Source organism: Notechis scutatus, chromosome Z (assembly GCF_049901735.1).
Source record: "Notechis scutatus isolate UNSWTSFEM ecotype Mainland chromosome Z, rNotScu1.2, whole genome shotgun sequence".
Taxonomy (NCBI): domain Eukaryota; kingdom Metazoa; phylum Chordata; class Lepidosauria; order Squamata; family Elapidae; genus Notechis; species Notechis scutatus.
This window is the reverse complement of record NC_142025.1, coordinates 117,268,532-117,320,341: the sequence shown is the minus strand read 5'-3', so window position 1 is coordinate 117,320,341 and position 51,810 is coordinate 117,268,532. Positions and strand designations below refer to the sequence as shown.

Below are 51,810 nucleotides of genomic sequence, written 5' to 3'. Positions count from 1 at the left end.
TGTTTTTTTTTTCCATCTCAAGTAACTTTAAACCTGCAGACTTCAACTCCCAGAATTAAGTCCGCAGGTCTTAAAGTTGTAGTGGTTGTTAAACACTGTAAAATCCAAAAGCCCAATACCAGGAGTTCAGTACTTGTGATTTTTTTACAAGTCGAATGTGAGTATAAAAGCTCTTCTTGAAAACTTTTTTTGGCTGGGCCCAGGTTTTGAGGTCCTGCAGGTTGTGGGGCCCTGGACTGGAAAGCACTTTAAGGCTTTTCAGTATTTTATACTGTAGTGTGAATCCAATGCTGGCTTCAATCAGCAGGGAAATCTGAAAGCCAAGACAGAGGCTGCAATTTAGCTTCCATTCTGGGAAAAGTGGGGCATTGAGAAGAGGGACAGAGGGAGGGAGGAAGGAAGGAAGGAAGGAAAGAAAGAAAGAAAGAAAGAAAGAAAGAAAGAAAGAAAGAAAGAAAGAAAGAAAGAAAGAAAGAAAGAAAGAAAGAAAGAAAGGAACAGAAGAGGAAGGAAGAAGGGAAGGAAGGAGAGAGGGAGGAAAGAAGGAAATAAAGGAACAGAAGAGGGAGGAAGAAGGGCAAGAAAGTAAGAAAGAAAAAGAAAGACAGGCAGACGGCAGGAAAGAAAGGAAGAAAGAAAGGGGAGGCAGGAGGAAGTGAGGTAGGAAGGAAAGGAAGAGGAGAGGAAGGAAGGGGAATAAGTGAGGTAGGAAGGAAGGAAGGAAAAAAGAAGGAAAGGAAGAAAGAAAGGGAAACGGAGGAAGTGAAATAAGAAAGAAAGGAAAAGGAAGGAAGGGAGTAAGTGAAGTAGGAAGGAAGAGAAAGAAAGAAAGAAAGAAAGAAAGAAAGAAAGAAAGAAAGAAAGAAAGAAAGAAAGAAAGAAAAAGAAAGAAAGAAAGAAAGAAAGAAAGAAAGAAAGAAAGAAAGAAAGAAAGAAAGAAAGAAAGAAAGAAGGGAAGGAAGGAAGGGAAAGAAAGAAGAAAAAGAAAGGAGGGAGGGAGGGAGGTAAGAAGGAAAGGAAGAGCAGAGGAGAGGAAGGAAGGAAGGAAAGAAGCAAGCAAGCTTGAAGGGTAAAACAGAAAATCAATCTTCCAGTTAGTCTATCAATCATCTTTCACCCCCTTCTCCGGGGAGAATTTGGGGGTTCGGGGCGTCGCGGAGACCCCGCCTGGAGACTCCCAGCCAAGCGGTCTCGTCCCAGCCATTCTCGCGCTTCCTTCTCCTGGCGGGTCGTGGGAACGAGTCCCCCCACCCCTGTTCCCAGCCATCTCCCGTGCAGAAAACCTCCATCTTATCCTTTGGGGGCGGGGAGTTGGGGGTTCCCGGGACTTTGGAGAGAGGGGGTGAGACTCTCACCACATCCTCCTCCCTCCTCCCCTTCCCCCTCCTCCCCTCCCGCCCCGTGCACTGCGGAGTCTGGCGAGGGGGAGGAGCCTCGGGTTGGGGGCGGGGGCTAGAGGGGAGTAAGCGAGGGGAGGAGGGGACCCGACCGCGGCTCAGAGCATCCGTGGGACCGGCAGGAGAGGCGCGCGGGACGGCTGAGCTGCCTACCCAGAGGGGTCGCGGGCCGAGGGGCTCAGTTGAGTTGCGTTGGGGGTCTCCCCACCGGGCGGCGGACCTAGAGGACCAAGCCGTGCAGGACCCGAGCCCACAGAGTCTCCTGAGCCCATCATCCCCGACCCTCCGCCTGCCACCCAGGTGAGACCTAGTAGCGATGCGGGGCCGCACCTTGCGGGCCGCTGCGCCCTACTGGGTGTGTCACGGGCCGCCCGCTGCATCCTTATGGGGTGGGAGGGGGGTCGATCCACGGGCGGGGGGGCAGGGCTGTGGCAGATGGGCTTTGAGGTCCCCGAGTTCGGGAGGTTTCTCTGATGGGGCTCCCTCCCTTCTCCTCCTCTTCCTCCTCCTTAGGATACTCAACCCCCGACTGGGTGGGGGGTGTCCCCGCTTTTCCGAGTTTGGCCCCTTTCCCGCCACCGCCCTGCCGCGAAAGATGGGCTTTGTGGTTCCCGAGTTGAGATTTCTGATTTCCCTGATTGGGGGTGTCCCTCCTTCTCCTCCTCTTCCTCCTCCTCGCGGGGAGGGGGCCAGGGAGGGTCCGGTGGGCTATTTCAGGGCCCTCAATCCCCCCATCCCCGAAGACCCCCTCCCCCATCCCGGCTTGGGAGAGTCCCCCGCTTTTCAGAGTTTGGCCGCTTTCCCACGCTCGCCACTTGCGCGCATCGGATCCGGTGCGCGGAGTACTGCCACTCAGGGGCGCGCGCGGCTCCTTCCTCCCGAACCGTGGTAGATGGGCTTTGGAGTCCCCCGATTTGGGGGGGGGTGTTCTCTGATGGGCCTCCCTTCTCCTCCTCCTCTTCCTCCTCTTCCTCCTCCTCTCATCCCCATCCCACGGTCCCGCGCCTCGTCCCAACCTCCTTTCCACCAGACTTCCCTGCCGTTTGGGATGGATCACAAGCCCCATGCTCCCCAGCCGGTGCCCGCACTGTGAATTCCTGCCTTCCTTCCTTTCCCCCGGGCGTGTCCTTTCAGCATCTTCGAGTGTTTTTTCTTTTTTTGAGGGTCCGTCCCGTGAAGCTGGTTTGGAAGCTTTTGCAACCCCCGGCTTGGCCTCTCTCTCTCTCTCTCTCTCTCCCATCATCCTGCTCCGAGCGGGATGGACTCCTTACCCATGTGCCTTGTCTCTCCCTAGGGATTGCAACCTCTTGCGGGGGAGTTGTGGGAGAAACCTCGAGCAGCCCAGCGGCTGTCTTTCCTTGAGGGGGGAATCCTTCGCCCCACCCAGCCAGGTGTATTGGACCCAGCAAATGGAGCCTCCTGATTCAGGAGCAGTGTATCTGAGGAGGCGCTCGGAGACTGAAAGCACCGACTCTCACTCCTTTGGCTGGTGGGGGTTACACTGAAGGATTGTTGCATAACTAGTGTTATGCAATGGGAGGACCTGGTTGTGCGATTTTTTTAAGGGGCTGCACACTGAATGTACAACTTTTGTTACTCTCCACTCCTGTTTCCCCATTTCAGAGTCGGGAGGGGGTGTCCTTTCTTGCAATTTTTCTTCATTTGGGGGTGTCCTTCATTTATACCCTCCTTTTTTTTTCCTTCTAGGAATAAAGAAATACCCCCTTTTTCCTTTGGCTTTGCTCTGGTGATCAGATAGATTGCCTTGGCCCATGGAAGTCCCATTCTTCTCTCCTTATAGATTTGATGCATTTGTTGGTGTGTGTGGGTGGGGGGAGAAAATGGGATTTTTTTGCACCCGGGGTGTGTCGTTGGTGTGGGGATAGCCTGATTTACTGCAGCAAAGAACACAAGAAGGAAGTGTGCAATTTTCAGATTGCACTTTGTACATGTTTGTGTGAGTTGCTGCCGGGAGGAGGGGGGGTTTGGACCCTTCAAACAGATGTTTCCTCCTTATGGACATATCATTGCTTCATGGCTCGAGGTATGGCCATTGTGCTGTAGACAACGCCCTCACAGTTTGTGTTCCTTCGCACTGTTGTGTTACACGCACATTTTTTACCTGTTTTTTTTTTTTTTTGCAGCGAGGGCCACGTCTTGCTTATTTTTTTGCTTATAAAAGCAAAAAATCAGGGGGTTGGGCTAGATGACCTACAAGGTCCCTTCCAACTCTGTTAATCTGTTATTTTGGGAGGTCCCGTGGTGTGGGTTTTTTTTAAGTGGCAACGCACACCATTTGCTACACTTTTTTGCACACATATTCTCTTTCTCTCTGGGGGGGTGTTGTGTTGTGCCGGCATGTGACCGACACATTGTGTGCGGTGTGATCGTGAGAGATTTGATTGTTGATTCATTACACGCCTGCAATGTTCCAAATTTGTCCTCAAGTCCCTTAATTTAATATACAGTACAGCAATTAAAGATTTGCTTGGATCAAGTAAAGAAGAAGAAAAAGAAAAAAGGGAGACTTTGTTAAAATAATATTTGTGGGTCTGTGTGTGCACAAAAGCTTTGCGGCTCTTTTCGCTGTGGTGAATTTATGGAAGAAAGTTGTGGGTTTTTTCCCACACAACAGAGAAAAGTAGGTATTTAATGGCTGCCAGATATTGACAATGCCAACAATTATTTTTATTTAGGTATTTATTTTCTTCTCAAAATGCCCAATACTGGAGGGTGTGTGTGTCTAACTATACAAATAGTCCTTGACTTACAACAGTTCATTTAGTGACCGTTTGAAGTTACAACGGCACTGAAAAATGCAACTTGTTAGGGCCGTTTTTCACATTTGCGACCATTGCATCATCTCCCTGGTCACGTGATCAAAATTCAGATGCTTGGCCAGTGACTCGTATTTGTGGCGGTTGCAGTGTCCAGCGGTCACATGTGATTTCCTTTTGTGACCTTCCGACGACCAAAGTCAATGGGGAAGCCGGATTCACTTAACGACAATGTGACTCAATTAACAACTGCAGCGAATCACTTAACAGCCTTGTTGCTAACTTAATAACAGCGGTGGTTCACTTAACGACTATGGCCAGGAAGGTGGTAAAATAGGACAAATCTCATTTAACAACTCTCTCACTTTAGGAACTGAAATTTGGAGCTCAGTAGCGGTCGTAAAATGAGGACTACCTGGTCTTTAAAACAGGAGCAAAACGCTATAACAAAAGCATGAATAACAAAAGAAATAGCAGCTGGGGAGAAACAACCTATTTCAACAATTACTATAATTTTACTACAAGCTCCCGCCACCTCCGCAGAATTTGCGGTTGAGTTCCCGAACAGCAATAAAAGATCTAACAGGGATAATTCACAAACCTAAGAACCTATTTTTCCTCCTTTTGAGAGCCGTTCAGCTGGCGGCTTATTTGTTCTTTTGAAAAATAGATTTTTCAATTAATTAACTAAAATCATGCGCGTTTGGCCAGCATAAGACGACACATTAATCTGGATTCCGTTTTTTTGGCTGCTTTTTTTCTTCTCTGGGTTTTTGCACTCAGCAAGGGGTTAGTCTGGATGTTCTTTTGCACTGGATAAGTAGTGAGTCTAGATGGCTTTTTGCATTAGATAAGGGGTGAGTCTAGATGATCTTTTGCACTAAGCAGAGGGTTAGTCAAGATGATCTCTAAAGTACCTTCCAACCTATGTTTTCTATGCAGCGGTAATTTTTTTTAAATTGGGATAGTTTCCATTGGGTATTTCTTTTAAAGACCATAGGTTCCATGGTATAAATTTGATTTTATTAATAATATTATTCCCGTTGAGAATCCCTGAACTGGGTTTGGCCCTAAGAGTTCCAATCAGCCATTTCCTTCCCCGCCGTCTGATGGATTTTGTAATTCTCCAAAGCTTGCACAGCCGGCCTTTTAACTTGAATAAGTTCCAGTGGAAAACTACCAATTAATCTGCACTTTATGGATGGTTTTTTTTTTTTAAATTATGCTTTTTAAATGAGGTCTTTTTAGGTGTGATTCTTAACTTGAAAAAAAATCTTTCCTCAAATTAAATGGCATTTTTGCCCTCCAGCTTACCCAGACACCCAAGAACATCGTTCCTGGTTGGTGAAAATCTAGAGCGGGTATGAAAAGCAATAGAATAAATACATTTTTTGCACATTCGAAAGGCAAAAATTACAGTTCGTTCTGGGCCTTGCTTAGTTTTTCTGGTTTTTAAAAATGAGTCAATTTATTTTATTTTTTGCAATTCACTGGTTGCCACAAACCACCATCCGTTCATTTGTGGGGAATGGGGATATTTTGGGGTGTCTATCGAATACAGTTAAATTATTATTATTATTATTATTATTATTATTATTATTATTATTATTATTATTATTAAAGATTGCAGCCACAATGACGCCAATCATTGCAAGGAGAGTTCCAGTGCAATTTTAGGGCGGCCATTTTGACTTTTTTGACATCCTGGACCGGTTTCCTAAGGCTGGCCTACAGCTGTCATAAAGTATGTAATACTTGGCCATTAATTAAGACAATTAATAACTTAATCATCTTAATATACTTCTATATAATTAGCTTGGAAAGCACAGGAGGACCTCGATTTACGACTGCAACGGAGCCCGGAACTGACAGTGCAAAGCAAAGTGTTTGTGAAGTGAGTTTTGCCTCATGTTACGGCCTTTCTGGCTGCCGTTGTTAAGTGAATCACTGCAGTTCAGTTAGTAACACAGTTGTTAAGTGAATCGGGCCTCCCCGTGGTCTTGTCTGGGCAGAAGATCTCAAAAAAGGGATTACATGACCCTGAGAAGCTGCGACCATCATAAATGTGACTCAGTTGCCAAGGGTTTTAATTTTGATCACGTGACCATGGCTGTAAGTGTGAGAAATGGTCATAAGTCACTTTCTTTATGACTTTGAACGGTCGCTAAATGAAGTGTTGAAAGTCCAGGACTAATTAGTAACTCAGCTCAGAGGCCCCTTTTCTGCACAGGTAGTCCTGAATTTACAACGGCGCTAAAAAGAGTGACGACTGTTTTTCACGCTTACGACCATTAATGGTCACGCGATCAAAATTTGGACGGCTTGGCCACCGATTGGTATTTATGATGGTCGCAGAGTCCCTGGGCGGGGTAGGGGTCACGTGATTCCCCCTTTTGCGACTTTCCGATGAGCAAAGTCGACGAGGAAACCCGATGCGATGAACAACGGGGTTCCTAACTGAACCAACAGCAGCAATTCGCTTAACAGCCGTGAGAAGAAGCGGCAAAATTTGCTTAACAATTGTCTCACTTAGTAACGGGATTTTTGGTTTCAATTATAGTCGTAAGTTAAGGATTACCTGTATTTATTTGTGGGGGGCGGAGGCCGGCTCAGGATTTGCCCCCAAATCCTGTTCTGTCAGTATCGCGCAAACCCAGACCAGAATAATATCAGGGAGGCTTCCTGTTGAGTCTCTGTTTGAATTCTCGATCTGATTTTAGTTTCTGTTCGGTCAGCCCTGTGTGGCACATTTGAAAGCTGTTCTCTCTGTGTGTGTTATCACACACACCATGGAGAACAACAGGGTGTTTTTTCCCCCCTCTTTGGAGAACAGAAGCTCACACAGGGTGCCAACCCGGCACTCCTCCGTGAAATGACACTGAAAGGAAAACCAGGCAGAGCGAGGACTACGCTTCTTAATTCCCCTGCAGAATTTACTTTTAGTTCTGGGCAGGTCAGCAAAGCCTTCTTGGCCTCCCAGCCCGACTAACAAACACACACACACAAATTGTGAGCGCTCTCCTCTTCCCCCCCAAAAATCCCCTTCTTTTGGCAAAGGCTGAGTTTGAAACATTAAGGGGGAAAAAGACAGGTTTGCAAACTCTCCTGGCTTCCTTCCTCTTGAGTGGCATCTTCAGAGTAGGTCGAAAAAGTCAAAATGGCTGCCAAACCTTGAGCTTTGATTTGCTATTTATTTGCCGGCATTCCCAGAGAAAATGGTAGCTTCTACAAATCCATTTGATCTCCATCCAGTTACGCTGAGTCGGCGCTTCGAGAGAGACTTGCTGGACCAGACCCAGAGTAAATTTACTCCAGCGTCCTATTTCGAGCGCCGATGTGGCCACGAGGCTCATAAATCAGAGATGAGGGAGGCTAGGATGCTTCCTTTGCTGTTTTACATTCTACCACCCCCTCACCATTCCCCCCCAAACCAACCCCCAGCATTCTGGTGTCCCAAGGTACACTGCCATGAAACATGGAAGCTCCATTTTGTTCCTGAGTTGATTGAAGAACCCTTAATAGATCATTCCTTGAAGAGAAATCTTGGATTTATATAGAGTCTCTTTTCTCATCCATGGCCCTGGAAATCTTAACCAGGTTCAAACTGACCATGTTACATCCCTTAAAATCTTAATCAGGTTCAACTAACCATGTTACATCCCTGGAAATCTTAACCAGGTTCAGACTGACCATGTTACATCCCTTAAAATCCTAACCAGGTTCAAACTGACCATGTTACGTCCCTTGAAATCTTAGTTAGGTTCAACTAACCATGTTACATCCCTGGAAATCTTAATCAGGTTCAGATTGGCCATGTTACATCCCTTAAAATCTTAACCAGGTTCAAACTGACCATGTTACATCCCTGGAAATCTTAACTGGGTTCCAAATGACCATGAAAACCTTAACGAGGTTCAGAAGGATTATTTTAGGTCCCTGGAAATCTTTTCCAGGTTGGAAAAGGCATCTTTAAGCAATGTTTAATTTTTTGCTGCTGCAAGAACATCCTGGGGTTGACTTGACTCACATCCCTCATGACAGACGACCCCACCTCCAACCCCTCCCCAGGAAATAAATCAAAAGCCGGGCAGCTGGCTCAGCACCTTGTGGGCTCATAAAGTGCAGGTGCCAATTTTGGAAATGCCAGCTGGCCTCCCACATGTTCCCAGTACCGTTACCGGAGGGGAGAGGCAGGTAGCATGGGGCAGAAGTTTCAGAAAGCTCATGGCCTGCCAGGAAACCAGTTTCCCTGCCCATCGCTCGGTCCCTGGATGAGAGAGGCTGCCCCCTCGTCCTCCTGACCTCTGGCTGGAGTTGGCATCGGTGGGATGCCACCCTGGGTTTATCCTTCCAAGTGGTTGAATCACCAGTTCCTCTTTCCTTTCCTTTCCTCTTTTCTATTTTCCTTTCTTTTCCTTTTCTTCCTTCCTCTATTCTATTTTCCTTTCCTCTTTTCCTTTCCCTTTCTTTCCTTTCTTTTCCTTTTCTACCTTTCTCTTTTCTCTTTTCCTTTCCTCTTTTCTCTTTTCCTTTCCTTTCCTCTTTTCTATTTTCCTTTCTCCTTTTCTACTTTCCTCTTTTCATTTTCTTTTCCTCTTTTCTATTTTGCTTTCCCCTTTTCTACTTTCCTCTTTTCTTTTCCTTCCCCTTTTCTATTTTCCTTTCCTTTCCTCTTTTCTATTTTCCTTTCCTTTCGCCTTTTCTACTTTCCTCTTTTCCTCTTTTCTATTTTCCTTTCCACTTTTTTAACCCTCTTCTAAACCTGAAGTATCACACTTCCCATCACCCACAGCCAGTAGGCCTCTTCGCTTCTCTTTGGTTTCCTTCCTTTCCACTTTTTTTTAACCCTCTTCTAAACCTGAAGTATCACACACTTCCCATCACCCACAGCCAGTACGCCTCTTCATTTCTCTTTGGTTTCCTGCCTCCCCGCAGGGAAAGCTTCCACCTGCCTGTCCCTCCATCTATTTTTCTCCTATTTTTTCTCCTTCTCACTTTCTTTCCTTTTAGGTTCCGTCATGTCTGAAGGGGCCGATTCCCAGCCGGTGGCTTTGGGGGCATCCCGGGTCGAACTTCGGGTCTCCTGCTGGAGCCTGCCGGAAAGAGAAGCCAACATTAAACCTGATCCATGCCTGATTATCCAGCTGCTCAGCGATGGACAGTGGAACGAGGTACGGCGTTAAAAAACAAAAAAATTCTTGGCATTGACAACATTCTAGTTGGTCAATTGCAAAAAAAAATGTCTCACGTTCTTTGATTTCATGCATAGAAGATAGTCCTTGACTTACAACTTTTAATTTGTGACCGTTTGAAGTTACGATGGCAGTGAATAAAGGGACTTACAGCCGTTTGTCACACTTAACGACCGTTGCAGCCTCCCCCAAGGTCACGTAGTCTAAGATTCAGAGGCTCGGATGCTGACTCGTAGTTATGACAGTGACAGCGTCCCAGGCGAGGAACGCGTGATCCCCTTTTGCGACCAGCAGACGAGCAAAAGTCAATGGAGAAGCCCGATTCACTTAACAATGGTGTGACTAACTTAACAACTTTAGCAATTTGCTTAACAACCGTGGAAAGAAAGGTCATAAAATGGAGCAGAACTCACTTAAAATCTTACTTAGCAGCAGAAATTTTGGGCTCAGTCATGGTGGTCGTAAGTCGAGGACTACCTGCATCCCACCAATGTTTAATGGACAACGAAAGAAAATAGGTTTTGTTTTAATTTACTGCTCCTCCAAAAACAGGCTGGCTGGGGAATTCTGGGAGTTGTAGTCCGCCGGTCTTAAAGTTTCTTAAAGTTGGGAGAAACACTGTTTTGCAAGATTATAAGCATCAAATTTTTAAAAAAAACACACACCAGTAAATGTGATATTCAGCTTTAACAGCACAGCCGAATCAAACCTCTCACCTTTACCAAAAACATCTTCCAGCTTTTCTCCCAAGCAGGAACCCCTCTTTCCAGTTTTCTGGCACCCACCTCTCCTTTCCTCCCCCCAGGTGGGGCGCTCGGAGGTCCTGCACGGCGCCCAGAACCCCGTTTTCGCCCATGTCTTTGCCCTGGATTACTTCTTCGAGGAGATGCAAAATTTGAAATTCGAGATCTTTGATGCTGATGGAGAAAGTGATTCTGACCTAGCCTGTGAGTCTGAGATGCTGATGGGCACCACCGAATGCTCCCTGGGGCAGGTAGGAGGGGAATCTGCCTGGGGTGGTCTGTGCGTCTGTCCCGTCATCCATCCATCCATCTCTCTCTCTCTCTCTCTCTCTTCCCCCCCCCTCTCGTTCTCTCTAGCTCTCTGTCTGTCTCTGTCTACCTACTAACCTACCTGTCTGTCTATCTATCTGACTGTCTGTCTGCATCTATCTATCTATCTATCTATCATCTATCATCTATTTATCTATCTAAATCTATCTTTATTATCTGTCTAGCTATCTAGCTATATATGTATTGTCTATCATCTATCTATCTATCTGTATCTATATTTATTATCTATCTATCTAGCTATATCTATATTATCTATCATCTATCTATCTATCTATTTCTATCTATCTATACCTATGTATCTATCTTTATTATCTGTCTATCTATCTATATTATCTCTCTCTCTCTCTCTCTATTATCTATTTATCTATCTAAATCTATCTTTATTATCTGTCTAGCTATATCTGTATTATCTATCATCTATCTATATCTATATTTATTATCTATCTATCTATCTATCTATCTATCTATCTATCTATCTATCTATCTATCTATCATCTATCTATCTTTATTATCTGCCTGTCTATCTATCTTTCTATCTATCTCTATCTCTTTATTATCTCTCTATCTCACTATTTATCTATCTATCTATTTATCTATTATCTATTTATCTATATCTATCTATACACACACACACAAACACACACACTCTATCATCTATCTATCATCTATCATTTTCCTATCTTTCTATCCATCCATCCATTCATCCATCCATCCATCCAAACATAAATTCTATCTTTTCATCTCCAGATTGTCTCCCAAACCAAGGTCACCAAGGAGCTGGTGTTGCCAAGTGGAGAGATTTTGGAGAATTCAACCATCACGGTAGATAAATCCAGGGGAAGGGGCAGGAGGGAAAGGGGAAATAACCTTAATTTTAGGGAAGACCAAGGGGAAACCAAGGATAATTCAGAGGGGTGGGGGAAAAGACAGGAGACACGGCCTAATGCAGGGAATTGTAGGAGTGATGGAAGCAGCATGATCTGATGGGTGAAAATTTATTTTAATAAATAAATAATAGGATAAAAAATAATAACATAAATAATAATAATAATAATGCGATGTGTTGGGACCATAAGTCCCATAACAGCTAGGTGAAGCTGCCCTTTTATGCCCCCAGTGTCATCCTCTGGGAATCAACATTTAGCTTTCTCTCCCCGTGTGCAGCTTGGCTTACTTACAAGAGTTGTCTATTCTGACTTTTGGAAACTGGAGAGCAGATTCTTCTCATAATTTTGCAAATATTTACAATCTGCCTTTCTGGACATGGTTTGTACTCCCTTCTGCTCTATTTTATCTGCACCACAACCTTGTAAGGTAGCATCGGCTGTGTGCTTCAAAGGAAAAATAGGGATTTGAGTCAGACTGTTCCTGATCTCAACTTATGACCGTTGTCAACCCCTGGTGTGCAGAAATTGAAGCCCCACGGATTCCAATACAGGGTGGGAGCTACGTAGGAGGCTTAGTTCAACTGAATAATATCTCAGAATATATTAAGTTGTTTAGTAAAATCAAATATCACTGAGAAAAGTTAACAAGGATGCAACTAAACTACAACCTTCATTTCGCCACCATTAAAAGTGACCACGGAACTGAAAAAAAAAGATGCTTACAAATCGGTCCTCATACTTATGACCATTGCAGCATCCCTGTGATCACATGATCAAAATCCAGACACTTGGCAACTGGCATGTACTTATGACGGTTGCAGTGTTCCGGGGTCATGTGATTGCCATTTGTGGCTTCTGACAAAGTCAGTGAGGGGAAAAGCTGGCGGGGCAATTCACTTAATGACTGCAATGATTTGCTTGGCCACTGTGGCAAAATGGTCGTGATTTCCAGCGTGACTCGCTTAACAACTCCCTAACAGAAATTCTGCTCCCAGTTGTGGTCGTAAGTCGAGGACTACCTGTATTGATTTGAAGAAAATGGTAGGCAAGTTATCTTGGTGTTTTTCCCTCTCTTGACATGAACTTTTTGGGGTCCTTTTTATTGGCAGATCGAAGCTGAAGAGGTCTCCCGTACCAACAAGTTTGTACAACTGGAATTTAGTGGTCAAGAACTGGATGACAAGGTAAGAGAAAGGATAAAAAACTAGAAAGCAGTTCCTAGAAAATGAACATAAAATACGAGATTATATGCAATGTAATTGTAATGGAAGACTACGAAATGGAAGCACAAAACAATTTGTAAACCAACCGGCACACTGTATGTACACATATGGAAGATGGCTTGATGTTTTTATGTTTTGTTTGTTTATGTTTGTTTTTAAAAACCAATAAAAACTTAAAAAAACAACACTGAGAATAAACCTTCAAAACTCAGTTTGACCTGCATGTATGATCTGCAGCCCCATGTAGATCCCAGGACTCTTTGGCTGGGAAGAGAGCTGTGTAACTTAGAAATTGGTGGCATTTTAAATCAGACATTGCTTCATGAATTATTGCTTCTTCAACAAGGAAGGATAAATGAGGAGGTTAACAGAATAAAAGAGTCGGAAGGTACCTCAGAGGTCTTCTAGTCCAGCCCCCTGTTCAAGCAGGAGGCCCTGTACCATTTCAAACCAGTCTCTTCTTAAAAACTTCATCCGGGGATTGAAGCACCCACAACTTCTGGTGGCAAGCCGTTCCACTGATTAATTGTTCTAACTGTCAGGAAGTTTCCCCTCCATTGCAGGTTGCGTCTCTCCTCAATCAGTTTCCATCAGTTGCTTCTTCTCCTGCCTTCAGGTGTCTTGGAAAATAAATTGACCCGCTCTTCGTTGTGGCAGCCCCTCAAATACCAGGAGATTGCTATCATGTCCCCCCGCCGCACACCCCAGTCCTTTTTTTCTCCAGACTGGCCATACCTAACTCCTGCAACTGTTCTTCATATGTTATTTTGTTTCCCCGGCCTTTAAATCTGGTCTTCTTTTTAAATTTAGTCTCCAGGCCTGAGAAGTTTTAAATCAGACATTATCTCAGGGGTTATTGAGGTGAATAGGTCTTCTAGTCCAACCCCTGGTTCATGAGATCCTATATCATTTCAGATGTACAGTCTCTTCTTAAAAAAATCTCCAGTATTGGAGTATTTACAACTTCTGAAGGCAAGCTGTTCCACTGATTAATTTTTCTCACTGTCGGGAAATTTCTCCTTAGTTCTAGGTTGAATGTCTCCTTAATCTATTTCCATCCATTATTTCTTGTCTGGCCTTTGGATGCTTTGGAGAATAGCTTGACCCCCTCCTCCTCTCTGTGGCAGCCCCTCAAATATTGGGATACTGCTATCATGTCACCTTCTTTTCATTAAAGTACTAGGCATACCCAAATCCAGCAACCGTTTGTTTTAGCCTGCAGCCTCCTAATTATCTTGGAAGCATTCAATTTGTTTAGATTACATTAAATTATCCTCACTGCCCCCAATTTCTTGTAGCTGGATCTGCTTGGTTATCTAAAGCGATTGTGTGAATCTTGCCAGCATGCAAATTCTTCCTCTGCTGCTATGAATGAATCTCTTATGGATTTCCTCCAAACTTTAGATGGCTCCCAGTTGTGCAAAGAATATATTTATTTTTACAACGAACTTGAGGTTACGTAACAAAGCACAGCATCTTTCACAAACAGCTTTCTTAGACATGTTTCCCCAAGTGGCCTCAGAGCAATCTTTCTCAACCGTGGCTATTTTAAAATGGGTGGATTTCGATTCCCAGAATTCATCAGTCAAGGCTGGGGGATTCTGGGAGTTGAAGTCCACCCATCTTAAAATAGTTCAGCCATCTTGCTAAAACACTGTCCATACTTAGAAGCATTCCAGATCAGTGTTTTTCAACCTGGGCCACTTTATGAGGAGACAGATTTCAACTCCCAGAATTTCTCGGTTAAGGCTGAAGGATTCTGGGAGTTGAAGTCTACCCATCTTAAAATGGTTGGTCTCCCCTGCTAAACACTATTCATGCTTAGAAGCATTCCAGGTCAGTGTTTTTCAACCTGGACCACTTTATGAGGGGGCGGACTTCAACTCCCAGAATTCATCAGTCAAGGCTGGAGGATTCTGGGAGTTGAAGTCCACCCATCTTAAAGTGATCCCGGGGGGAAAACATTGCACCGTTATGATCCCCTTAAACAGGATTATCTGTCAAGAGCCGGCAAGCACAGCCCGCTGCTTCTCACCATCGGAGAAGCTGTCAATCGTACCCGCGTTCATTTCTGTGCCGCCGTTGTCCATCCTTTCTTCGTTTCGCAAGGTTGTGAGCTGCTGGTGTGATGCAGCTGCGTCAGTTTCTGGATGCCCTATTTAATTCAGCCAGCCTGTTTTCCTGCGGATTTCCCAGGGGGGCTGAGCTCATTTGGAGGAAACCTGCTCTCCGCAGGACTTTAAAAAATGCTATTTTTTTTTTGCACTGCTGGGTGAAAATTGTTTTCCAGCCCTTCTGAAATCAGCAAAACGTGACGCCTGCGTACGTTTAACTATTCCCTCCCTTTCCGTTCTCTCTCGCTCCTCTCCCACACAAAATCAGGAGAAGAATAGCTAAATGTTTTGCCTATCTCGAGGCTGAGCTCAGAGAACGACTGAATAAGGAATAAATAAAATACAGGCAGTCCTCGACGTATGACCACAATTGAACCCAAAATTCCTGTAGCTAAGCGAGGTGCTTTGTTCTGTGAATGTGGCTTTTCTTGTCACTTCTTTAATGAATCACTGCTAGTGTTACGTGATTCACACGGTCGTTAAGCGAATTGGGATTCCCTCTCGAGTTGGCTCGTCGGAAGGTCGTAAAAGGGGATTGTGTGACGCCGGGACACTGCAAACCATTGTAAAGAGGAGCCAGTGGCCAGGCAGCTGAATTTTGATCGCGTGACTGCGGGGATGCCGCAAGGGTCGTAAGCCTGAAAAAAACGGCCATAAGTCACTTTTTTCCCATGCCGTTGTAAATTCGAACAGTCACTAAATGAACTGTTGTAAGTCGAGGACTAGTGGTATTCTTTAACAGCAGACTAGCTGTGGAAGACTTTAAGGTTTATTCCTAGGCTGGGAACCCAGCAGAAAAACAGGCAGTCCTTGACCTATTCACTTAGTGACCATTCAAAATTACGATGGACTGAAAAAATGACTTACTCTATGACCGTTTGGCACACTTTAACCGTTGCAACATCCCAACAGTCGTGTGATCAAAATTCAGTCTTGCTGGGCTACTGACTCGTATTTATGACGGTCGCCATGTCCCGGGGTCACATGATCCCCTTTTGCGACCTTCCGACGAGCGAAGTCCACGGGGAAGCCGGATTCGCGTAACAATGGTGTGACTCGCTTAACGACTGCAGTAGTTCACTTCACAACGGTGGCAAGCAATGTCTCACTTAGCGACAGAAACGTCGGGCTCAGTTGTGGTCGTAAGATGAGGATTGCCTTTAAGAAAGGTTGCAAGGATGTGTTAGAGGACCTTAAAGGACCTCTGGTGTGGCGTGTGTGAGAACAGCTGGTGTGGTATCAAATCCAGATTGCTATGATTTGGCTCCCCTGGGTGTCACAAAATGGCTGCTTAGCCATAACTCTCTGAAAAATTGCTTTCCTTTTTTCTCTTTTCCAGGATTTCTTCAGCAAATCCGATCCTTTCCTGGAAATATATAAAGTTACCGCTGGCGAGTCAGAGAATCTGGTTTGGAGGACAGAGGTGAGGCTATTACAAGGCCCCTCCAGAGAATTTGATGGGAGGGATTTAAAGAAAAGATGGGGAGGGAGGAATGAAAATATAAAAAATTAACAGAGGCTGGAACGGAGTAAAGAGACGCTTTGCAAACCTCTCAGCAGGCTGATCAGTTTAACCAGCTGTTGAAATAGCTCCGTTCGATCTAATTAACGTTTTAGAAATATATTCGCCTTTTGTGATTTGAATGATTTCAACGCTGCAAAACGCCCAGTGTCATTTCAAAATGAGATGGCCAGCAAATAAATTTTTAAAAGAAAGTAAAGTATATAAAATAATCTGAATTTTATATTATTTTTATCTTTTGTGATTGTAAGCTGTTCAGAATTATTCTGAAGTAAGATGGGCAGCCAATAAATTAGCTAGCTAGCTGGATGGATGGATGGATGGATCGATCGAAAGGAAGCAGGGGTGGGATTCTACCGGTTCGCACCTATTCTCTAGAACCGGTAGTTAACCTTCTAAGCAGTTCGGAGAACCAGTTGTTAGAAGAAATTACTGGCCTAATCCTGTAAGGAAGGCAGGAAGGAAACATTCTGGTGTTGCTTACAGAAACTGCCTCTCTGTTAACCCTTATTACATTCTTGGCAGGACTAGTTTTCCTGTCTCAGGAACGTCTCTGGAGTTTCCCCCCCTCCTTTTCTGCTACTTTGCTTGTGTGGAGTGACCATTGAAAAAAGTGACTTATGACCGTTTTTGTGACCAACAACTGTTGCAGCATCCCCACAGTCACAAGAGGCCAGGCGAGAAGATGCATGCCTCGATGTGAGTGATGTTGAGTTGGCCACGCCCAGCCAGTAAAATGACCATCAAGCCATGTCCACCCAGTCACATGACCACCAAGCCACGCCAACCAACTAAGCCACGCCCACAGAACCAGTTTTAAAAATTGTTAAAAAATTTGAATCCCACCCCTGAAAGGAAGGAAGGAAGGAAAGGAAGGAAGGAATAGGTGGGTAGATAGAATAGAAAGAAAGAAAGATATAGATAGGTGGGTAGATGATAGAAAAAGAAAGAAAGAAAGAAAGATATAGATAGTTGGATAGATGATAGAAAGAAAGAAAAAAGAGAAAGAAAGGATAGATATATACAGTAGATACAGATAGGTAGACAGAAAGATTGATACATAGATATAGGTAGGTAGGTAGGTACGTATATAGGTAGGCGGGTGGGTGGATAGATAATAAATTTAAAAAACTGCAAGTAGTCCTTGATTTTATAACCGTTCATTTAGTGATTCTTTTCAAAGTTACGTGAAAAAAGTGACTTACGACTGGTCCTTGAACTTACGACCATTTCATCATCCCTACAGTCATGTGATCAAATTTGGCCACTTGGCAACTGCCCTGTTTTTATGACAGTTCCAGTATCCCAGGGTCATGGGATCCAACAGCTGGAAAGCCAGATTCATTTAACGACTGCTGGATTCACTTAACAACTTAACTTGCAGAACAACTGTCGCCTGAGTAGTAAAATGGGATGGGACTCATCTAATGACCTAGCCCAGAAATGAAAATTCAATCAATTGTGACTGCCTGTAGCTATATTTTAAAGTTATTTTTTAAAAGAAATTATTTTTTACACTTATGGGGCTGCATGGAATTGGTAAATGAATAAAAGGAAATAAATTGACTCCAATTTTATTCAAGGAATTTGCACTCATGCCGTTCAAAAAAATGAGGAAAACCAATTTATCAATGAGACCAATAGATCTTTAAAGAATTCTACATTATGGAAAAGCAAAAAGTTGTGATTTGATGTTCATGCTTTATTTTACTGTGACAGAGAGAGTTGGAGCTCAATACTCCTTTTTCTTTTTCTTTCCCCTATTTTTCCTCACTTCTCTTCCCCCTTTCCTCTCCCTGCTGCTTTTTTCTATTTACTCTGTATTTTGTATTTTATAATACTTTATAACTCAATAATTTTTTTTTAAATGAGGAAAACCTCAAGCGAAGCGAGCCAGAAGGGAAAAGAGATAATAAAATGCAAAATCTGGGTGGACCTCAACTCCCAGAATTCCCCAGCCAGCACAGCTTCACCCTCCTTCTTTCTTTCCTCCTTCCCTCCTTTATATTTCTTTCCTTTTTCTTCTTCTTTTCTTCCTCCCTCCCTTCCTTCCCTATTTCCTTCCTTCTTGTTAAGTGAAGTTAAGTGAAGTGAGCCAGAATGGAAAAGAGATAATAAAATGCAAAAACCCAGCCTCCTTCTAATAAGAAGAAGAACATATAGATTTTACGGCTTGCTTAGGTAATGGCCCCTTTTCAGATTTTGTAGTAGGAAACTTGGTGATTTTTAACAGCCACCACAAAAAAATCTGTGAAGCTAAGCTGAAAAGAAAAGAGGACAGCCAAAGGGATAGGTGCTTCAGTTTAAAAGGGGGGGGGGGAATGACAATTTCTTTGGGTTCACATTTTTGTAAATCTCTCTCCTGACGTTTGGGTGGGTGGGGGTTGGACTAGATGACCTACAAGGTCCCTTCCAACTCTGTTGATATCCGTTTTGTGTACCAGGTGGTGAAGAACAACCTCAGTCCTCAGTGGCAACCGTTCCGAATTTCTTTGCAATCGTTGTGCAGTTGTGATCCTGAACGGCCTATACGGGTAAATTTCTTCCGAGATTTATTTTTTTAAAAAAATGAACATTAAGGAACTGGGGATGAACTGAGTGCAAAATATCGATTTCAAATGTTTTGGCTGTGTGAAAGTCCATCATGAAAAAAGTTTGTTTTGTTCTAGATATCAATATAAAAGGATTTAAATCTGTGTTTTCCCAAGGTGGCAAGTTTAAGTCGGATGGACTTCAACTCCCAGAATTCTGGGAGTTGAAGTCCACAAGGCTTAAACTTGATAAGTTAGAGAAAACCTCCGTTAGACTTGAAAATAAACTCAAATTACCAGAATTCATCTTGGCAAGTTGAGGAAAAACTGTATTAGATCTGAAAATAATCTCAAATTACAACAAACGATTAGGAAAAAACCAAGGAAGCGATTCAGTAAACAGAACCAATTTCCCATCTGTTTTATTTCTCTGATCCCAGAGGGGGGGTTAAAAAAACCGCATGAAACCTGGCTTTTAATTGGATTTGAAGGCAGTTTCTTTTGGAAGGTACCTGGAGGAGCAAATTCTGCCCTGTATTTCAGACTCTGTCATTTTCCCTCTTTTCCAGTGCGTGGTTTACGATCATGACTCCAGTGGAAAGCATGATTACATTGGAGAATTCAGCACAAATTTTCAAGAGATGTTGCAGGCTTCCTCTGGAGAAGAGGTAATGGGAATTGGTGGGAGTGAGGGAAGGAAGGAAGAAAAGAAGGAAGGGAAGGGAAGGGAAGGGAAGGGAAGGGAAGGGAAGGGAAGGAAAGAAAGAAGGAAGGAAGGAAGGAAGGAAGGAAGGAAGGAAGGAAGGAAGGAAGGAAGGAAGGAAGGAGAGAGAAGAAAGGGAGGGAAGAAGGAAATAAAGGAACAGAAGAGGAAGAGAGGTAGGGAGGAAAAGAAGGGAGATGGGCAAGAAAGAAAAAGAAAGGCGGGAGGGGAGGGGGGAAGGAAGGAATGAGAGGGAGGGAAGAAGGAAATAAAGGAACAGAAGAGGAAGGGAGGGAGGAAAAAGAAGAAAGTGAGAGAGGAAAAGAAGAAGGAAGATGGACAAGAAAGAAAAAGAAGGGAAGGAGGGGGGAAGGAAAGAGAAGGAAATAAAGGAACAGAAGAGGAAGGGCGAAATGGAGGGAGGGAGGAAAGAAGGAAGAAGGGCAAAAAAGAAAAAGAAAGAAAGGAGGGAAGGAGGGAAGAAAGAGAGGAAGGAGGGAAGAAGGGAGAAAAGGATGGAGAGAGGGAGGGAGGGAAAGAACAAAAAGAGAAAATTGAAGGACGGAGGGAAGGAAGAAATAGAGAAAAAGGAAGGAAGGGAGAAAGGGAGGGAGGGAAGGGGTGAAGAAAGAAAAAGAGGAAGAAGAAAGGAAGGAAGAAAGGGAGAAAAAGAGGGAGAGAGAGAGAGGGAAAAAAGAAAAAGAGAAATAGAGAGAAAGGGAGGAGGTAAAGGAGGAAGGAAGGACCATTTGTTTAATAACAGTCATAAGTGGAGGACCTGTATGCCGACAGTAATTCATATTGTGGGGGAAATCGATCTTTAGGAAAATGTATATATTTTTCCAAAAACTAAATTAAAAATGTTTTCTAAGTGCTGGGGTTAGTTGAAAAAGATCTTAGTCCACCCCTTTGAATAGCAGAAGCCAGCAATTTGCATTATAATCCAATTTTCTATTATTTATTTATTTTTCTTGGCAGGTGAAATGGGATTGTATTAACCAGAAGTATCAAGAAAAGAAGAAAAATTACAAAAATTCAGGATATATCGTCCTCACTCAGTGTAAGGTGAGCCTTTTACCGGTCATCATTCCTGTGTCTCGGCCCGGTTTAGGTAAGACCGAACCTTAAGCAAAATTATTTTTAAAACTGCAGGTCTTCCGCTTTGAAATTCTCAAATGGGAAATGCCACTTACTGCTTAGAAAAAATATTTCTAAGCTTGAAAAAAAATGGTTCCAAGGTTATGGATCATGTCAGGCTTCAATTGCTGGAAAGTTATAACTGATCAAATTTTCAGGTAGTCCTTGACTTACGATGAGAATCGAGCCCATCATTTCTGTTGCTAAGAGAGATAGTCGTTAAGTGAGTTTTGCCCCATCTTACGACCTTTGCCACAGTGGTTAAGCGAATCACTTATGTCCTTAAATTAGTCACATGGTTGTTAAATGAATCCAGCTTTCCTGTGGATGTTGCTGGTCAGAAGGCCGCAAAAGGGAATCACATTTCCTGGGACATTGCAACCGTCATAAACATGAGTTGGTCGCCAAGCGTCATGTGACTGTAGGGGGTGCTGCAACAATCAGAAGTGGCCATTAGCCACTTTTTTTTCAGGGCCGTTGTAACTTTGAACAGTCACTAAATGAACTGTTATAAGTCGAGGACTATCTGTATTCCTTACCTACATGGCTGGCTCAGGAATTCTGGGAGTTGAAGTCCACAGGTCCTAACATTGCCATAGTTGACCAACCCTACTTCCGGGCTGTTGGTACAGTTGGTCCTTGACTTACGACCACAGTTGAGCCCCTAATTTATGATGCTAAGTGAGAAATTTGTTCAAAGTGAATTTGATGACTTTTCTTGCCATATTGGTTAACTGAATCCCTGCTGTTGTTCAATTAGTCAAACGGCCATTAAGTGAATCTGGTTTCTCCGTTGACTTTGCTTGTCAGAAGGTCGCAAAAGGGGATTTGGATGTGACCCTGGAGCTCTGCGACAGCCATCATAAATGCGAGTCGGTTGTCAAACATCCAAATATAAAAATCACGTGATCACAGGGATGCTTGAAATGTTAGGTATTTTGCCAGAAAAATATAATAAAGGGAATGTATATTTAATACAGGAAATGGGCTACTATGCCCGAATCGGGGCGAACCGGTAGCTAATTTTATCATTTTTAATAGCCGGCTCAGTGAACCGCTAAATCCCAACCCTGGCTGCCCCACTCACCCCGCCCCGCCCCTCCCAGGAGTCCCCACGCAGCCCGTTTTGGATCCCAGTTAAGTACGGGGCCTACGTGGAGGCTTGAAAAACGGGCCTCCTGGAGGCTCCGGAAGTTCGGGAAACGAGCCCATTTTCAGCCTCCAGAGGGCCTCCAGAGCCTGAGGCGGCCATTTTCCCCCTCCCAGAGCCTTGAGGAAAGCCTCCAGAGCCCGGGGAAGGCGAAAACACCCCCCTCCCCCACTGCGGTGCAGGAGGCTAACTAGGCCACGCCCACTCAGCAACCGGGCAGAGAACCGGTGGCTGAAGTTTTTGACGCCCATCCCTGATTTAATATGACATTATTTTGACAGCACAATGCTGGGAAAAAATAAGGAAAATCCTTCAGATGAAAATATAATCATAAAAACATCAGATTGCGCATAAATGGACAGGTTAATGTTGAAGATAAAGGATGAAGAAAACGCAGAGTATTTTTTAACTTGGGATTTGTTTTACCAATGGTTAGATAATAAAGGTAGAAATTAGAAGTTGGAAGAATACCATTATCTACAAGTAAGGAATACTATGACTACTATTATTATGTATATGTAAAATGATCCAGACAAACACATTATCTATTAACTACGTTAAAGAAAAATGTATAATTAAAAAAAAAATGTTCACAAGTGTGAAAAAACAGTCCCAAGTCCCTTTTTTCAGTTGTAACTTCAACAGTCGCGAAATGAACTGTTGTAAGTTGAGGGCTACCTGTATTAATATTTTGGGCCTCCGAAGAAGAAAAGCAAAGATTCTGAAGATGGCTAGCCGTCGCACCCGTCATCCTTACCATCATTGTTTCTCTGCAGATGGAGAAAGTTCACACCTTCCTAGATTACATCATGGGTGGCTTACAAATCTCCTTCACGGTAAGTTTTATAATTAAGAATTAAGAGAAAGGAGGAATCCTTATGCTGACTGTTTATTATCTATTTTTTTTTTGATTGATTGACTACCTGTATGTAGAATAGAATAGAATAGAAATAACAGAAACAGAAATAGAATAGAATAGAAATAGAAAAATAGAAAAGAATAGAATAGAATAGAATAGAATAGAATAGAATAGAATAGAATAGAATAGAATAGAATAGAATAGAATAGAAGATTGGAATAAGAATAGAATGGAATAGAATAGAATAGAATAGAATAGAATAGAATAGAAGAATTGGAAGGGACCTTGGAGGTCTTCTAGTCTAACCTCCTGCTCAAGCAGGCAACCCTATGCTATTTCAGACAAATGGCTGTCTAATCTCTTCTTAAAGGCCTCCAGTGTTGGAGTACCTACAACTTCTGGTGGCAAGGAGTTCCACTGGTTCATTGTCCTCCATGTTAGGAAGTTTCTCCTTCATTCCAGGTTGTTTCTCTCCTTGATTTGTTTCCATCCATTGCTTCTCATCCTGCCTTCAGGGGCTTTGGAAAATAGGTTGACCCCCTCTTCTTTGGGGCAGCCCCTCAAATACTGAAATACTGCTATCACGTCACCCCCTAATTCTTCTTTTCTCTAGACTATCCAACCCAGATCCTGCAACTGTTCTTCATATGGTTTCCCTTTTTGTCTCCGGGCCTTTGATCACCTTAGTTGCTTTCCTTTGCACTTTTCTAAACATCTTTTTTGTAAAATGTGGTGACCAAAACTGGATGCAGGATTCCAGGTGTGGCCTTACTAAGGCTTCACAAAGCAGTGCTAATACCTCACATGGTTTTGATTCTGTGCCGCTGTTGATACAACCCAGGAGTGTGTTCACCTTTTTGGCTGCCACCGCACGCAGCCGGCTCAAGTTTAACCTTCATAACAATAAGCAAATGTTCCTTTAGCCTCTCCTGTGAAATTCCCAGAATTTTTTTTTTTGAAACTTGCTCGGTGCCTTAAATGAGACTGGGAAAATTCCAAAATTCCAGACTCCTGGTTACAATCAGGGGTGGGATTCTACCGGTTCGGCCCAGTTTCGGGTGAACCAGTAGTTACGGTGATGATTTGGCCCCGCCCACCCGCGCGCTGCCCTATTTTGTCCTTTGTTTCCGGGGTTTTCAGCTTCGCTGTTTAGCGTGGCGCAGTGGAGTTCCGCAGCTCCGCTGATTTACTCCCCGGGACTCCAGCAGAAGGTAAGTTTTAGAGCTGAAAAAACGGCGTTTCTTAAATGCTGCGCACATGCTCACCAAACCAGTTGTTACAGCAGTTGAATCGCACCCCTGGTTACGATGCTCTAACTACTAGGCTACACCACTATCTCTCTCTCTCTCTCTCTCTCCCTTGCCCAGGTAGCCATTGATTTCACAGCCTCCAATGGTGACCCCCGAAGTGAACATTCACTCCATTTCATCAACCCCCGGGAGCCCAACGAATACCTGAAAACTTTGTCATCCGTGGGCGAGATCTGCCAGGATTACGACAGGTACAGGATAGGCTTGCGCCTGGAATGTTGGAACTATAACTCCCAGAATTCTCCCTGCCCCCTATCCGGATGGGAAATTAAACTGCATTTTCTCTTCCAGTGATAAACGGTTCCCGGCCTTTGGTTTCGGAGCGCGAACCCCTCCTGATTTCAAGGTAAGACTCCCGAGATCCGATGAAGACAAATTGTTCCCTTTTGGGCTCCGGGTTTGAATCCTCGCTCCTGTTTTATTTTGTTTTGTTTTGTTTCCTTTTCTTGGATAGGTGTCTCACGATTTCGCCATCAACTTCGATCCGGAGAATCCCGAATGTGAAAGTAGGAAGGATTGTGTTATTTTGGTGGAATTGTGTGCTCTTGTGCTATCTGCTGATTTTTATTTTTTTTAAAGAAAGATTTGTGGGTTTAAAAACCCAGAGTCACTTGGTGGAGCTGGCGGAAGGAAGGAAGGAAGGAAGGAAGGAAGGAAGGAAGGAAGGAAGGAAGGAAGGAAGGAAGGAAGGAAGGAAGGAAGCAGGCAGAAGGGTGGAAAAAAGGAAGGAGGAAGAAGGGTGGCAGAGGAAGGAAAGGAAGGAAGGAAGGAAAGGAAGGAAGGAAGGAAGGAAGGAAGGAAGGAAGGAAGGAAGGAAGGGAAGGAAAGAGATAATTTTTTGAAAGAGGAAATATTAAGGAGGGAAGGAGGAAGGGTGCAAGTGCCCGGCGGGAAGTTGACCTGTGCCAGATCTGGTGGGAATCTAAGTTTCTTTCCTTCCCTGGCAGAGATTCTTGGGGTGATCGAGGCTTACAAGCGCTGTCTGCCCCAGATCGAGCTGTACGGCCCCACCAATGTGGCACCCATCATCAACAAGGTGGCAGGACCTGCAGCCGAAGAGGAGAAAAGTGGCAAGCCCACGGTACGGGTGGGGTGGGACCTCTAGGGCCCTATCTAATGAAATTCAACGGAGAGAAAAATCAAGTTTTGCACTTAGGCAAGAAAAACCAAAAGTACACATATACTGTGTTTCCCCGAAAATAAGACCCTGTCTTATATTTTTTTTGTGACACAAAAAAAGAAGGTACCAGGTCTTATTTTCAGGGCATGTCATCCAATAACCTCACTTGTGCACATCGTCCCTGGGCTCCTTTTCGCTGTCAGAGGCCTTCAGGAGCTTCTTCTGTGGCCGGCAAGGCTTTCCTGAAGGCCTCTGCAGCCGATAACAGAGCTTTGGATCGATCCAGACCTTTTTTATCAGCTCCAGAGGCCTTCACGAAAGCCTTGCCAGCCTTGCCGGCTGCAGAAGAACTGTGTGCATTAGTGTGTGAGGCCTGGCTACAACTGTCCAAAGGCAAGTAGTAGGGCAGCCTCATCCTCCTATCCCCACCCTAGCTTAATGTTTACCCGTCTACTCTGGAGTAGGTGGGATCTTAATTAGGGCTTATTTTGGGGGTAGGGCTTATATTGGGTGCACATGTAAAAACCAAGCTAGGGTTTACTTTCTGGGTAGCTCCTATTTTCGGGGAAACAGGGTAGACTGGGAGAAACCAGGCTTCATAGCAGTCAGCGTGAGAGGGATCTTGGAGTCTTAGTGGACAACCAGTTAAATAGGAGCCAGCCGAATGCGGTGGCAGCTTAAAAAAGCCAATGCAATCCTAAATTGCATTAAAAGAGGGATACAATCAAGATCAAGGGAGGTTTTTGCCCAAAAGCAAAAAAAAATTGGACAAAAATACACACACGGTTAGAGAAAATGATAAAGCAACACATAGATTTAAAGCCAGAAATATTTTTGCTAGGTATAATACCAGAAAAATATGGCAAAGGAACATATATTTAAAACTACGTATCTTGACAGCAGCGGAAATTGTATTTGCACAGCACTGGAAGAATGAGGAAATTTCTACAGATGAAAATATCATTAGAAAAATACTAGATCATGCAGAAATGGATAGGTTAACGTTGAAGATAAAGGACAAAGAAGACACAGAGTATTTTTTTTTAACATGTTTTTTTTTTATCAATGGTTAGACAATAGAGGTAAAAATTAGAAGTTGGAATATTATTATTAGGTACAAGTGAAAAATATTATTACTTTATGTACAAGTAAACTGACACAGACAATACAATGTTTATTAAGCACTTACGTAGGTTAAAGAAAAATGTATAAATAAAATATTTAAAGAAAGATCAAGGGAGGTACTAATAGCCTTAGTAAGACCACACCTAGAGTACTGCATCCAGTTTTGGTCACCACACTTATAAAAAAGACATTGAGACTCTAGAAAAAGTGCAGAGAAGAGCAACCAGGACGATGAGGAGACTGGAGGCTAAAACATATGAAGAACAATAGCAGGAACTGGGCCTGGCTAATCTAGGGAAGAGAAGGACCAGGGGAGACAGGATAGCAGTCTTCCAATATTTGAGGGGCAGCCACAGAGAGGAGGAAGGGGGCCAAGCTATTCTCCAAAGCAGACAAGGAATCATGGATAATTAATAATGATCCAGGAGAGATTTAACCTAGAAATAAGGAGAAATTTTCTGACAGTGAGAACAACCAACCAACAGAATAGAAGTTGCCTTCGGAAGTTATGGGAGCTTCATCCCTGGAGGCTTTCAAAAAGAGACTGGACTTCTGACATCTGTCAGAAATGGTGTAGGGTCTCCTGCTTGGGCAGGGGGTTGGACTAGATGACCTACAAAGTCCCTTCCGACTCTGTTAATCTGGGGCACCAGAGGGGGGGTCTCGTCCCATTTGCCCCGTGTGGCTTTGAGGTATCGTCCTCTCTCCTCTTCCCGCAGAAGTACCGCGTGCTGCTTATCCTGACCGATGGTGTGGTGAGCGACATGCCCGAGGCCTGCGATGCCGTTGTGCGGGCGTCCCGTCTGCCTCTCTCCATCATCATTGTGGGCATTGGGAACGCTGACTTCTCTGACATGCGGGAGCTGAATGGGGACCGCGGGATGCTGGAGACGGAGGAGGGCCGGGCCGTCCGCGACATAGTGCAGTTTGTGCCCGTGAGGGAGTTTAAGAAGGTGAGGGGGGGCGGGCTCTGCCAGGCTCTTCTGGCCAGGGGTGGGAGTAGCTACCCAGGCCGCCAAGAGGGGTTAAAGGCCTGCTTGGAGCATCGGTTCTGTGGGCTTGAATTTCGGTCTATATACAGTCCTTCTTTCTCAATTTGTCTTTCCTTCCTTTCTTCCTCCCTTCTGTCTCCTTCCTTCCCTCTTTCCTTCCTTCCCTCTATCACCTTTGTTCCTTCCTCCATTCTCTCTGTCTCCTTCCCACCTCCCTTCCTCCCTTCTTCCACCCACCTTCTTTCCTTCCTCCTACCCTCCTTTATATTTCTTTCCTTTTTTCTTCCTCCCTCCCTCCGTCCCTCCCTTCCTTCTCCTTGTCCTTCCTTCCATCCTTCCTTCTTTCCTTCCTCTATTCTCTGTCTCCTTCCTTCCTCCACCCTCCTCCTTCTCTCCTCCCTCCCTCCTTTATACTTCTTTCCTTCCTTTTTTCTTTTCTTTCTCCATCCGTCCCTCCCTTCCCCTTGTCTCCTTCTTTTTCCTTCTTTCCTTCTTTCTTTTCCTTCCTTCTCTCACTCCCTCTCATTTCATTCTACCTATTTTCCTTCCTTCTTTCCTCCCTTCTCTGTCTCCTTTCTCCCCTCTTTCCTTCCTTCTCTCTACCTTCGTTCCTTCCTCCATTCTCTCTGTCTCCTTCCTTCCTTTCCTCCTTTCTTTTCCTTCCTCTCTTTCTGCCCCCTCTTCTTTTTATTCTACCTATCTTTTCCTTCCTTCCACCCTCCCTCCCTTCTTTCCTTTCCTTTCTCTCATTCTACCTTTCTTCTCCTTCCTTCCTTCCTTCCCTTCCCTTCCCTTCTTCCTTCCTTCCCTCCTTCCTTCCTCCCCTCCCCTCCCCTTTCCTTCCTTGCTTCTTTCTTTTCCTCCCTCTCTCTTCCTCTCTTTCTCTTCCTTTCATTCTATCTTTCTTTTCCTCCCTCCCTTCCTCCCCACTCTCCTGTCTTTTATTCCCAGGCTCGCCCCAATGCTCTGGCCAAGACCGTTTTGGCTGAAGTCCCCAAGCAGGTGGTGGAATATTACGGGAGCAAAGGGATCCCCCCGGGGACACAGAAACCGTCCTCGCCACTGCCCCAGTGAGACCCCTCCCCACAAGCACCACCCCCCTGTGGGCATGATCTGCCCAGCACCTGAATGTGAGTTTTAAAAGCAACTTGGAGTTGCCAACGTTGAGAAATTCTGGCCCAGAGGCTGGCTTGGGGAGAGGTGCGAGGTAGAGACATAAATTTTTTCACAGCGGTGAAAAAAATAGGCGAGAATTAGCAAAATAGAAACCGAAGGCTGCACCAACTCGAGAAGGCCTAATCCTCTTAGAAGGGTGGGGACTTCAACTCCCAGCATTCTGAGCGGCGTAGCTGAGCATGCTGGGAATTGCAGTTCCCGCTCCCTTGGAAGGGAGAGTCTCGAACCTGGCCTGTTCCCCTCTTTCTAGCCAGCTTTGTTAGTTGTTTTGCTGAGAAAAATCACCCCACAATCTTCAAGAGAGGGCGGGAGGGCAACATCCACGGGGCAAAGGCCAAACAGAGGGCTCTTGGGGACTCCAGAGGTCATCTGTAGAGCTTTCCCACAACTGCAAGAATCCAGATGTAGGTTTACAAGGGGTTTGTTTGAATGGGCAGATTTGTGGGTTGTGTGAACCATCAGGAGGGCAACAGGGATGAAGCGATTCCCAAAACAAAAGGCTCTTGGGGACTCCAGAGGTCATCTGTATAACTTTCCCAAAACTGGAGAACCTCGAGTGTAGGTTTAGTAGTGGGGTTGTGTGAACCGGCAGATTTGTGGGTTGGGTGAACCATCAGGAGGGCAGCAGGCATGAGGCAAAATCTAAAATAGAAGACACTTGGGGGGATTCCAGAGGTAATCTATACAGCTTTCCCACAACCGCAAGAACCCGGGTGTAGATTTAGTAGTGGGGTTGTATGAACTGGGAGATTTGTGGGTTGTGTGAACCATCAGGAGGACAACAGGAATGAAGCAAATCCAAAAACAGAAGACTTTGGGGGGACTCCAGAGATCATCTGAATAGTTTTCCTCCAACTGCAAGAACCCGGGTGTAGGGTTAGTGGGTTGTGTGAATCAGCAAACTTTGGAAATGACTAATGTACATCAATTTCTCTCTCCCTCTATCACTCTCCATCTATCTCCCCTCTCCCTCCCTCTATTTCTCCTTCTCCCTCTATCTCCCTCTCTTCCTCTCCTTCTATCTCTCTATCCCCCTCTCCCTCTATCTCTCCCTCTCCCTCCTTCTCCCTCTCTCTTCCTCTCCTTCTATCTCTATCTCCCTCTCCCTCCCTCTCCCTCTATCACTCTCCATCTATCTCCCCTCTCCCTCCCTCTATTTCTCCTTCTCCCTCTATCTCCCTCTCTTCCTCTCCTTCTATCTCTCTATCCCCCTCTCCCTCTATCTCTCCCTCTCCCTCCTTCTCCCTCTCTCTTCCTCTCCTTCTATCTCTATCTCCCTCTCCCTCCCTCTCCCTCTATCACTCTCCATCTATCTCCCCTCTCCCTCCCTCTATTTCTCCTTCTCCCTCTATCTCCCTCTCTTTCTCTCCTTCTATCTCTCTATCCCCCTCTCCCTCTATCTCTCCCTCTCCCTCCTTCTCCATCTCTCTTCCTCTCCTTCTATCTCTATCTCCCTCTCCCTCTATCACTCTCCATCTATCTCCCCTCTCCCTCCCTCTATTTCTCCTTCTTCCTCTATCTCCCTCTCTTCCTCTAACTCTGTCTATCTCCCTCTCTCTCCCTTTCCCTCTCCCTCTATTTCTCACTATCTCCATCTCTCCCTCCTTCTCCCTCTTCCTCCCTCTCCCTCTATCTCTCTATCACTATCTCCATCTCTCCCTCTATCTGCCCCACTCTCTCTCCCTCTCCCAGGTGCCTGTTTCTCTGTCCTCACACCTCCGTCTTCCAGCCTCCAGTCCCTTCGGAAACCCACCCTCGATCCCTTCGGGTGGGGGAAAAAAAAAGAGATCAAACGAACGGGGGGAGCTGCCTCCATCCTCTGCGGCTCCAGGCCTCCAAGTAGCGACTCAGGACGCCAGCTGGCACCGCGGGCATCGGTCACCCCCTCCCCCCAAAGTCCCCCCTTCTCTGCCCTCCCTGATCTTGGCCTGAACCCCCTCCCTTCCCCCCTCAATAGCTTGCCGGGGCTGACCCCCCACATCCTTTAATAAACACCGTGAAATCCTCCTGAGATTCTCAATTCTTGCCTGGGCTCCTTGCCGGACGATTCGAAGGGGGGGTGGTTTCTTTTCGAACGGAGTTACAGGTAGTCCTCGACTTACGACTGTCCGTTTATGCGACCGTTCGAAGTTGCAGCAGCACCGGAAAAGAAGTGACTTGGGGCTGGTCCTCACACTTACGACCAATCCTTGACTTACGACAGGTCCTCACACTTACATCCGGTCCTCATGCTTATGGCCAGTCCTCACACTTACATCTGGTCTTCATACTTACAACAGCCAGTCCTCGCATGTAAAACAGCCAGTCCCTGCACTTACAGCCAGTCCTCTCACTTACAACAGCCAGTCCTCTCATGTACAACAATAAGTCCTTGCACTTACAGCCAGTCCTTACACTTACAGCCAGTCCTCACACTTACAACAGCCAGTCCTCACATGTACAACACCTGGTCCTTGCACTTACAGCCAGTCCTCACACTTACAACAGCCAGTCCTCTCATGTACAATACTAGGTCCTTGCACTTACAGCCAATCCTCTCACTTACAACCAGTCCTCACACTTACAACAGCCAGTCCTCACATGTACAACAGTCAGTCCTTGTATGTACAACACCAGGTCCTTACACTTACAGCCAGTCCTCACACTTACAACAGAGTCCTCACATGTACAACACCCGGTCCTTGCACTTACAGGTGGTCCTCTCAATTACGGCATGTCCTTGCACTTACAGCCAGTCCTCACATTTACAGCCGGTCCTCACATTTATGACCCTCACAGCATTCCCCCCCACAGTCACATGAACATAATCCAAGCATTTGGCAACCGACATGCGTTGATGATGGTTGCAGGTTCACATAATGACGATCTGTGGTGATTTGCTGAAGAATGGTAGCAATAAAGGTTATGAAATCAGGGGCGAGTCGTTTAACCGCCGCTTGGCTCATCACCTCACCACTGCCGTCGGGAGGAAATTCTGGTCCCCAATTACAGTCGTAAGTTGAGGATTACGACCTGTTAAAAATGCTGATTTTTTTTTTTTTTTTTTTTTTGCCAAGAGAAAACATTATAAATGTTCACGGACTGGTGATGGACATTTAATTTGGATATTGATTTTGAAGGAAGTGCGTAAGATAAATATTGGGGAAGGGTTAATAGGGATCTCTAATTCAGAGATAGGCCAAGTTGGTTAATTAATAACCTGGTTAGTCCATCCTTAACCTCAGTAGCAGTTCAGGTCAGTGATTCTCAACCTTGGCTAGCTGGGGAATTCTGGGAGTTGTAGTCTTAAAGTGGCCAAGGTTGAAAAATAGTGTTTTAGATAATTTAAAAAAATAAACCCCTTTAATCACAATTTTAACAGTTAATCATGATTTTATGGTAATAGAGGAGTTTTGACTTTGGCCAATAGGATGCCAAACATTTACAGGGTGGGGCCCAGGGCTATTGACCCGGGGGGCTTGCTTTTGACATGAGAGCCAGTTTGGTGTAGAGGTTAAGGTGTTGGTCTAGAAACCAGGAGACAGTGAATTCTAATCCTGCCTGGGCATAGGCAGAGGCTAGGTGACTTTGGGCCAATCACCAGGAGACTGGGAGTTCTAGTCCCACCTCAGGCGTGAAAGCCAGTTGGGTGACTTTGGGCCAATCACCAGAGAGTTTTAGCACTGCCTCAGGTATGAAAACTGGCTGGGTGACTTTGGGCCATTCACTAGGAGACTGGGAGTTCTAGTCCCGTCTTAGGCATGAAAGCCAGTTGGGTGACTTTGGGCCAATTACCAGGAAACTGGGAGTTCTAGTCCTGTCTTAGGCATGAAAGCCAGTTGGGTGACACTGGGCCAATCACCAGGGAGTTTTAACAATGCCTCAGGTATGAAAACTGGCTGGGTGACTTTGGGCCAATCACTGGGAGACTGGGAGTTCTAGTCCCGTCTTAGGCATGAAAGCCAGTTGGGTGACTTTGGGCCAATTACCAGGAAACTGGGAGTTCTAGTCCTGTCTTAGGCATGAAAGCCAGTTGGGTGACACTGGGCCAATCACCAGGGAGTTTTAACAATGCCTCAGGTATGAAAACTGGCTGGGTGACTTTGGGCCAATCACTGGGAGACTGGGAGTTCTAGTCCTGTCTTAGGCATGAAAGCCAGTTGGGTGACACTGGGCCAATCACCAGGGAGTTTTAACAATGCCTCAGGTATGAAAACAGGCTGGGTGACTTTGGGCCAATCACTAGGAGATTGGGAGTTCTAGTCCCACCTCATGCATGAAAGCCAGTTGGGTGACTTTGGGCCAATTACCAGGAAACTGGGAGTTCTAGTCCTGTCTTAGGCATGAAAGCCAGTTGGGTGACACTGGGCCAATCACCAAGGAGTTTTAGCACTGCCTCAGGTATGAAAACTGGCTAGGTGACTTTGGGCCATTCACTAGGAGATTGGGAGTTCTAGTCCCACCTCAAGCATGAAAGTCAGTTGGATGACTTTGGGCTGATCACCAGGAAGTTCTAGTCCCCCATGAAAACTGACTGGGTGACTTTGGGCCAATCACTAGGAGACTGGGAGTTCTAGTCCCACCTCAGGCATGAAAGCCAGTTGGGTGATACTGGGCCAATCACCAGGGAGTTTTAGCACTGCCTCAGGTATGAAAACTGGCTAGGTGACTTTGGGCTATTCACTAGGAGACCGGGAGTTCTAGTCCCACCTCAAGGGTGAAAGTCAGTTGGATGACTTGGATCACCAGGAAGTTCTAGTCCCCCATGAAAACTGACTAGGTGACTTTGGGCCAATCACCAGGAGATTGGGAGTTCTAGTCCCGCCTTAGGCACAAAAGCCAGTTGGGTGATTTGGGGCCGATCATCTGGAGACTGGGAGTTCTAGTCATGCCTTAGGCACGAAAGCCAGCTGGGGGAACCTTGGGCCACATTGGAGACCGCATTAAGAAAAGTTAGACCTTGATGATCCTAATTTAGCAATGACATGGTAAGTTGATGTCTCTGGAAGCACTAGACAGGTTCTAAACCATGATCCATGCCAAATCTCAGCTTGTCCTTCATTACGGGCGATTAACCTTACAGGCAATACCTCTGTGCATAGGCACAGAGGATCCCGTTCCCTCTTCCACCCATCCTAAGCACACCTCATCCAACGGGACCAAAGGAAGGTAGAAAACTACATGAAATGCTTTGCAAGGAAGAAAAACCTAAAACATTTTTAAAAAATGCAGCCAGCTCCTGGTGTGAATCACGTGATATATTTCCCCCCGCCCCCTTTGTTAAACCCAAAGGCCAATCTGGGTTGTTTTGCAGTTTTCTTCCTTGCAAAGCATTTCCTGTGGTTTTCTACCTTCCTTTGTGGCGTTCCTGGGCATTTCATTTATGGCAGATGTTCAGAAGCGCTATTAATCTGGATGCTTTTGTTGGCTTGGGGGAAAACACGGGCGTGAGAGAATTCAAAAAAGCAAGGCATGGTGGGTAGAGAAACCGTGGGGAGGGAAGACCATGCTTCGCCCCGACAAACTCCATTCCAACTCCGTTTTAAGAAAAATAACTTGGTTAGCCCATCCTTGTAAACATCACAGATCAGGGTTTTAATTCCCAGAATTCCCCAGCCAGAGTTGAAATCCATCCATCTTAAAATCACTAATTTGCTAACCCCAATGCTGGAGAGGCAATTTTTTATTTTATTTTTTATTTGTCAATTGCTTACAAGATAATAGGTATAAGTAAAAACATAGTTATCAATACATGGATGCATATAAGAAAAATAAAAAATAAAAAATATATATATAAAAGAAACAATAGGACAGGGACGGTAGGCATGTTGGTGCGCTTATGCACCAATTCTGGGAGTTGAAGTCCACCCATCTTAAGTTGAAGGCTACCCATTTTAAAATCACTAAGATTGCTAACTCCCATGCTGACTAGGGAATTCTGGGAGTTGAAGTCCACCGATTTTAAAGTCACTAAAGTTGCTAATCCCCATGATGGCTAGGGAATTGAGGTTCACCCATCTTAAATTCGCCAAGGTTGGTCTGGATAATGGATTGCAAAACTCACCGTGGTGAAATGAAACATAATCCAGCTCCATCATTTATTTATTTATTTATTTATTTATTTATTTGATTTGCCAATTGTTTACAAGATAATAAGTATAAATGTATACATAGTTGTGAATACATGAAATGGTTACATACAAGAAAAATAAAAGAATAGGAGAAACAATAGGACAGGGACGGTAGGCACGTTGGTGCGCTTATGCACGCCCCTACAGACCTCTTAGGAAAGGGGTGAGGTCAATAGTAGACAGTCTAAGGTTAAAGTTTTGGGGTTTGGGGAAGAAACTACAGAGTCGGGTAGAGTATTCCAGACATTGACCACTCTATTGCTGAAGTCGTATTTCCTGCAATCAAGTTTGGTGCGGTTTACTTTGAGTTTGTATCTATTGTGTGCTCTTGTGTTGTTATGGTTGAAGCTGAAGTATTCATTGACAGGTAGGACATTGCAATGTATGATTTTGTATACCATGCTTAAGTCAGACCGAAGGCAGCGTAATTCAAGGTTTTCTAGTTCTAGAATTTCAAGTCTGGTGGCATAAGGTATTCTACAGCGAGTAGAGGAGTGGAGAACTCTTCTTGTGAAATATTTCTGGACTTTCTCAATTGTGCTAATATCAGATACGTAGTGTGGATTCCAGACTGATGAACTGTATTCGAGTATTGGTCTAGCAAATGTTTTGTATGCTCTGGTTAGTAGTGTGATATTACCAGAGAAAAAGCTACGTAGGATTAGGTTAACAACTCTTAATGCCTTTTTGGCTATGTAGTTGCAGTGGGCTCTAGCACTTAGATCATTAGAGGTGAGTATTCCAAGGTCCTTTACAGAGCTTGGGTCATCAACAAGATCTTGACTATTCAGCTTGTATTTTATTTTCTGATTTTTTTGCCAATATGTAAGACAGAGCATTTATTTGTTGAGATTTGAAGTTGCCATTTGTTTGACCATTCGGATACATAGTCAAGATCTTTTTGAAGGGTAGCAGTATTGTCTGTGGTATTGAACAGCTTTACATCATCAGCGAAGAGAACGCAATTGCTCTTAATATGATCACAGAGGTCGTTTATGTAGAGTATGAAGAGAGTTGGTCCTAGAACACTGCCTTGGGGAACACCACTATTGACAGGTACTGGATTTGATAGGACGCTCCCGATTTTGACCATTTGTTGTCTGTTTGACAGGAATGCTTCTATCCAGTTATTCAGTTGTCCAGAGATACCATAGGATTTTATTTTTAGGAGTAGTTTGTCGTGTACCACTGAATCAAAGGCTTTACAGAAGTCTATGTAGATTGCGTCTATTGTTTTGCCCTGGTCGAGTTGTGTCGTCCATATGTTTTTGCAGTGTAAGAGTTGCAGATTACAGGATAGTAATCTACCCTTCCCCCAACCAGTTGGTCCTGTCCTGCTTGGCCGACCCCGTTCCCCGCTTCCCAGCCCCCATCTGGGGTCCAAGCCAACATCGACCATCTTGGGCCTGCTCCCGCTGAGCGCATCAGCCCAGCTCAGCAGAAAAGGCCCCTCACTCGGTCATTAGGGATGAGTTCTCCACTTTTGGCACAAATGGCTTTGCTTTTTTCTTTGAGGGAGGAACTGCTTATCCAGCAGATGTCTTGGGAGGAAGAGCCAGCAGGGCAGGACTCTCTCTCTCTCTGTGTGTGTGTGTGTGTGTGTGTGTGTGTGTGTGTGTGTGTGTGTGTTGTCGTCTCTGTGCCAGGAGCATCCCAGAAGTGGATCACAGCTCTCCAGGGAGAAAGGTTTCCTCGATGTCCATCACTCATCATGTCTATTTGGGAGGAAGGGAGGCAGATAGGAAGGAAGGAAAAAAGGAGGGAGGGAGGGAATGAAGGAGGGAAGAAGGAAGGAAGATAGGAAGGAAAGAAAAAGGAGGAAGGGAGGGAAGAAGGAAGGAAGGACAGAAGGAAGGAAAAAGAAGAGGGAAAAAGGAAGGGAATGAAGGAGGGAAGAAGGAAGGAGGATAGGAAGGGAGGGAGGGAGGAAGGTAAGGAGGGAGAGAGCAGGAAAGAAGGGGAGGAGGGAGGGAGGGAGGGAGGGAATGAAGGAGGAAAGCTGGAAGGAAGGAAGATAGGAAAAAGGAATAAAACGAGGGGAGAAGGAAGGAAGGAAGGAAGGAAGGAAGGAAGGAAGGAAGGAAGGAAGGAAGGAAGGAAGGAAGGAAGGAAGGAAGGAAGGAAGGAAGGAAAGATGGTTGTCCAGTCTCTTCTTGAAAACCTCCAGGGTTGGAGCACCCACCCAAGATGGTTGTCCAGTCTCTTCTTGAAAACCTCCAGGGTTGGAGCACCCACAACTTCTGGTGGTAAGGAGTTCCACTGGCAGATTGTTCTCCGTTAGGAAGTTTCTACTTAATTCTAGGTTGCTTTTCTCCTAGATTAGTTTCCATCCATTGCTTCTAATCCTGCCTTCTGGTGCTTTGGAGAACAGCTTGACCCCCTCTTCTTTGGGGCAGCCCATTATATATATATAAACACTACTGTTATATCACCCCCTAGTCCTTCTTTTCCTTAAAGTAGACCTACCCAATTCCTGCAACTGTTCTTCATTTGTTTTAGCCTCCAGGCCCTTAATTCTCTCCGTTGCTCTTCTCTGCACTCTTTCCAGCGTCTCAACATCTTTTCTATATTGTGGTGACCAAAACTGGATGCAGTACTCTAGGTGTGGTCTTAATAAGGCTTTGCAAAGCAGACAAGCACTTCATGACAGCAGTGTTACAATATCTTAGGTGTTGCCCCAAAGAAGAGGGGGTCAGCCTATTCTCCATAGCACCAGAAGGCTGGACAAGAAATAATAGTTGGAAACAGCCTGGAATTAAGGAGAAACTTCCTAACAGGGAAGACAATTAACCCGTGAAACTCCTTGCCACCAGAAGTTGTGGATGCTCCAACACTGGAGGCCTTTAAGAAGAGATTAGACAGCCATTCATCTGAAATGGTAGGGGGTTTCCTGCCTGAGCAGGAGGTCAGACTAGAAGACCTCCAAGGTCCCTTCCAACTCTGTTATTCTATCTATTCGAACGTGAGCTTGATATTATCTATCAATACAGCCTAGGGTTGCATTGGCTTTTTGGGCTGATGCAATCAGGTTAGTTCCCGGGCCTGGTACATTAAGATATTTAGCTCTGATGGGCCTTTCCATCCATTCAGCGATCGCTGCGTTCTCTCGGCAGTTCATAAATAATATTGATCGGCTCCATAATGCTTGCATCGGAGGGATGAGGCAGAGTGCGTGTCCAGCGGCAAGCTATTGTTAGTAAGATTTGCACAGCGGTGGAAAACTTAAGAGCAAGGCAAGAGGTTTGGGTCCCAGGAAAATAAGCTGTCTCAGCCCGCCCACCCCAATAGAAAGATGGCATGTTTTATTTTATTTTTTGCGACCTTCGGAAATGGTCGAGACTCTGGAAAGAGTGCAGAGAAGAGCAACGGAGATGTTTAGGGCATCTTTGGAGGCTAAAACATATAAAGAACGTTTGATGGAATTGGGTAGGTCTAGTTTAATGAAAAGAAAGACTAGAGGGGACACAACAGTAGTCTTTCAATATATTGGAGGGGCTGCCCCAGAGAAGAGGGGGTCCACCTGTACTCCAGAGAACCAGAAGGCAGGATAAGAAGAAAGCAATCAAGGAGAAATTTCCTGACGGTGAGAAGAATTAACCCGTGGAACTCCTTGCCACCAGAAGTTGTGGGTGCTCCGTAACTGGAGGCCTTTAAGAAGAAATTGGATAGTCATTTGTCTGAAATGGTATAAGGTTTCCTGCCTGACCAGGGGGTTGGACTAGAAGACCTCCAAGGTGCCTTCCAACTCTGTTATTCTATTCTATTCTGAATAGTTGTGTTGTGTTATGTTCTGTTCCATTCCAGCCCATATTTTATTTTATTTTATTTTATTTTATTATTTTATTTTATTTTATTTTATTTTATTTTATTTTATTTATTTTATTTTATTTTATTTTATTTTATTTTATTATTTTATTTTATTTTATTTTATTTTATTTTATTTTATTTTATTTTATTTTATTTTATTATTTTATTTTATTTTATTATTTATTTATTTTATTTTATTTTATTATTTTATTTTATATTCTATTCTACTCTTTTCTATTCTAGTTTTATGTTTTCTATTTTATTCTATTCTATTCTTCTCTTTTCTATTCTACTCTTTTATGTTCTATTCTAAACTATTATACTCAATTCTATTCTTTTCTATTCTATATTCTACTCCTTTCTATTCTATATTCTACTCCTTTCTATCCTATCCTATTCTACTCTTTTCTATCGAAGGAAGGAAGGAGAAGAGAGGTAGAAAAGAAAGAAGGAAGAGGTAGAATGAAAGGAAGAAAGGGGGAGAGAGAAAGAGAGAAAAGAAAGAAGGACTGAAGGAGTGAAAAGAAAGAAGGAAGGAAGGAAAAGAAAGAGGGAGAGGAAGAAAGAAGAATAGAAGAAGAGGGAGATCATAGAGAGAAAGCGAGAAGGAAAGAAAAGAAAGATGGGAGGGAGGAAAGAAAGAGAGAGAAGGAAAAAGGAAAGAAGGGAGTCTCAGATATTGCCCTCCGTGACTTCTTGAAATAGCACTCAAGGCGTTTAATGATCCTCCCCTCCTTTCCCCCCTTCTCCTCCCCCCCCCCCTCAGCATTTTTCCCCCAGTGGGAAGATCCTTGACTTGAGGGGGGAAAAAAACACCTGAGCATTTGGGGCAGGCTGGAGGAAGAAGAAATGGTACATATAAAGGATTTCCTGCTTGAGCTAAGGAGGGAGGGGGGGCCCTTCAAGGCCTTTTGGTGGTGGGTCCTGCCCTCCCCGAAAATAAAGGGAGGGGGAGGGGTGCTCCGGGAAAGGGGGCAGGATTAATTACACGGAGGCTATTAAGAGAAGCAAAATGGAAATATTGGCAAGAGGCAACAGGCCAGCTTGGGCCGCGGGCCAGTTTTGCAAGCAAAATTTCCATCTCTCAATTACAGCCCCCCCCCCCGCCTCTCCCCTCCCGGAAGACAGGTAGAAACATAGCCAGTCCTCGACTTACAACCACAATCTCCATCGCTAAGCGAGACAGTTGCTCCAGTAAGTCTTTTATGACCTTCCTTGCCACAGTAGCTAAGGGAATCCCTGTAATAACCGATTTAACAACATTCGGTTCAAAGTTATAAGGGCAACGAAAAAAGGGAGTTATATGGCCATTGTTCACGCTTAATGACCACTGCGGCATGGTCCCGTGGTCACGTCATTTCCATTTGGGCGCTTGGTTCATATTTATGACGGTCGCAGTGGGGGGGGGGTCCCCTTTTACAGCCTTCTGACCAGCAAAGTCCACGGGGAAGCCGTTTTTGTGTAACGACCGTTTGGCTAATTTAACAACGGGAGAGATTCACTTGACGGTGGCCAGAAAAGCCGTAAAATGGGCTGAACTCAATTTCTCACCGAGCAACATAAATTCCGGGCTCTGTTGTGATCGTAAGTTGAGGACTACCCTGTATTATGTTAGGCACACGGTCGTTAAGTGAATCTGGCTTTCCGCACTGGCTTCGCTTGTCAGGCGGTCGCAAAAGGGGACACCACCTCAACCCAGGACGCTGCAGCTGTCACAAATATAAACCAATTGTCAAGCATCTCAATTTTGATCAGGTAACCGCGGGGGTGCTTCAACGGTCGTAAGTGTGAAAAACGGTCAACGGTCACTTTTTACAGTGTCATCATAACTTGGAGCGGTTACTAATTGATCTCTTGTAAGTCAATGGGGAAGCCAGATCCACTTCCTAACTTAAGCACTGTAGTGATTCGCTTAATAACTGTGGCAAGAATGGTCGTAACACACAGGGCAAACCACACTGAGCAACTGTCTCGGTTAGCAACATAAATTGGGGCCGTAAGTCAAGCTATATTATTTAGAGGAACGGTGGATTATCCTGCATGGTGTAAATTAAGACCACTGAGTGCGCTTTCAGGCCATCCTCCTTTAGAGACCGCCTCGTTTAGCGACCATTCACAGACACGGTGGTGATGGAAAATTAACCTTATGACCTTCACAGATCTGGAAACAAAAGGGAAGCTGAAAAGAAGCTCCAAAGGACAGTTGCGGTTTCGTTTAGCAACTGCTTTGCTTAATGACCACTCACCCCCCCCCCCAATTGTGGTCACTACAGGAGTACTTGATAGACTGGAGGTCAAAGCAGCCAAGCAGAACTTGAACGGAGAAAGTCGGAAAAACAGGACATCCTGTACCCATTTTACAGATCGGGAACACTGAGTCTGGGGAAAAAGCAATTAGCTAAATGTTCCCTAGTTGCAGAATCATTCCTGGCTTACAATTTTGGAACCCGGTTGCGAAAGGTTGGCAGGCAAGCTTTGAATCACTTAGATTTCTCCTGGGAAAATTCAGATCCGTTTTCCAACTTGGAAACTCAGCAGAGGCTCCATTTCCATTTTTTTTTTTAAACGATTAGAATGCAGGCTTTTAACTATTCAGATAGACTGTTCTGGGCCCTGGGGTGCCCTTATCAGTATTGATCATTCTTCTCCTTCATTCCTCTTCTTCTTCTTCCTCCTCCTCCTCTCCTCCTCCTCCTTTTCCTTCTTCCTCTCCTCCTCTCCTCTTCCTCCCCCTCTTCCTCCTCTCCTCCTCCTTTTCCTTCTTCCTCTCTTCCCTGTCCTCTTCCTCCTCTCCTCCTTCTCTTTCTTCCACTCCACTCCACGCCCCTCTTTCTCCTCCTCTCCTCTTCCTCCTCCTCCTCCTTTTCCTTCTTCCTCTCCTCCCCTCCTCTTCCTCCCCCTCTTCCTCCTCTCCTCCTCCTTTTCCTTCTTCCTCTCTTCTCTGTCCTCTTCCTCCTCCCCTCCTTCTCTTTCTTCCACTCCACTCCACGCCCCTCCTTCTCCTCCTCTCCTCTTCCTCCTCCTCCTCCTTTTCCTTTTTCCTCTCCTCCTCTCCTCTTCCTCCCCCTCTTCCTCCTCTCCTCCTCCTTTTCCTTCTTCCTCTCTTCCCTGTCCTCTTCCTCCTCTCCTCCTTCTCTTTCTTCCACTCCACTCCACGCCCCTCCTTCTCCTCCTCTCCTCTTCCTTCTCCTCCTCCTCCTCCTTTTCCTTCTTCCTTTCCCTTTTTCCTTTTATCCACCTTCCCGAGGATCTGAGATAGGCAGATGTGGAAGTTTAGTATTGTTATGATTATAAATGGTAATAATCTCCCCTCTGCTGTAGACCCGAAACCCAGTTGCAAAGCAACGTATCCAATGCCTATTTAGAAGTTGATGGATTTATATCCAGCCTTGTCCCGTGACACAATGGTCCATTCAGATAATGGGAAAAGTTCATCCTTCTCCTGACACATTCACACAATACAGTTAACCCAGGTCAGGCAAAGGGTGCTGGCTGGAATCACTAAGCACTAACCCGATTGCAGGCTGGTGGTGTATGATGGTGGCTTAACACATCTTATTTGACTAATTGATGCATGGTGCAATACACCCCCCCCAAATGCCCCCCCCCAGTGAATTAGATGTCTTGTGAATGCGGTTTAACCCCTTGCTTGGTTTGCACAAGGCTACTACTTTAGAGTCTTTATGGCTAAAGGAAGCTAAGTTTGTGCAAAGAGAAAAAGAGGAAAACCGATGCATTCCACATCAGCCGTGCCAGCACATATCTGGAAGCCAGCTAAAATAATAATAATAATAAGAGAAATTTGAAGAAAGGGAGAAGTCATCCTGACCCCATCTTTGGGGGTTTAATTGCAAGGCTCTGCTGCCACCAGGGCTGACAGCAGGGAGGTGGGCAGCTTTCTTGTGCCGGCCCCCCACCCACTCTTGGAGGATCCGGGGGCCTATTAAACCCAGCAGGGGTCTTAGAGAGATGCTATTCTAATATCTGTTGTCATGCCTGATGCACCCAGATAATAATACCCAGGCTGCAAGCAGATGGTTTTAGAAGAAAAAGAAGGAAGGAAGGAAAGAAGGGAGAAAGAAAGAAAGAAAGAAAGAAAGAAAGAAAGAAAGAAAGAAAGAAAGAAAGAAAGAAAGAAAGAAGGGAGAAAGAAAGAAAGAAAGAAGGGAGAAAGAAAGAAAGAAAGAAAGAAAGAAAGAAAGAAAGAAAGAAAGAAAGAAAGAAAGAAAGAAAGAAAGGAAGGAAGGAAGGAAGGAAGGAAGGAAGGAAGGAAGGAAGGAAGGAAGGAAGGAAGGAAGGAAGGAAGGAAGGAAAAGATAGAAGAGGAAGGAGGAGGAAGGAAGGGACAGAAAGAGAAAGAAGAAAGAAAAAAGAGAGAGGAAGGGAGAAAGAAGGAAGGAAAAGAAAAAGGGGAGGAGAGAGGAGGAGGAAAGAAGGTAGAGAAAGAAAAAAGAAAGAAAGAGGGAGGGAGAAGGAAGGAAAAGAAAGAAGAGGAGGAGGAGGGAGGGAGGAGAAAGAAAAGAAAGAAAAAGAGAGGAAGGAAGAGAAAGAAAGAAAAGAAACAAAGGAAGGAAGGAAATAAGGAAGGAAGGAAGGAAGGGAGGGAGGAAGGAAGGAAGAAGATTAGGAGAAGAAAGAGGAAGAAGATTGTCCAATTTCCATTGTGAGGAAACGTTGCAAAAATTGAAGTTTTTGGGTGCATGACAGTTTTTGCAGCTCTAAGATCAGTTTGCTAAGCTACCCTGGACTAACTAAGCTGTCCCTACTTCTCAATCAATCAGTCAGAATGCAGCAGCCCTGCGCTCAAGCAGAAGACCAATTTCAGCTGGGAGAAAGACGCTCGGAAACAACATGGAGGCTGATTGGAAAGTAGATTGATTGATAAGCGGAACCACACACAAAGACAAGCGTGCAATTGTGGGTCCGCTGAACAACTGGTTTTTCTTGTATATGGGCTTTGATACAGTTTTTTACAGCATTTTGTAATCTGGAGGCTTGCTTTGTGTGTTTTTATTATTTCAATGGTAAGGCATCTGTAATTGATTTTATCCTGTTATCTATTGCCTCTAACCTGGCAGATATTTTTCTCTCTCTGAGCACAATGAGAATATATCTGCGGAATAAACCTCTGCATTGGGGACAGGAAGGGCATCCGGCCATTAAACATTCCGCTAGCTCCATTCCTTGGGATCTCTGTAGAAATCATCGTCGTCGTCATCTCCTTTTCATGACCCCATAAATCCCTTGCGGGGTGGAATCTAGGCAACTGAATGGAGCTGAGTGTTTACTGGCCAGATGCCCTTCCTGTCGCCAATGCGGAGTTTTGTTCAGCAGATATATTCTCAGTGTACTCAGAGAGAGAGAAATATCTGCCTCTACCTAGGATCGAACTCACAGCCTCCTGATTGTGAGGAGAGAACTCCACCTCTAGTTAGTCCATCACACCTCTCCTGCAGAAATCACCAACAATTTTGTGGGAAAGTATGAATTTTGCGCTCACCCGTCGTCACTTTTGGGAGGCCAGCCAACAGTTCTCTCTGACAGAATTTAATCACTGAAACAACAAAAAAGTAATATTCTTATATGTACATCCTTATATGTACTCCAGTTACAACAGTTTGTTTAGCGACCATTCAAAGTTACAACAGCACTGAAAAAAAGTGACTTAGGGCCGTTTTTCACACTTACGACCGTTGCAGAAACCCCGTGGTCACCTGATCAAAATTCAGACGCTTGGCAATTGACTCGTATTTATGACGGTCGCAGTATCCCGGGGTCATGTGATCCCCCTTTGCGACCTTCCAACAAGCAATAACAATATGGGGAAGCCAGATTCACTTAATAACCCTGTGTCTCACTTAATAACTGCAGTGATTCACTTCACAGATCTGGCAAGAAAGGCCGTAAAATGAGGCAAGTCTCACTTAGCAACAGAAATGCTGGCCTCAATTGTGGTCATAAGTCGAGGATTACCTATATATCATGAAATAGGTCTATTTTTTATTTACCCTCTGAATAAAAGCCATCGATTACAAAAAAAAGAGAGAGAGAGAAAAAATTAGTAGATAAAATGCAGCCCTCTTTGTGGATTAGGGATCAGTATTTCAATACAGAATGGGCACTTTTGAGGGAAGAGAAATGGAGAAATTTTGACCAAATTTCCTTTTTGTGGGGGGTTTTCATCTCATAGTTTTGAACACTGGAGAGAAATAAAGCTTTATTTCTTTATTTCTTTGCTTATTTTGCCCTCCTGTACTTTTAGGCTGTGGCTGTCCTGGCAGTGGGTGAGGTTTAAAATCAATTAAATCGATAAAGCGCTTTTATGTAGGTACGGTATCAAAATTCAATGCATCGCCATAATGGCACCTGCCCCTCTGGGTCATCTAATAACTCCCTCTCTGATTAGCCGCACCCAGAATCTTTGACAAGATGGCCGCATCAGCCTTTTTGACGGCCGAGAGAGAACGAGCTGCCTTTTCTGGAGCCTGGCGCCAACCCCAAGAAGGTCTGCCTTGAACCCGTGTCCCTGGGAGATCTAAGAACAGGAGCGGGATTCAAATTTTTTAACCGCCGGTTCTGTGGGCGTGGCTAAGTGGGCGTGGCCATGTGGCTGGGTGGGCGTGGCTTCAGTGAAGCCTCCTAGGTGAAGCAGTAGGACAGCAAGGGGGATCCAGACACGGCTGATTGTCGGAACAGCTGATTGTCGGAACAGCTGATCATCAGCAGGAAAGAAAAAGAAACACCTTAAGGAGTGACTGGGCAGAGGAGAATGCAGTCAGCGAAGTCGCGCATGCGCAACAAGGACTGACTGGGCAGGGAGGGGAGGGGCCTGCGAGGAGCATGATTTGCCAGCTCTCCGAACGGTGCAGAATTGTAGCAACCAGTTCTATAGAACCGGCCTGAACCGGGAGAATCCCAAGGTTGGGACCCTAAAAAAAAACCTTCCCTGTGTGAATACGGAGAATTCCTCGACTTACGACCAGAATCGAGTCCAAAATTTATGCTGTTAAATGAGACATTTGTTAGATGAATTTGCCCGATTTGATGACTTTTTTCACCGCAGTTGTTAAGTGAATCACTACAGTTATTAATTTAGCCCCGTGGTTGTTAAATGAATTTGGTTTCCTTGTTGACATTGCTCATCACAAGGTCGCAAAAGGGGAAATCACATGATCCGGGACACTGTGACCATCATAAATGTGAGTCAGTTGTCAAGCATCCAAATGTAGATGGCATGTAGTGGAGATGCTACAATGGTCATAAATCTGAAAATGGTCATAAGTCATTTTTTTTTGAGTGCCAGATGGGTGACTTTGGCTCATTCCCTCTCTCAGCCCAACCCACCTCACAGGGTTGTTGTTTTAGGAAAAATAGGAAGAGGAAGAAGCTTTGTATAGGTTCACAGGAGTTACTTATAAACTAATAAAGATGGGATAATTATCTAATAAATCAATACTCAGCCACTCCAAAGTCAGAACAGAGGGCCCAAATATTCTCATCCGAGTCGCTTTCTCCACCATTATTCTGAGTATCATGTCGCTCACGTTTTCCTCGGTAAACTTAGAAGCATTTGGGCACCTGGGACTGGGGATTTGATTTCATGGAAATCTTTCCAGCCTCCATACTCAAAGAAAGAAGATATCAAATAAATGCTGATTTTCCTTGTCCTGAAGGAAAATAAAGTCTTGCTTTTTAAGGGATTTGCTTGTACGCTGGCGCCACCTTGTGTTGACTTTACAGTCAAAACCCAATATTCAAATTTATGCTAAACGGGGTTTCTTTGAGGACAAAAGACAGGCGGTCCTCGACTTACGATGACAACAGAGCCCCGTATTTCTGTTGATAGGTGGGACATTTGTTAAGTGAGTTTTGCCCCATTTCACGACCTTAGTTGTTAAGTGAATCACTGGGCTTGTTAAGTGATTGACATGGTTCTTAAGTGAATCTGGGGATCTTGTGACTTTGGGACAGAACAACGGTCATAAGTACGAGCCAGTTGCCGAGCATCTGAATTTGGATCACATGACCATAGAGGAGGCTGCAATGGTTGTAAGTGTGAAAAACGGCCCTAAGTCACTTTTTTCAGTGCCATCATGACTTTGAATCGTCGCTAAATGTATATTTGTAAGTCAAGGATTACCTGGAACTAAGGAGAAATTTCCTGACAGTGAGAAGAATTAACCAGTGGAACAGCTTGCCACCAGAAGTTGCAGAATGCTCCAACACTGGAGGTTTTTAAGGTTTCCTCCTTGAGCAAGGGGTTGGACTAGAAGACCTCCAAGGTTCCTTCCAACTCTGTTATTCTATTCTGTTCCATTCTATCCTATTCTATTATGTCCTGTTCCGTTCTGTCCTGTTCCGTTCTGTTCTATGATGTTCTGTTTTATTATTTCTATTCTATTTTCTATTCTTTTCCATATTCTGTTCTATTCCATTCTTTCCTCTGTTCTGTTCTGTTCTCTTCCTTTCTGTTCTGTTCTATTCTACTCTACTCTATTTTGTTCAACTCTCCACAGCCAACTCACTGTGGCCAATTCACCATGGCCAACATGCTGCGGGACAATTTAACAATTTTATTCAATGGTATAAAATAAATTAAAAATATTTTTTTTAAATTTTTTAATCATTCACATTTCATGTCGTCCCTCTTTTTGCATCTGTTCTTGAATTATTCTATCCCACCATTTCTTTGATATTAGTGTAACTCTTGTCCTCCCTCGCAACTTGGCTGTGGCGAATAGTCATAGATCTCCCCACAAACAGACACAAAGATTTTTGTCCACAGTTTATAGAAGAACGCAATACGTCGAAATGGGTTTGAAAGGAAAGGCCACACGGATCCCATTGCAAATTGTAGGCCGAAGAATGAACAGGCTGAGGCAACCAAAAAAAACCCAAAAGGGATGGAATTGAGGATATCTGGGGAAAGTAAAGGCTAAATGTTTTAAAAAATGAAAAAAGCATATGAAAATAGGCCTTGCTGTGGTGGAAGCCTACTGTTTTGGCCTGTCAGCTGCTCTCCCTCCACCAGAGGAGGAGGAGGTGTGGGAGTCAGAATGCGCAGAAGGCAGAGGAGAGGAGAGCAGTGGAAATCTATGGGCCGGTCCTCGGGACAGAAGAGCCACCACTACTAGAGAAGCCCCACGCTAGCTCTGGGGATAAAAGGCAGGGGGAGGAGATGAATAGATGTGGCAGATAACTATTCTTCTCCCAGATGGACAGACTTATTAGAGAGAAGCTTTTTTGCCGGGGTTGCCAAGGCTCCTAATTAAAGGAATCTTTTAAGTTCACGTCAGAGGGTTTGTCATGTTTGGGGGGCTGGGTCAGAACAGCGATGGTGAGAGAATTGTACTTGAAAAACAACTGTTGAAAAACATCTGGAAGGATCTAGTGTTGGTGTGAATCAGTCGGAGGTAGGTTTCATGTTCTTTTCAGGGAGTCCTCAACTTACAATCACTCGCTTAGTGGCCATTTGAAGTCACAATGAAACTGAAAACAGTGACTGCCGACCATTTTACACGCAAGTATTGTCACATGATCAAAATCCAGGTGCTTGGCAACCGGCATGTATTTCATGATGGTTGCAGAATTCCGGAGTCATGTGATTCCTTTTTCCGACCTTCTGACAAACCAAGTCCACGGGAAAGCCGATCGATCTATCAATCAGAATTGAGCTGGAAGGGACCTTGGAGGTCTTCTAGTCCAACCCACTTCTAAAGCCGGAGACTGTACACCCTTTCAGACAGGTGGATGTCCAGTCTTTTCTTGAAAAGGCAGGGGATTGGACTAGATGACCTACAAGGTCCCCTCCAACTCTGTTAACCTGTTAAGAAAAACCTCCGGGGATGAAGCACCTACAATTTCGGAAGGAAAGCTGTTCCACTGGTTAATTGCCAGATTCGTTTAACAACCTAACTGAACAACCAAAGTCATTCGGATTAACAGCTGCGGTGAGAATGGCTGCAAAATGGGGGAAAGTCACTTAAAAATTATTTTTGCTCAGCCACAGAATTGTTGGGCTCAACTGCAGTTGTAAGTCAAGGATTGTTTTAAAATCAATTTCTCACATTTCTCACGGCAGGTGAGAAAAATAACTTCAGGTAGATCCGTCAGCCTCTGAGATCCATGTGGGGTTCAGCAAGAAGCTGGGCCCAATTAAAGCAATTTTATTCCAAAGAATAGAGAAGAATAATTTCTTTCAGCCAACTTTGTGCTTTGGTTCCCAGGGGGTTAACCAAAGGGATGATTCATCCGTAGGAACCTTTTGTGATTTTGCAATCCTTATCAGCTCCCTCCCTCTGGACATCTCAGATTATAATAATATTCCATTACACTGATAAAAATAAAATAAAATAAAATATAAAAAAACCCCACAGATCTATCTCTTGTGCCTCGTCCAAGGTCAGGCGTACATTCATGGCAGATGAACTTTGAGCAGGTAGCTGCTCTTAAATCCCATTTAAGTCCTATTTTTCTTACTCTGGATTTCAGCCAGATCAGATTGTTTAGTGCAAAAGGCAAAAGTCTCCGAGATTTTCTGAGCTCCAGGAAGAAATAAACAACATTTTAAGATGCTGGCAAGATCAGCAGGCCTACAAGTTTGACTTTCAATACAGGTAGTCCTGGAGTTACGGCCACAATTGAGTCCAGAGTGGCTAAACAAGGTAGTTGTTAAGTGAATCTTGCTCCATTTTACAACCATTGCCATTGTCATTAAGTGAATCACTTTTAAGGAATTGTTCGGCTGTTAAATCCAGCTTCACTCATTGTTGCAAACGGAGATCAAATGATGCCGGGGGCACTGTAACCCGTCATAAATACATCCTCAGTTTCCAAGCGCCCGAATTTTAATCACGTGATTGTGGGGATGCTGTCACCTTTTTCAGTGCCATTGTAATTTTGAACAGTCACTAAATGAATCGTTGTAATTAAGGTCTCCTCTGGATATTTCCATGAATTTATCCAGGGGTTTTCTTGGTGCCTGCCAAGGAAACAAGTTTGCAATGATTTTCTTCCTAAATTGCCAACCTGGTCCACAAATCATAGGATTTCTGAGTGGTCTCTCATCCAAATAAGAGGGCAGCCCCCACCCCATTTTTTTTTCTTTTTTAATCTGTGAATTTGTTTGGCTGGGGATTCCTGTTCTAATGGATATGGAAATGTACTTTTCAGACCTTGATCAATTGTTCCATTTTCCGGTTTTCACTTGTTGAATTTTAACAAAACATTTGTCTTGCCTGACAATTTAAATCTTCGATCCTTTTCCTGTTGTGCGGTGGGCGGCCAAGTAAATTGTTTATAAAGAAATAAACCACAATAAAAGGCTTCCAGCCCAGACAAAATCTGCCAGCCAAAAACTTTTGACTATAAAAGCAGATTTAAAATGTGCCCATTTCACTCCGTGAAAACCAGCCCAATTGCTTACAACGATACTTTGGGGGGTTTTTTGGTTAGAAAAGGATGTTTTATTATTTAAAAAATCCATACTTAGCGGAATGTCACTCTCTGCTTCTTTCCAGCAAGCTGGCAACGTTCCAAAGTTTCACTTGAGAAAGACTGAAAGAAGGAAAAAGAAAATGTAAAAATACAGATAGTCCTCAACTTACAACCACAGGGGAGCCCCCAAATTTCTGTTGTTGAGTGAGACATTTGTAAAGTGAGTTCTGCCCCATTCTTCAACCTTTCTTGCCAGAATTGTTAAGCGAATTACTGAAATTGTTAAGCTTTACTTAATGGTTATACTTTATTTACTTAACACCGTTGTTAAATCTGGCTTCCCCACTGACTTGTTTTGTCAGGTGGTCACAAAAAGGGACCACGTGACCCCGGGACTGCGACCCTCATAAGTATGTGCCTTGGGGATGCCGCAATGATTGTAAGTGTGAAAAACGGCCGTAAGTTACTTCTTTCAGTGCCTAAATAACTTTGAATGGTCACTAAATGAACTGTTGCAAATCAAGGACCATGTCCAGTGATCGACTTCTAACCATTCGCTTTAGGGACTGTTCAAAGTTGCAATAGCCCTGAAAAAAGTGACTTATGACCGTTTTTCACACTTAGGACCGTTGCAGCATCCCCATGGTTACGTGATCAAAATTCAGACGTTTGGCAACTGACTTGTATTTACGACGGTCGCAGTGTCCCCGGGTCACATGATCTGCAGCCTTCTGACAAGCAGTGTCCATGGGGGAAGCCAGATTCACTTAACAATGGTGTGACCAGCTTAACAACTGCAGTGATTCACTTAACAACAGTGGCAAGAAAGGTCGTAACATGGGGCAGAACTCCCTTTATAAATGTCTCACTTAACAACAGAAATTTTGCACTGAATTACGGTCGTGTTGCTAACTCAACAACTGCAATGATTCACTTAACAACTGTGCCCAAGAAAGGTCATAAAATGTGGGAAAACTCATTTAACCACTGTCTTGCTTAGCAACAGAAATTTTGGGCTCAATTGCGGTCATTAAGTTGAGGACTACCTGTAACCCCACCATTGAATATTTAGTCCTCGTTTAGGGGCCACAGTGGGGGGTCCAAAAACTTGGTTGTTAAGTAAAGAAGTACTAAGTAAAATCACAACTGTGCTTATGATTGTATTTTAGCCTTACTTTGCTTTGTAGACCTGCCAAGATCCTATATAGAGGATTGTAGTGTTTTTTTCCCCATTTCGGTCCAATCGCAAATGGTCGCTAAATGAGGCCGTCACTAAAAGCAAGGACCACGTTGAAAATATCTGTTGTGTAGTAGAATCAGTGGGCAACCATACAGCATGGCCAGTGCCACAACTGTGACAGTTTTGGAGACCGTAGCAGTGGCGGGATTCAAATTTTTTTACTACCAGTTCTGTGGGCGTGGCTTGGTGGGCGTGGCAAAATCCCCATTCCCTCCCCACTCCTGGGGGAAGATTACTGCACAATCCCCATTCCCTCCCCACCCCACTAACCTGCTTTCCAGCTCCGTTCTCCTGTGCAGGGCAACCAAAGAAGACCCAGCCAATCAGCTGGGATTGGGGAGGCGGAGAATAGGTGGGGGCGGGGCCAGTCAGAGGCGGAATTTGCCAGTTGTCCAAACTACTCAAAATTTCCGCTACCGGTTCTCCAGAACTGGTCCAAACCGGCTGAATACCACCTCTGACACAGAGGTTATACAACTGTGAGGGAGGAATGCAAGGAGAGATGTGTGAATATGTCCATTTTGTGATCAGCCTTCCAAGGGCGTTTTTTAAATATGACTTAAATTTTTTAAAAATTAAAGATTAAAAATGTATTTTTTATGGCCGCAGTGTCCTGGGAATCAACCAATCCCCTTTTGCAACCTTCTGACAAGCAGAAGGTTCGCTTAATGACCATATTACTCACTTAACAACAGCCATGGTTTGCTTAACAACCTTGACACAAATGCTTGTAAAATGGGGGGGGGGGTAGCTTTTTTTAAAAAAAAAAAATTAAAAAAAAAGATAAAAAGATTATTTATAAGTTGTGGTCGGTCTTATTTTTTTTTTAAAAAAAATATAACTTAAAATTTTCTTTTGTGATCCTCTTTTGTGACCGTCTAGCAAGCAAAGATAATGGGGGAGCCAGATTCACTTAACAACCGGGTTAC

The 51,810-nt window shown here is 44.4% G+C and overlaps 1 protein-coding gene across 1 annotated transcript; it reads left to right on the top strand.

Annotated features, from left to right (window-relative positions):
• Nucleotides 1-1,497: 1,497 nt before the first annotated feature.
• Nucleotides 1,498-30,299, top strand: CPNE6 (copine 6). Its single transcript, XM_087946366.1, has 17 exons — nt 1,498-1,697; nt 9,185-9,345; nt 10,172-10,360; nt 11,187-11,261; nt 12,436-12,510; nt 16,003-16,086; nt 18,630-18,719; nt 19,286-19,384; nt 20,398-20,484; nt 22,483-22,542; nt 23,933-24,066; nt 24,167-24,221; nt 24,330-24,381; nt 24,823-24,956; nt 26,840-27,073; nt 28,064-28,242; nt 29,981-30,299. Exons 2-16 carry the CDS (start codon nt 9,193-9,195, stop codon nt 28,184-28,186), a joined length of 1,644 nt encoding a protein of 547 aa, XP_087802492.1. The 5' UTR covers nt 1,498-1,697; nt 9,185-9,192; the 3' UTR covers nt 28,187-28,242; nt 29,981-30,299.
• The last annotated feature ends 21,511 nt before the right edge of the window (nt 30,300-51,810 follow it).

What these genes read in the sequence shown, in the direction of transcription:
- CPNE6 (XM_087946366.1), top strand. Translation starts at nt 9,193, where the DNA reads ATGTCTGAAGGGGCCGATTCCCAGCCGGTGGCTTTGGGGGCATCCCGG. An exon ending in GCGATGGACAGTGGAACGAG is followed by an intron (nt 9,346 to 10,171) that starts GTACGGCGTTAA and finishes TCCTCCCCCCAG; the next exon opens with GTGGGGCGCTCGGAGGTCCT. An exon ending in GAACCCCTCCTGATTTCAAG is followed by an intron (nt 24,222 to 24,329) that starts GTAAGACTCCCG and finishes TTTCTTGGATAG; the next exon opens with GTGTCTCACGATTTCGCCAT.